The sequence below is a fragment of the Phyllopteryx taeniolatus genome, chromosome 16 (genome assembly GCF_024500385.1).
Source record: "Phyllopteryx taeniolatus isolate TA_2022b chromosome 16, UOR_Ptae_1.2, whole genome shotgun sequence".
Taxonomy (NCBI): Eukaryota; Metazoa; Chordata; class Actinopteri; order Syngnathiformes; family Syngnathidae; genus Phyllopteryx; species Phyllopteryx taeniolatus.
In genome coordinates this window covers 3,738,638-3,799,585 of record NC_084517.1, presented here as the reverse complement: position 1 = coordinate 3,799,585, position 60,948 = coordinate 3,738,638, and the positions used below count along the sequence as shown (strand labels likewise).

The 60,948-nt window shown below is 41.4% G+C and overlaps 5 protein-coding genes and 1 long non-coding RNA gene across 11 annotated transcripts in view; 2 read left to right on the top strand and 4 right to left on the bottom strand.

The window, feature by feature from the left end:
- Positions 1–591: 591 nt before the first annotated feature.
- Positions 592–9,863, bottom strand: cacng1b (calcium channel, voltage-dependent, gamma subunit 1b). Its single transcript, XM_061749133.1, has 4 exons — positions 9,075–9,863; positions 3,235–3,309; positions 2,304–2,441; positions 592–1,246 (listed from the first exon to the last, which is right to left on the bottom strand). Exons 1-4 carry the CDS (start codon positions 9,313–9,315, stop codon positions 1,014–1,016), a joined length of 687 nt encoding a protein of 228 aa, XP_061605117.1. The 5' UTR covers positions 9,316–9,863; the 3' UTR covers positions 592–1,013.
- A 4,246-nt stretch (positions 9,864–14,109) lies between these two features.
- On the bottom strand, positions 14,110–29,713 carry cacng4b (calcium channel, voltage-dependent, gamma subunit 4b). The gene is made up of 5 exons (XM_061748514.1): positions 29,496–29,713; positions 26,461–26,694; positions 18,802–18,885; positions 17,169–17,309; positions 14,110–15,820 (listed from the first exon to the last, which is right to left on the bottom strand). The coding sequence occupies exons 2-5, from the start codon at positions 26,681–26,683 to the stop codon at positions 15,294–15,296; spliced, it is 975 nt and encodes a 324-aa protein (XP_061604498.1). The 5' UTR covers positions 26,684–26,694; positions 29,496–29,713; the 3' UTR covers positions 14,110–15,293.
- Positions 28,580–39,242, top strand: zgc:161969 (uncharacterized protein LOC569044 homolog). Of its 2 annotated transcripts, none has more exons than XM_061748510.1 (2): positions 28,580–29,017; positions 33,662–39,242. In XM_061748510.1, the coding sequence occupies exons 1-2, from the start codon at positions 28,826–28,828 to the stop codon at positions 35,378–35,380; spliced, it is 1,911 nt and encodes a 636-aa protein (XP_061604494.1). In that variant the 5' UTR covers positions 28,580–28,825; the 3' UTR covers positions 35,381–39,242. The 2 variants fall into 2 exon arrangements, 1 of the variants encoding a protein (XP_061604494.1); XR_009784669.1 differs by lacking the exon at positions 33,662–39,242 and adding an exon at positions 31,117–32,508 and having other exon boundaries at positions 28,879–29,017.
- An 860-nt stretch (positions 39,243–40,102) lies between these two features.
- aimp2 (aminoacyl tRNA synthetase complex interacting multifunctional protein 2) lies at positions 40,103–48,544 on the bottom strand. Of its 3 annotated transcripts, none has more exons than XM_061748512.1 (4): positions 48,256–48,544; positions 45,210–45,428; positions 42,016–42,250; positions 40,103–40,830 (listed from the first exon to the last, which is right to left on the bottom strand). In XM_061748512.1, exons 1-4 carry the CDS (start codon positions 48,382–48,384, stop codon positions 40,439–40,441), a joined length of 975 nt encoding a protein of 324 aa, XP_061604496.1. In that variant the 5' UTR covers positions 48,385–48,544; the 3' UTR covers positions 40,103–40,438. The 3 variants fall into 3 exon arrangements, with proteins under 3 accessions (XP_061604496.1, XP_061604497.1, XP_061604495.1); XM_061748513.1 differs by having other exon boundaries at positions 48,376–48,539; XM_061748511.1 differs by lacking the exon at positions 48,256–48,544 and adding an exon at positions 47,896–48,042.
- Positions 48,545–55,752: 7,208 nt separating this feature from the next.
- On the bottom strand, positions 55,753–57,963 carry pvalb8 (parvalbumin 8). 3 transcript variants are annotated; one of them, XM_061750281.1, is made up of 5 exons: positions 57,577–57,963; positions 57,385–57,456; positions 56,815–56,947; positions 56,593–56,702; positions 55,753–55,973 (listed from the first exon to the last, which is right to left on the bottom strand). In XM_061750281.1, the coding sequence occupies exons 2-5, from the start codon at positions 57,443–57,445 to the stop codon at positions 55,948–55,950; spliced, it is 330 nt and encodes a 109-aa protein (XP_061606265.1). In that variant the 5' UTR covers positions 57,446–57,456; positions 57,577–57,963; the 3' UTR covers positions 55,753–55,947. The 3 variants fall into 3 exon arrangements, with proteins under 3 accessions (XP_061606265.1, XP_061606264.1, XP_061606263.1); XM_061750280.1 differs by having other exon boundaries at positions 57,385–57,454; positions 57,678–57,961; XM_061750279.1 differs by having other exon boundaries at positions 57,385–57,454; positions 57,574–57,954.
- Positions 57,964–58,106: 143 nt separating this feature from the next.
- Positions 58,107–60,948, top strand: part of LOC133466116 (uncharacterized) — a 2,982-nt gene continuing 140 nt past the window's right edge. Inside the window, exons 1-2 of the long non-coding RNA XR_009784848.1 lie at positions 58,107–59,305; positions 59,424–60,948. The exon at positions 59,424–60,948 is cut by the window's right edge and continues 140 nt beyond it. This is a non-coding gene — a long non-coding RNA (uncharacterized LOC133466116). The remainder of the gene's footprint in view (positions 59,306–59,423) is intronic.

Here is a 60,948-nt window from a genome sequence, read left to right as displayed (position 1 = left end):
AAAAATTAGCAGTCTTAAAATTGAAGACATTGATTTGTAGCTTTTATATAAACACAAAGCACAGATACATGTTTCTATAAACCTATATAAAAAGTCTACACACCCCTGTTCATTTGCAAGGTTGTGTGATGAGTTCGAGTCATTTCAAAACTTTTTCTACCATTAATCTGACCTGTACAACTCCACTAACAAACAAACAAAAAAAAAATAAAATAAAGAGCGAACGTCAAAATAAACAACTGCTATAACGTGGTTACACAAATGTGCACACCCTCTTATATATGGCTGTGTTCAGAATTAACCAATCACATTCATGTTTAATGGGAGTCAGTTCCGATGTTCTAGTAGGCTTTTCCCCTTTATAAAACATATATTTTTTAATTCAATTCAGTTGGTTTTGGTTCTTCTTTTTTTGTGTGTGTGTGTAGACTTTTTATAGACGCTTTCTACTGTTTTCACTGGGGGGGGTGTGGCTTTGACGAGCATGTGCGCTTCAACCCGGCGTATGAGTGAGTGATCAGGCCAAAATTATGGATCGCGCCTTTGGGATTAAAGTGAGCGGGGGGGGGGGGGGGGGGGGGGGGGGAACATTCAGGCACTTGTATCTGCAGAGTTTAAAGGGCAACGCATACATTGTGCAATTTGGGATTTTTTTGTGAAGCTGTTTATGTCCTTACCGTTTAGCACATTTGTCTTTGCGGGTATAAAAAGTGTTTAAAAATGTTTTTCAATGGGCCTCCACCATTTACTTTGCCAATAAGGAATGCCTAACATTTTAAATCATCGAGAAAATTCTGGAAACTGTCATGGAAATATATTTAAATAAGAAAAACACAGCAAAAAAAAATTGTTGGGAATTTATTTGTGGGCTGGGCTGGAATGGATTCATGGGATTTGAATTCATTTCAATGGGGAAAATGGATTTGATATGAAAGTATCTTGAGTTACGAGTTTGGTTATCGACCAAATTAAACTCGTATGTCACGGTACCACTGTTTTTAATAGGTGTGCAGCTAATCTAAGGTGTCAGGCTCGGCGTCCATGCAGGTCTCCCAGGGGTTTCTGGGCATGTGCGGCATGGAGATGAGGAGGAGGGCCACACCGCTGAGGATGAGGAGGGTGAAAGAGGCGCAGGCACACGTGAAGGACCACGAGTAGTAGTACTCAATCCAGATGGTCTCGTCGCTGGCGATCATCCTCTTGACCGACTGGCGCATGACTTCCACCGAGATGATGATGCAGAGCCCTGCGGGCAAGATCACCAATACTCCATTTCTGTATTGAATCCATTTTGTGGGGTATATGTACTTGGGCCCAACCGATATGGATTGAAAGTCATCCTTGTCCTATGTTGTATAGTGTTAACGTGTAAGAGAAAAATTGGCCGGTGTGCCTATGTGGCGGCCATGATGAATGTGGCGCATTGTTGTGGCAAATATGTGTTGATGGTTATATCTTTTGTCTATTGTGCGTAGAGCGCAGTACAGAGAGAGAGAGAGTGACATGGCTGTAGTGTTAACTTTGAGGAATACAGAACACAAGTCTCTGGAGTCTGGAACATGCTAGCTGTGGTACAGTACCAGTTTTTTTGCAAGCCGTTCGCCTTGGGCAACAGATTTTGGAACTAGGTATCACACTAATTCCTCGCAACTCATGAAAGCGACTCGCCTATGATGAGCACTGTACGTCAACAATGTCACCATGAACAAGCACACCGGTGTGGTAAGTCTGGATGAAATGTGAAACTTGCAAACATTTTTTTTGTATTATTATTTTTTATTTACAATAACTTTGCACTGTACTGGGCGTTTTAGGCCACGGAAAAAAAAAAAAATACAGATCATAATTTTCCATTTTTTCAATAATAATTTGTCTTATAACTGCCTCCTGGTGGCTGAGGCGTGCACAGCAGAAGGAGCAGCACAATGACCATTGAACTGATGCAAAATGTGACAAAACTGTTTAGTTCTTTGTAATCCAATTGAATGATGTCAACACTGTATATTTGTATGCAGCACAACACTACAAAGTGCTTTTTTTTTCTCTCATTAAAAACACATTACAAATTGTGCTTGTTAGTTTTAGGGTAGGGCGGAATGGATTCATGGGGAAAGATGATGTATGTTTTGAGTCACCTCTGTATCTGCGTTCAAATGTAAGGAGTACAAAGTCTTCATAAAAAGAAATAGCCCCACTCGAGTGAAGCACAGATATCTAAAAAGAATGTAAGTAGTTTGTACTTTGCAATTCCCACCGCTGCTAATAGTTCACCATTTAAAATGAACGAATGAAGCGATGTGTACCTGCGAAGGCGAAGAACATCCCAGCAGGCCTCAGCAGGTAATCGCGGCCCTTCCCGAAGGAGAAGATGACGCACAGGGTGCCCAAGATCATGAAGAACAGGCTGAAAATGGCGATGGCCGCCGCCGAAATGTTGTACTCTAACAAGAAAAACGGATGAAAAGTTACCTTCCCTAGGGCCCAACCGATACAGTTTTATTTAGGCCAGTGCCCATTTTGATAATTGGCAGAGTAAAATACCGATAATTGATTAATCGGTGGATGAATTAAGAAAATATATAACGAATAAAAGAACTTCTTTTTTTGGTAGCTTAACGCTGACAACAGTAAAGATATAACTTACAGGCAGACGTTTTACAATTCGTTCTCCTTTAGTATTTGCAGCAGAAAGAAAACATTTTGGGGGTAAAATTTTTGCCCATTGCTTTTGAATGTTTCTTTAAATGTTGTTATCTTTATCTCGTGTTGTAATGTATTCATGTGAAAAAAAATAAATAAAAAAAGACTGTGTGTGTGTGTGTGTGTGTGTGTGTGGGGAGAAATGTTATCGAGTAAAGCTGAAAGTCTCAATGACATACTGATCGTTTTGACAAAATCTATTTGTGGCGGCGTGCCAATTCGTAAAAGACTCGCCAAATACTTCTGTGCTTTGACTGCAGCTAAAATACAGTATACAGTAATGCGCAGGTGTACCTAATGTTGCGGCCTTCAAGGCTCGAGATAAATTAAAGAGGGAATAAAAGTCGAGGCGGAGGCGAACAGTTTATTACTACAGGGATGTACTGCGACATTATTTTGTTGTTGTTGTTGTTGTTTTTTTCTCATCGTGAGCATAAAGTGCATGCTTGTATTTGCTGGCGCGCTCTTAAAAATATATATACGGTAGGCACGTATATACAATACGCTGTACGCAGCGACGGAGGCAATACGTACCCTTCTGGGTCTTCACTTCAAAAACTTCTGCTTCTTCTCCTGATGTGAAGTGCTTGAAGTAGGAACAGTTCTTGGCTGCAAGCGGAAGACGGGAAAGACACACACACTATACTTTTTCCCGTATAAATTAACATTCATATTCTCATGAATCAACTTAAATGTCATTACGCTTGTGAAATTGTTTTTGTCATAACATTACTGCTTTTTTCCTCATACTTAATAATTTCTAACTAATCATTTTTCATATTTTTTTCACTTTGTTTTTCTCTTAGTTATTTTCTTGAAATATGAAACACTGCGAGTTGGGATTTGTTTGGGGTCAGAATACTCAAATTTAATGTAAACAAACCTTGACTTTATACTCATAACATTCTGACTTTCGTCACGTGATTTGTTTCTGGTAATATTAAAATGTAATTGGAAAATGGAAAATTTCTTTTCTCAAATATGACAACCTTTAGTCATAAATTAGACTGTATTTTCATAATATTTTTACTTTGTTCTTGCAAATATTTTGATCTTAGTATTACACCAAATTTTCTTCCAATTAAAACAAAACTAAATGAAAACATTTTTTTGGCAGTCTATTTAGAATTTATTCTTAGAATATTTCAACTTTATTCTAATAAAATCTGGAATATTTATCTTGTAATAATATGACTTTATACTCATAATTGTGCGACTTTTTGTCACGTACAATTCAATTTCATTCCAGTATTTTTCTTGTTCTTATAAAATTTCCGTTTTTTTCCCCTCCAAGTATTATAACTTTTTTCTCATGAATTAACAATTTTAATTCAACGTAAATATTAATGTTAGTCTTGTAAAATATCTTTTTGTCATAATATGCCATTTTTTTCCCTTGATAAATGTACAATTTTATTCTAAAAGTATTTTTACTTTGTTGACAAGCACACATTTCCCCCTTTTAATATTACAGCGACATTTTTGTTGTTATACTAAAAAAAAAAAAATTCAATTTAGATTTGAATTTAAAAAAAAAACAGAGTTTAAAAAAAAATAAAAAATAAAAAAATAAAAAGCAAAGAAAGGATTGTGATGTGCAAGTCACTTTCTTCACATCCCTCTCCTGTATGTGTTTGCCGTCTTCAAGGGCAGCTCGGCGGCTGCGAGGGCGAGCAATGGAGAGGATGTAAAGGCCAGGGTTCCCCACTTTGAACCAGCTCGTCTCCCTCAAATGAAACCCATAAAGCACACACGTGCTCGCTCTCTCCGCACGGATGGACAATATTAATGTGTGTGTGTGTGTGTGTGTGTGTGTATATATGCACACCAGGCAACAGAGGAGCTGTTTGTTACTCCGGATGAGAAAGAATCACTAAAGAGGTTACCTAGCAACAGGCTGCTGTTGGTCCTGGCGGGTCCAATTCGGCCACATGTTAAGGCACAGCAAAAGGAACTACGGGCATATGTGTGTGTGTGTGCTCGTGACTGAAAGTGCTGTATCAAAACGTTTGCCTTTACAAAACTAGTGCTGCTCAGTTTTTGATTGTATGTGGACGCTCGATTTTATTTGTCCAATCAGATTTCAGCATCTGTGTGTTGCCATGTCAATCTCATCTGCCCAGGGCCGTCACAATCAGTCGTGCTTGCCCGTGTAACTTCAACTTTATTCGAAATGGGACAGTTTCTTTCACCAATCAGATTTCAAATTCATCCTCGCAGGCGCAGCACGCTGGCCCTCGATGAGGCCAGTCGTTTCCTGTCCTGTGATAGGTTGATCAGAAGAAAACTCGCTACAGTCAACTTGCAAAACACATCTGTCGGGATCTGACTGCTGTTTGTAATCTGGTAACTAAGTGAAATATATGATATGTTCTTCAGATGGTAGAAGGCAGTTTTAGTAATTGATTTGATATGACTGTGTCAAGTCAGGCCGGAATCTATCAGAATACCGAGGTTTCGGACTTGGTCTTTGGTTTTTAAAGAGAGTGACTCCAGGTATTTACGAACAGCAATCCTCTTTTCTTTATTGCCAAAAACAATTCTCTCAGTTTTGTTGTTGTTTAATTGAAGAACATTTTGGCTCATCCAGATACTTTTTTTCTGTTTTAGACAGTGACACAACACCTCAATTGAACTGTAGTCATCTGGAGACACTGCTGGATATAACTGTGTGTCATCTGCATAGCTACGATACCCCAAATTCAAGTTCTGAAGAATTTGACCCAAGGGTAGCATATACAGAACACGAGGGGTCCAAGAGCTGACCCTTGAGGGACCCCATAGGTCATTGTTCCATTTAGTCCTACCCACGTTTCCAACCTGTTCAGCAGTATATTATGATATACCGTATCAAAAGCCGCACTAAGGTCCAACAAGACCTGAATGGACACCTTTCCCGAGTCAGTATTCAACCTTATATCATTTAGCACTTTGATAAGAGCAGATTCTGTACTGTGATGAGTTCGGAACCCAGATTGAATTTTGTCAAAAAGTCCATTTAAGTTCAAGAAATTGCTGAGTTGATTCAAAATAACTTTCTCAACAATCTTGGCTATGAAAGGGAGATTTGAGAGGGGTCTATAGCTTGCTAACATGGAAGCGTCCAGCGCTTAATTTAGTTTTTTAGCAGAGGCTTAATGGCAGCGACTTGAAGAGCTTTAGGAAACTCGCCCGACTGAAGTGAGCAATTGATTATTTGCTCCAAATCAGCGGTGGTGGTTTCAGCGGCTGAACCGTTTTCTCTCCAGTTTTTTTGGTCAACTGTGTCAAATTCTGACATGGTAATAGAGTTTTTCCTGAGTGGCTTTAGATGTGGAATCATTTCATCATTTTGCTGATTTGTGCTAATATTTCAACATCCTTAGAGATGACCAGGTCTAAGATGTGACCTTGAGTGTGAGTTGGACTCTTAATATGTTGACAGAGGTCAAATGTGTCGAGTATATAAAATTTAAAATTTGCTGGTGTCCCCTCATTTAAAATAAAGATAAAGATCTTTTAAGTTTGTATTTTGCTTATTTGTTATCATTTATATATTGTATTAATACTCTTTAACACAGGCTATGTTTTGTGTAGATGAGTATTTCTTGAAACTATTACAAAGTATGTTTGATGAAACTCAAAAACACAAAACCTTTACAGTATTTTATAATAATATTGAGTTTTCCCAATATCAATACAAATATTTACAAAATATGCATTATTTGTTTTTATTATGTAATATTTGTCATGGCTTTGTATCAACTAACATTTGCACACAAATATTAAATAAACATCCATTTCAACAAATTTTATAATTTCAGTAGTAATAATGGTTTGGGGTCCAAGAAGAGACCCTTGAGGGACCCCAAAGCTCATTGCCATTCAATGTGATTGAACACTTCCAATGGTTAAACGAATAACTTCTCATTGAAAAGATTCATTTATTTATCATTTTTAGTCATTGTTATTATACAGTATGTCATCATTTTTAAATAAATATTTAAATAATTTTTAAATCACTCACCATTGCGCACAAATATTTTGCTTTTTTCCAACAGCAACGTCTTTGTCTCTAAAAATAAGATTTATTTGTTATATATATATATATATATATATATATATATACAGTATATACACACATATATTTACTTAATAGAAGTATTGTAACGGAACAGATTTATTTATTGAGAATTGTTTTGTCTTCACAAAATTATACAGCATATCATCATTTTAAATAATTTTGCATCAATTCACAACGTTGCGCAGGAGTGATTAGAACTGTAAAACATCATTTTTAGATCTTCTGTTCCATGCTCTTTTCCCGCCCCTGTCAGTCAAAGGTTTTTTTTTTTTTTTTGGGGGGGGGGGGGGTTCACTTCCTGTTAGCCTTCTTTGGTGCGGAATGACCGCCTAATTCTGGGTCAATGTGAACGAGGGATGCTGCTGCTATTTAAATGGCCATTGCGCGAGGAGCTCAAATAAAGTGGGACAAAACAGAGGCTTCGGGGACTTTGGTCACATCCTGTGAGTGAAATGTGAGGCCTTTAAAAAGCACGGGCTTTTAAACTTTGGAACGTAAACGTCCGAACAACCAGCACGCCATCGCGCAACACAAAAATGGTCCACAGACTTTTCTTGTAAAACCGCATTAAGCTGAACCTTTGCGAGAAATTCCAAGTCAGTTGGACTTGTTTAGAGAAGGGCTGTTTGATGGACGTTGCCATATTAGCAGTTTCATCAGTACCGGATTCGATGTAGCAGATGTCTCCACTCGATGGGAACATTTGCCCTTTTCCCCAAACACTTTTATTAGCTTTGTCTAATATGATTCTATTAAAGAAACCATGTGGTGTACCGGTTGGGCATGTAGGCACTCTTAGAGCAAATTCTGCACCCGTTGGCTTATCAAAAAGACGATGCGGAGACCTTCAAAATGAACTTTCAAGATTTGCTAAATAAGCTCCTTTTGGACATGTGGTCATTCTTCAACTTCCTTCGTCATCCTCAGGACACAAATCCATGCCTTGGTCCACTCACGCAACCCCTCACACCCACCCTTCCCCCAACTCGGTTCTCTCTGGTGCGCTTTTAACTGGCAAGACGGAGCGCTAAGGCACACTTTATTAAGGCTCGTCCCGAAAGGGAGGAGCAGCGGCCGCCAGGCGAAACGCCAATAAAAGAAATCTCCACACTGAAGCTGCCAGGCACGCACACACGGCCAGAGGCCATGGGAAAAAAACCAACATACTCCGTCCTCACCCCATAAGGCTGGCTGTGTTCAAAAATGACTTATAGCCCCGAGGTGGCAAAAGTACTCACAGTACTTAAGTAGAAGTAAAGATACAGAAGTACTGATTCAAGTCCTGAACTTATGTCAAATAATTTTTTTTTACTGTCACTTGCACAGGGTGTCACAAAAGTCACCATACGTTGTCTTGGACTGCGACAACAGTGACCCCAGACTGTTGAACAGCTGAAGCTGTACATCAAGCAAGAATGGGAAAGAATTCCACCACCAAAGCTTCAAAAATTGGTGTCCTCAGTTCCCAAACGTTTATTGAATGTTGTTAAAAGGATAGGTGATGTAACACAGTGGAAAACATGAGCCTGTCCCAGCTTTTTGGGAACGTGTTGCGGCCATCAAATTCCAAGTTCATGATTATTTGCTAAAAACAATCAAGTTGATCAGTTTGAACATGAAATATCTTGTCTTTGTAGTGTATTCAATTAAATATAGATTGAACATGATTTGCAAATCATTGGATTCTGGTTTGATTTATGTTTAACACATCGTCCCAACTTCATTGGAATTGGGGTTGTACTTCCTGCGGCTTCTGAGAAAGTATGTTTTTGCACAATTGTCAAAAAAAAATATATATATATTGTACCGGCCTTAGCAGATAACTAGCAACTATTTATTGCTCAGTGACTGTTTTTCTCAATGTCTTGTTGTTGCTAACCACGAAGCAGAAGGCCCGCGACTACCACCATTGGCTCAAAGCCAATCAAAGTTTACATGGAGGACTCCACTTGGAACTCAGCATTGACAAATGTTTCTGGCCCAGAATTGGATTCTGGCTCCTGTGGCTCAAATATAAAGGGATGGGTAGGCATAAAAAAAAAAAAATGGAAATGACAAAAGACTACAGGAAATTGTATAAGAGGGGAGTCATCAAATCGTAATTGTTAAACAGAATGAAGTCAATAATAAAATACATATAAATATGAAATACATTTGGGATTTTATTGGACAATTTTGAGAAAATGCGTTAAAATGTTAGTTAAACACTTAAATGTGGCCTGCAGAGAAAAGGTTTTACGATGACAGTTTTATTTCCTTGGTCTACCAGCCGACCCACCGACCTACTTGCTATCTTAGTGGTAAATCCTACCTCCAGGTAAGCCAATGGGGCCGCAGCCTTTGCCCTGGGGGTCCTCCTGCACCATGAAGATGCTTTTCTTGCACAGCCTCCAGAGGCCGAAGTGGGCGGCCTGGCAGGTGGCGTTGAGCTTGTCCACGCGGGGGCTGAGGACGGCCCAGTGGTCCGTCACCACGGCGGCCAGCATGGCCGACATGCCCACCACGATCACCAGAGACGTGATCTTCACCTTGGTGGCCTGCTCCTCGAACATGCTGCGCAACGGAAGCCTCGAGTTCCTAGAAGACGCTGGCGTCCTCTCGGTCGGGTCTCCTCGCTTGTTGTACTCTGGTCCGGTCCACGACTTCTTCTTTCTCGTCTTTCTCACCCTCTGCCTTGTGCCCGCTGCTTCACAGAAGAAGAAGAAAAAGGGGGGGACCTGCTAACAGTGCCCTACTTTCTACCTCTCCACTCATGCGCTCCCTCACCACTTTCCATTTGGTGAGTGGAAGCCATTCGCTCAATGAAATGAAGACTTTTTGCACCTCATGTCGAACCAATATCAAGTCAACCTAAAGTCATTTACTGTGTTCAAGTCAGATTTTGATACAAATAGGGCCAAGGACCCAAAAACAGTTTTGTCATTTATGTGGAACATTCTCATATTATTAGTAGCGCCAAAACTCATTTGTCTCTGGTACTGCATGTCAGGGGACCCCTGGGGGGATATTTCCTTTATTAGTTGTCAGATGAACTGATCCACTTACTCAGCCAATCAGGAGTCACCGTTTCAGAAGAGGGTCCCACCTGATGGCAGGAGCTGATCCACATTTAGAGCCATGTAAAAAAAAAAAATAATAATAAAAAAAAAAATCAATGTATTCATATAACGCTGTGGAGCACAATAGAAAGAGGTAATAGATTATTTTTGTTTAAATATTGATTACGCATGTGCTTGCAGTCGTTGTTGATAGACATTAATATTCAAAAACTTTGGTGATAAATACTGCTCACAATTTCACAATTCACAATTTAGAGTCTTCGGTTCACTTACCGTGCATGTTTTGCGAACGCGGGAGGAAAACAGAGTTCCGGGGAGAAAAAAAAACAAACCACGGAGGCACGGGGGAGAACATGCAAACTCCATAAAAATATCCAATCTGAATTTTAAAATTAGAATTGTTTTTTTTGACTAAATTCTTGCAAAAACTGCGAATGTTTGTAAAAATGACAGGCGAGTACAAAGAGTGAAAACATCGCCAATTTATTTGATTTGGCATAAGCTACAAAGCCAAAGTATAACACTGTTAAATAAAGCCAATTTAAGGTGGAATTAAAAACCTCTTAACATTAGCGTCCTGTGTTGAACACATTTGTGTTAGTAACACATTCATTGAAGGCATTTGTTGTTTTACCGCACGGTTTTTATTTTTTATTTTTGCCTTGAGTATCGGTGGCTGGTATCGGCAGTTTTCAAGAGTACCCGATACCTTGAAGTAAGACCAGTGCCGGTCCGACAGCCCTCATTTAAAAAAAAAAAAAAAAAAAAAAAAAAAAAAAAAAGTGTGGCCTTTATTGTTATTATTATTATTTTTTTTTATGGAGTGGAAAATATTTTTTATGTCATTTCAATGGGGAAAACTTGAATTTTGAAATTAAACCTGTAAGTCGCGGTAATGCTGTAGTAGAATTTTGGTTGCAAATGTCGAAGAGTCCTTCTAATAGTGTTTAGGCCGGCAAAGAGGGAAGGCCTCGCTGTCCCTTTTTTGCCCCACGACCCCCCCAGCCCCGGAACTATTTCACTCCCAGCACGGCAAGACGAGCATGGTCTCTAAGCAACAGGGCCGCCATGGTGACGCATCACCACCGAGCAAGTGTGAAAGCGATCCAGATTTGTATTTATTGATTTATTATTTTTTTTATAATACGACTGAAGTGACTGAAGACGAGCATCCGGGATCGTCGACGCAACTAAACGGCGGCGCCGTGATCAGCTTCGCGCTTCAGTCCATCACTCTTTTTTTTTTTTTTTTTTTTTTTTTTGAGTGCCGTTGCATTTCCTTTTGAAAATCAATTCATTTTACTGATATGAGTATTCCAATTGTTGGCAGTTGTTATCTATCAAAAGGTCATAATTGTTTCTAAACTCATATTTTTCTACTTTCAATGCAATAATGGGTTTACCGTCAAGTGTCCAAAATGAAGTTTCATCATTTGCAACATGTTTTCTGAAGATACTAATTACAATTTTTTATTTTTTTGGATTCTTTTACAAAAAGCTGAAAATATCTCAATTCCATTTAAAAGCCTGATTTCACAGACATTTTTTTTTTAATCCATTCATTTATTGTTTGTTAAAAAAATACTTTTCTGCAATTTCAAATATATTTTACTCGGTATTTTTTTTTAGCCTGTTTGGTTGCACTTTAAAATAAGACATCACCTAAAAAGTAACTTGTTAGACAATTTTCACTTTTTTCAGGCACAATTTCACTTTGCCATTGAAATAAAACAAAAACAAAAAATTACTCCACTGGCAGTTTTTTTTCCTCCCGATTTCAAGTCAAATTTGCTCGAAACTAGTGAAAATTGTCTAAAAACGTAACTTTTTAGGTGATGAGCATTATTTGATGTGTAATCAGATTAAGTTGTGACTAGAAATAAGGAATCTTCGAGGTAAGATTTTGACGTTTTGCAGTGCACATTTTGGTCATATTTGTTTAACCCCTCAGTATAAACCCGAGGAGTTTATTAGTAAAATGATCTGTGTAAAAAAAAAAAAAAAAAAAAAAAAAAAAAAATAATCATTTCATACCGCTAAATAGATTTTTAGGAAACCACCACACCTGAGAAAAACAACCAATCAGTGACCGAAGGCATGACAAATAAGGTGTCGATTGTTTCAAAAGACAAATTCTAATATTTAAAAACAATGAATTTGACAACTATTGCCATCAATTGTTTTCTGACCAAATAAAAAAAATGCTGCCTTCTTCATATTTTTTCGTCTTTATTGGGCAGTAAAGTACGTACAAAGTCAAACCCAAAAACCAAAGTTTGTGTATCTACTAATGTTTATTTCCTCATACAGTATGTGGTTGTACATTTTCGGCAAGACAAAAAAAAAATAACAATAATAATAATTGTTTTAATATGCAAGATCTTATTTTCAGAATCTTATCAAGTCAGTTCATACTGTACTAGTTCCACTGGCGGATTTTTATTTGTATTCTTTTCACTTAAAACCAGACATTTTGTTCCTAAAATAAGTCTTTTTGTCTTGCTGAAAATTTAGGGGGGGGGTGGGGGGGGGGAAGTCTTAAAATAAGTACAGTAAGATGTTTTCACTCGAAGTTTTCCATCTTAAGGTCCATGTGCTAGTATGCACTTTTTCCTCATGAGTAAGACAATTCAGCGCACAAGCAAAACAACTAGTGCAACCCTGTCTTTCTCATACAATGTCTTTTTTTCAACTACTGTATGACATTTCTGCATACTAGTATGACTACTACATGTCACTTGTGAGGCAAAACTACTAGTGGGGATTTTGGTGGCACTAGTAGGGTCCAGGAAGCTACTAGTGTCTGACTCATGCCTACTAGTTTAATTGCATACTAGTAGACCAAAAAGGGCACAAGTAGTGAATTTCTTTTTTTCTAGTTTGACACAGCTGTTCTACTAGCGCAGTGCATGCTAGGTGTTCTGCTAGTGCGCCCTAGTTATTCTGCTAGTGCAATGAGTCGTCTTGCGCACAAAGAGCATACTAGTACACAGACCTTAACCAGGATACTTTATGAAGGAGGCAACTAGTGCAAGACACATGCCTACTAGTTGGGATTAGTAATGCCACCAGTGCAACACAGTAGTTTACTCGGAAAGTTTAATTGCATACTAGTAGACCAAAAAGGGCACAAGTAGTGAATTTCTTTTTTTCTAGTTTGACACAGCTGTTCTACTAGCGCAGTGCATGCTAGGTGTTCTGCTAGTGCGCCCTAGTTATTCTGCTAGTGCAATGAGTCGTCTTGCGCACAAAGAGCATACTAGTACACAGACCTTAACCAGGATACTTTATGAAGGAGGCAACTAGTGCGTGACACATGCCTACTAGTTGGGCTAGTATTTTTACGAATGCAGCACAGTAGTTTACTACTAAAGTTGAATTGTGCACTAGTATGCACTAGTACAAGACAAACGTAACTAGTTAGACACAGCGATTCCACTCGTGCTCCCGAGTTGTTCTACTAGAAAGATGAATTGTCTTACTAGTGCGGACAACGAGTGTACTAGTACCTGGATCTTAAGCAGGACATCAAGGATATCAAATGAATGTTCGAACGGGTTTAAGGAAAGACATTTGAGAATGTATTCAATACCTTTGATAAAAAGGCTACTAGTGTGTGACACATGCCTACTAGTTATGCCCGGTAGTCTTACGAGTGCAGTAGTTTAGTTAAATTGCATACTAATAGGCCAAAATGGGCACAAGTAGGGGAAAACTGTTACTAGCTAGACCCAGCTAAGTATTCAGTCCCTTTGCTGAGTATTTAGTAGAAGCACCCTTTTGAGCAAATACAGCCATGAGTCTTTTTGGGAATGATGCAACAAGTTTTTCACACCTGGATTTGGGGATCCTCTCCAGTTCTGTCAGGTTGGATGGTGACCGTTGGTGGACAGCCATTTTCAGGTCTCTCCAGAGATGCTCAATTGGGTTGAAGTCAGGGCTCTGGCTGGGCCATTCAAGAACAGTCACTGAGTTGTTCTCAAGCCACTCCTTCGTTATTTCAGCTGTGTGCTTAGGGTCATTGTCTTGTTGGAAGGTGGACCTACGGCCCAGTCTGAGGTCCTGAGCACTCTGGAGAAGGTTTTCGTCCAGGATATCCCTGTACTTGGCCGCATTCATCTTTTCTTCAATTGCAACCAATCGTCCAGTTGGGACTGTATTGGACAGGTGATGAGCAGTTCCTGGTTTTCCCCGCAAATAGCGCTTAGAATTAAGGCCAAAAAGTTCTGTCTTGGTCTCATCAGACCAGAGAATCTTATTTCTCACCATCTTGGAGTCCTTCAGGTGTTTTTAGCAAACTCCATGGGGGCTTTCATGTGTCTTGCACTGAGGAGAGGCTCCCGTCGGGCCACTCTGCCCTAAAGACCCGACTGGTGGAGGGCTGCAGTGATGGTTGACTTTCTAGAACTTTCTCCCATCTCCCGACTGCATTTCTGGAGCTCAGCCACAGTGATCTTTGGGTTCTTCTTTACCTCTCTCACATAGACTCCCCCGATTGTTCAGTTTGGTTGGACGCCCAGCTCTCGGAAGGGTTCTGGTCGTCCCAAACGTCTCCCATTTAAGGGTTATGGAGGCCACTGTGCTCTTAGGAACCTTAAGTGCAGCAGAAATTTTTTTTTGTAACCTTGGCCAGATCTGTGCCTTGCCACAATTCTGTCTCTGAGCTCTTCAGGCAGTTCCTTTGACCTCATGACTCCCATTTGCTCTGACATGCACTGTGAGCTGCAAGGTCTTATAAAGGATGGACACCACCCGAGTTAAATAGGAGTCTCACAGCAAAGGGTCTGAATACTTATGGCTGTGTAATATTTCAGTTTTTCTTTTTTAATAAATCATCAACAATTACTTTTTTTTCCTGTCAATACGAGGTGCTGTGTGTACATTAATTAGGGGGGGAAAAAAGATGATTTTAACAAATGGCTGCAATATAACAAAGAGTGAAACATTTAAAGGGGTCTGAATACTTTCCGTACCCACTCTATCAAGGGAGCTACTGGTGTGTGACACATGCCTACTGTTTGGGTGTAGTAGTATTACGAGTGGAGCACAGTAGTTCACTTGTAAGGTTGAATTGCAGTAGTGTGTCAAAAATGGTATTAGTTCGTTGAACCAAGTTACTGTATCAAACGGGTACTGTATATCATTGACAGTAAACATTCCACTTTTGACTTTTTTTTTTCAGTCTGTACTCTTTTGCTTACGTATAGAAATTGAATCAGTGCTTTTAGCAGTCTTTTTATTTTTTACACAAGTGTATGTACTTCTACTTACAGTAAGTACAGCGTGAGTGTTTTTTTTTTTTCCACGTGTGACCGTCCACGTCACCTCGCTGTGGACACCCGCTGGGGGCCGTACCCCAAAGAAGTCAGACTACAGCAAGCCGTCAGGCTCCAGGAGATCGCCCCCCCCACCCCCCCCCCCCCCCTGGTTTTTTCTCAATTCCTCGCCCTCCCCACCGGTCATCGTGCGACTCACACAGGCGTGGTCCTGCGATTCACCCCGTCCTTCAAATCATTGGGGAAACAGTTATGCACCTGGAGGAACTCGGCAGCTGCCTCGTGTTCGGGGCTGTACGCGTTGTCCGTCGTGCTGTCCCGCGCCAGGGCGTACATAGACAGTTCGTCCAGGGGCCCGCACCCGCCCCCGGCCCCCTTCAGACCCGCCGCGGGCGAGTTCTCCCGCGACGCCTCAGTGGAGTGCGAGCTGGCCTGAGACGTCCGCCGGCGGTAGCGGAAGCTCGGTATGCGCGAGTACGGCGACGACGACGAGAGCGAGCGTATGAAGTCGCGGCGCGCACGCCAGCGCACTTCCTTGTTCTTCTCGATGTAGATATTGATGGCCAGCACGGCCACCGTTTCGGCCACAATGAAAGACAGGGCGCCGAAGTAGAAGGACCAGCCGTACGAGTACGTGTACTTCTTGTCGTCGTCCCGTTTGTCGTTGGGGTCGCCCGCGTTGCTTGAGATGTACACGATGATGCCGATGATGTTGCTCAGACCTGTGAGAGGAAAACAGGAAGAAGAAAGAGGAGAACAGGCAGCAGTCATCCATGGTGGAAAGTCACCAAGTACAACGGTCCACCTGTATTCGCAGGGAATAGAGACTGGGCCTGAGCGCGAAGAGCGAAGATCTCCAAATAATTGACGCCTACAAAAAAAATTGTAAAAAAATGTGAAAACAAAATGCCTGAAAAAAGAATATGCATCAGGAAAAAAAAAAAGCGGTTTCTGTACTTTTAGTAGAGTGTTGACCAAGTGTGTGTTGACCAATTCAGGCAGGCAGGTCGACCTTCCGGGGGTTGGCAAGAGTGTTCACGAGGGATGGTTTTAAGAAAAAGGAATTAAAAAGAAAAAGACGCACTTCAAGTGCAGGTTGGCCGGTGCGCTGGCATTGGCAATGCTTGCCACGCGGTCAGGGAAAGCTCGCGCCGCAATTCCTTCCCAACGGAGCCTCGTCCGTAAACTGCCCCACACCCAAAAGGGTAGCGTCGTGGAGTTGGCAGGTGCCTTCTGCGGTCCACGCTTGGCAGCGCGGTAGGGAAGTTTGGCGTCTCCCGGCCTCCGCCACCTCGTGGTGAGGTTGGGGGCTCCCCGGCCTGGGCCAGGCATTCGGCAGGTGGAACGATGAGAGAGTGAGAGAGCGCGAGAGAGAAAGGAGCTTTGGCCTTTTTTATCCGTTCTTAAAATATTAGATCCCAGTCAAGTCCGGTAAAGACCGTGGTTGGTGAAGCCGCGTCTGCAGTGACGTTCCGCCACCTGTGGGTGTCGCAAGTGCCCCGACCATTGTCCAGTGGCATGTGGCGCGGCACAAAGCAGGGCGGAGACAGCTCTCCGGTCTGGCTGGTGATGGAAGTTAATTAATTGAGCGTTCTGGTTCTTGTTCCCCCCCCCCCCCCCCCCCCCCCTCCTGAGTGGTTCTACCAGCCTCCGTTTTCTCTCATGGACACGATAACTGTGTAAATAGGCCTTTCTTCCTTGACTGCCTCCCATTTCCTTTAACTCTTCCGTGTTCCTTAGTTTCAGAAAGTGACGCAACTGCAAGCTCTCTGCATGTCTCTCTCTTTGCAAAGATTTCATTAAAATGACAAAAGACAAGATTGTTTCCTGATTTAATTCCAAAACACTACGAATGGCTAAAATGTAACCTTTTGACAATAAGATTTTAAGCGTGGCTATTTCAGCATGGGAGAGATTTACTCATTTAAAACCAAGGCAGGATAAAAAAAAATAAATAAAATATTGCTAAATTAGATCCTTTACTGTTATTGATTAAATTATATGACAATGACCCTTACATACTGTACATTTTTTTTTTTCCAGACTACCTGGTGGGATCGGACACCTCACCTGCGGCCACGAAGAGAATGCCCGCGCTGAGGAGGATGTTGTTGGTCTTGCTGTAAACTCGGCCCGCTCCGACACACAAGCCGCCCAGCATGAGCAGTACCGTGCTGAGGATGGGGAACACGCTGGAGGCTCGCACGATACCTGTCGTGACAGACGAAAATGCTGACTCAGTCCGCACACTGCGCCTATACACTATCTTCCATGGCTAAAATGAAATAAAGCATAATTTGTTTGCATGTATACAGGTCATTTTCATATAATTTGGGGTACACCCTGAACCGGTCGCCAGCCAATCGCAGGGCACATAGAGACAAACAACCATCCGCACTCACATTCACACCTATGGGCAATTTAGAGTCTTCAATCAACCTCGTTTAATATACCTTTTCCAGGAAAACGCCATTCCGGAACTTGCGATGGAAAAGCGACGCAATAGCAGACAGCAAAATAAATGGACAATGGCACGTCTTTACCGTTATGTATGTATAACGACAAGGGTCAAATAGGTTTAATGAGTAGTTAGGACCATTTATGCACTTTTATCCGCAGAGTTTGAAGGGCAACACATCTAAATATAGCAACTCACATGGTTTTTAGGAGGCTCTTTATTTCTTTACTGTTATGCACTGTTGTCTTTACCGTTATGCAAGACGTTTATTTTAGTGGGCCACCGCCATTTGCTCTGTCAGTGGTTCTATCAACAAAGCTCTGGCTACATTTAAGTCGTTATCATTGTTTATGATTTTTGTTTTTTTTTCAGAAAGTTTCAGAAATCCCGTTGCTCATATTACATTTACATTTATTTATCTTTTGATTGTCTTTACTATGAATGCCTAAAAATTGAAATCATCAATACCTTCTTGAAAATAGGATTTCAGGTTTCATGCATGGGAGACATTTACAGATATAAAAAGAATATTTTATATGCATGTAGCTTAACCCTCTTTTTAAGAATGATTTTTTTTAAAAAATTTTTTATTTTGTTTACCTTCACTTAAACCAGTTTAAAAATATGAAAGCATTTTAAAATACATTATAAATAGTTCCATTTGACTTTGTAATTTATTTTACATTTTCCAAATTTATCTTAGTATAACCTTAACATGCCTTCAGCTTAATTTCAAAGATTTTATTCTAAAAAACTGTATTGATGTTTTTATCGTATGTTTATTATTTGGTAGCTATTCCACCATATACATATCCAAATCTGTACTATGATTTAAAACCAATCTTAAACGTGATTTTTTTTTTTTTTTTATATACTTGAAATAGCTATATCCTAGAGTTCTTTATATTCAACTTTTTTTGAGTAATTTGTAATTCTTTTGGAGTTTTTTTGACCCTTCAGCAACCATTCGCACTCATGTTCACACCGACATACAATTTAGAGTCTACCATGCATGTTTTTGGAATGTGGGCGGAAACCCGGAGAAAACCCACCCAATCATGGGAAGAACATGCAAACACCACATAGGTGAGGCCGGATATGAACCCAGGACCTCAGAACTCTTTTGCAAACCTAACAATTCAAATTAACTGTCAGTTTTTCCAAAATGTCGGTGTCCAAATTGTACTTCGGAATGAGTCATGATGTTGAAGATAACAGAGATGGGTAGGTGGTGGGTGCACTTACGCAACAAGTATTCTGAGCTGTCCGTGTCGTAGTCGTTGTCGTCGGGGAAATGGTTGATCCTGTAACAGCTGCCTTGATTGATGCCTGCACGGCAAAGACAAAAGACAAAACAAAAAACAAAAAAAAAAGACTTTCAGCATCCAGGAAGGAGACATGATGTAACCTAATAAAACAAAAACTGTTTCGTCTAATTAACAAAACACCGTCAAGGACATTTTACAGTCGGCACAATCAATCGACACATCTGATGAGATCCAATACCAAAGCTATCGATCACAATGTCTGTCAGACATAATTGACAGTAAAAAAAAATAAAAATGCATTTTTAATTTTGCACATAAGTACACAGTACATTTCAGAGTCTCTACTTTTTTTGCGTGCGTACTTTTACTTAAGTACCGGAGTCCAATCAATACTTCTGCCATCTCTGGAAGGTGACATTTGACTTTTATAAAAGCAATGGAGTCGATGCACTATAAAAGCCCCAATCGAAAGCTCACAGCCCCACTGGCTCTTAAGCACCATTGCGTGATCATGACTGCATTGTGACTGGATGAAGACTGAAGGAAGCCTCTTTGAACACAAAAGCTCACGTGCGGGAAAGCTTTTAACCCAATAGGTGAGTTGCAATTGCACAATGGCGTGGACATAGAGCACGAGGATGGTTAGCGAGGGTGAGTGGGAAAAAAAAAACAACATTGTCTCGAAAGAAGGGAAGCGGTTGGTAGGGTTAATGGAGGTTCTGGAATAATGTTCCAAGCGCCCCTGTAGCTGTAAATATCACTAACACTTGATTAAAGGTGTTTTAGCTTCTAATTTGCATAGAGCATTTCAATTGCTCCTTCCGCCAAGAAGGTCATGTTCGCAATTGTTCATGTGCAGTTTTAGTATCCTGTGGACTGAGAAGAGCAAGCAACTTTGGTCATAATGGCAATAAAATTAAGAGATTATTCTCAAAAAGGTAACGACTTTATTGCTGTGATTTTTCCATGAAACAATGTGTTTTTCTCCCCCTCGTAACAACTCTTTAGTTTAACAATAAAACTCATTGACTTCTGCTTTTTTTTCTCATAATGAATGTATCTTGTAAAATTACAAAAAATGATTCAACTGTACTTAAGTGTGCCCCTAATACCCCTTCATACTTACACCAACAATCTTATTGTACATGTTTTTATTTTATTTTTTTCCCAAACAGATTCCTTTAAATGTAATAAATGTTATTATTTAACTAATGATGTTTACAATACTTCTGGATGAGAGGCGGGGTACACCCTGAACTGGTGGCCAGCCAATCGCAGGGCACATATAAACAAACAACCATTCGCACTCACATTCACACCTACAGTCAATTTAGAGTTTTCAATTAACCTACCATGCATGTTTTTGGGATGTGGCAGGAAACCGGAGTACCCGGAGAAAACCCACACAGGAAAGGGGAGAACATGCAAAGACCACACAGGTGAGGCCAGATTTGAACCCGGGTCCTCAGAACTGTGAGGCAGACGTGCAAACCAGTCTCCCACCGTGCCGTACAACCTTGTCATGGTATTAAAATTCGATGTTTATAGTTTTTGTCTTGGTACGGTCTCGGCTTGTCTCAGTCTTGTCTTGGTCTTGTATCGGTCTTGGTCTTAACTCCCAAAAGTCTTTTGGTCTTGGCTAGTGTGGTCTTGAATGTAACACTACCTAGGTGTGTAGTGAGAACAGGACATACTTTGTTGAAATCTGTAACTGTGCATTAGACCAAATGGCTATGGCCTGTGGGGTTCCCCAGGGGTCAATCCTGGGACCACTGTTGTTTAATCTGTACATGCTTCAGACCAGCTATGCTTTTCTTTTATTTTTCAATTGGTTTGACTGGTGATGATAAGTCACGTTATGTTTTAATCAATTTCTCCCCTCCCCCGTCCACCCCACAAAAACATTTTTTTAACATCAGAAAATTATGGTATATTAACAGTGGTGCATTTACTTTTGTATGTTAAAAAAAACATTATTTTCAATTTATTTTTCCAGTGGAGTTTCACTTCAAATCTAATTGTTCACAATCAAAATAAATTACAATAAAAGTGAATACACCGCAAGAAGTTGTAACATCAATGTAAATTGAATCTGAATGTGATTCATACTGCACATTTAACGTCACTACAAAACCAATCATTCAAATATTGGAACCAGCTTTAATTTCTTGTGTTTATTATGAACTCATTACTTTTTGTCCCTTTGCACAAGGGATGATGAAAATCTCATTTAGAAAACATTTGTTTTGGACGTTTATAGCAAACACAAAGTGCATCAGTACATGGCGAGGTGAGATGCTTAGCAACCCTGTCACCGTTAAAATCTTTCAGGGCCCATTAAATAGGTCTGCTGCTTAATGGGGGACAACCAAATTAATTAGTGTCATTTCAGAAATGGAGCACAAGTTTCTGTGTCTAGTCGTAGATGGAAAACGGTGATGTGCTCTATTTTAAGATGTGATTTGAGAATTTGTACCTGCTGGAAGAAAGACTAAAAAACATACATGGCTCACATCTCGCAGATATTGAAACAAATATACAAGCATTGTTAGTTGCTGTGTAAACGGGTGTCCTAATACTTTTGTTTGTCAATAATACCAACATGGCGTCAGCTTCAGTAAGTAAAGCGCCAGCCACCCGAAAAGACACTTGCATGGAAAAGGGAGTACAGGACTTTCAGAGATACTCTCACATAACATTTAAAACAACAACAACAACAACAAAAACTTGGTTCAGAATAACGCTACGGATAAGAGAGCGCAAAAGTTCTTGTCCGCTTGTTTTATGGCCAAAACTGTTTCCCGTCGTGACGTCATGCAGTCACCGACCAATCCTAGCTTCACCCTAGTGTTTGGGGTCTGTTCGGAAATTCAGTCCGATGTTCCCATCGCGTCACAAGACCGGGTCACCCACAGACAGAGCGTGTTCCCCTTTCTATAACTTTACTACTGAACGTGTTGGCTACTGCTAGGGATGCGTCAGTACATCCGCCATATTGAATGTGTCAGTTATACTTATATCGAGTGGCACACACACACTAGCAACGCTCTGAGTTACCGAAGGTTCCAGGTTGGGGAGAGCGCGCCCAGAGTGAACTTCCCAACGCACCCTATGTTGATATAGTGTGCGTTTGTTGTGTCGGTGCGACTAAATGGAATGCAATTATATGTTTATGTTTTTAATCAGTCAATCAAGAAATCAATCAATTAAATTCTAGTTACATAGCATTTTTCTAGACGTTACACGATCAGGATTTTTGGGGCCGATCACCGATCAGCGAGTTTAAAAAAAAAAAACGATCACCGATCCGGAGCAATGTGTCTATTTAAATGACCTGTTTATTTACTGTAGATACTTGTGTACTTAATTGCTCCAAAAATTATATTCACAGTAAATAATGTATCTTTGTTCTTGTTTTTTTTATAACTTTATTGGCCGTCAGATATTTACAGTACAACGTCAAAAGACACGCGATAAGGCTAATAATAAACTAGCTTTTGGATTCAAATATACTGTGCACGATGGCGACGCGGAGTAAATGTCTTTTGCGGAGCCGATCAATGATGTCATTGATCAGATCGCCGTATTATGACATTAAAGCCGATCAGCCGATCAGCATAAAATGAAAATTATCGGCCGATAGCGATTACCTTTTTTTATTAGCCTTTGGAGGAGTTGCGAATTAGCCCTCTGAACTCCGCCTTGCAACAAGTGGATAGTTTTCATTGGCCTCTTGTGCAGTCATAACTAAGCCCAACAAGCGAACATTTTGTATTAGCCTCTGGGGCAGTTGTCATTGACCCCTATGAACTCTGCCTAGCAACAAGTTGACATTTTTTATTCGCCCCTGGGGCAGTTATGATAGAGCACTATGAACCACAGGTGGCACAGTTTTTATTGAACATTATAAACTGCTTCACAACAAATGGTCTCTCATTTGCCTCTGAGGTGGTTATGGTTATGCCCAATAAACTCTGCCTAGCAACATAGTGGTAATTGTTTTATTGGTCTCTGGGGCAATTATGACTGAGCCCTATAAATTCTGCTCAGCAACAAGTGAACATTTGTTTTTAACCTCTCGGCCAGTTGTGATTGAGCCCTACGTACTCTGCCTAGCAACAATTGGGCAATTGTTTTAATGGGCCTATGGGGCAGTTAGGCTTAAGCCCTATGAACTATGCCTAGCAACTAGTGGACTTCATTTTTATTGGCCTCTGGGGCAGTTATGAATGAGCCCTATGGAGAGCTTCCACACCAAAACTCACATTTATGAGTTTACTTACTTGCTGGAACAAAATGGGGACCCTCCCTGAATTGTTCCCACAAGTTGGAAGTTTAGAATTGTCCAAAATGCATTGACATGATGAATAATTAATACAAACTTATGATTGTGTTTCTGTCTATTTAGTGCAGGACACCAAATGATCTGTGTCAGGTGCAGGGGTGGTAAACTATAAACATCAGGAAAAAGGCAGACAGATTATTAAGGAATGCCGCATATTGTTAAACTGTCCAAATTAGAATGTAATATTGAGGACGTAACAAGCAGAGCATCTCCCCCTCTTTTTCTATAGCAACGCCCGTTAGTCTTTAATAAGCTAATGTACACAACAGCAGAGTGTTTCTGGCATCTTCATTTGTTTCTTACTATTCGTTTGCTGGCAAACTCAACATGACACGTGGACAACAAACCTCCGTCCACTGTAATGGACGCAAACCCACGTGCGCACGTCCAAATACGCAGCACTCGTGTCAAGGGCAGCTGTGTTGCCGATAGCAACAAGATGCTGTCGACCGAAACACGGTCATTATGCTGATCTGTGCCCTCAGCAGCATCAGTGGAGTACAAATGAACATGAAGTACCTAATATACCGCATTATCATCTATAATTATAGCGCTCATTGTTTGTCTGTCTTCCTAAATCATCACTAACTTTTCAGCATGGGAGACATTTAACCATATAAAACCAAGGTGACATAAAAAAAAAATACTAAATTAGATTTTTTTTTTTTTTTTTTTTTTACATGTCTTTACCTTGATTGATCGAATTATATGAAAATGACCCATCTACATACCTACCGTCCAACCTACCTACCAATCCATCCCATTGTGTCACCCACACTAGGAGACACAAGTGGCGGCATCCATCACGAACATGTGCCCTTAGCTCCTTGCCTTCACACTCACTCTCACGATTAGAGTGAGTGTGAAGAAAGCCTCCGTAGCTCAGCCTCCGCTGGGTGATATTGTTTTCGCCGACGCCTCGGGCGTCATCTAACACGTTTACAGCAAACGGGAGCAGAAAACAAGCTGCTGCGAGGACAGCGTGAAGACCGCCGAGGGGGGCCCACGGCCGGCTTTTATAGCCCAAGGAATGATGAGGTTTTATAAAGCCGTAAAATTTAGCGCTGTCAATGGGGCGGTGAATTAAAGGCAGACATACTGTGCATGTCACAATACTCTCATTTATTACTAAAAAGGCGGGGCTACAATAGAAATACATCAACAACAAGAGTCTACAAATCTTCATGTTGCAGGCGAGGATGGAGAAAAAGCAACTTGGCAAAGAGAGATAAGTGATCAAGATGCTTTTGTCCAATCAGATTTCAATAATCTCAGTAGTGCTGGCTCAAGTCACGTCAAGCTATTTTAGCAATGGGACTGGGAATCTTTAAAAGATCGCATTTCAGATTCATCCTCACAGGGCCAGCGAGCTGAACTCTGCCTAGCATTCGCACTCACAGTCATGCCTACGGGCAATTTAGAGTCTCCAATTCATGCATGTTTTTGGGATGTGGGAGGAAACCGGAGTGCCCGGAGAAAACCCACGCAGGCACGGGGAGAACATGCAAACTCCACACAGGCGGGGCCGGGGATTGAACCCGGGTCCTCAGAACTGTGAGGCTGACGCTCTAACCAGTCGGCCACCGTCCCGCCCCGCAGTAATATTAATTGTAATATTCAACAAATCAACAAATTCATTGCCCATATATATTGAATCCTATGTATTATTATTACTATCTTTACTTAAATACAATAAATCAAATTATGATTTATGTTATAAATATGTTAATTTAACAAGAAATATGATGTGTGACTATTATATTATTATATATTATTTAATAATATGCCTATTATTATTATTACATTCTTATTTTAATTATTTTGAACGATTCATTTTAATATTTGTATGAAACAATTGTCTTCATAATTATTTTTATTTTTTAAAGTACAATAAATATTATTTTGACTTCAATTATAATTATAGTATTATTTGAAAATAACTGTTTTATTATTATTATTATTATTTATTAAAGAAATAATAGTAATCTACTAAACTATGCAGGTTTTTATTATTAACAATATCTTTGAAAATAGGACCACACTGGGATTGTTTATTTTAAAATTATATTATAATTATTATAAAAATAACTATATTTATAACTTATATTATAAAGGTAGTATATTTATATAATAATAATAATAATAATAATTACGATGATGATGATGATGGTTGCTGTTGTTGTACAGATGAGCATCTCCCCAGCCTATGGGTTGGTCCCGTGCATCACGTGGTTATTTGCCCCCTCATTTTGCGTCGTCACGGTGTACATTTGATGACTTGTCAGCGTATCCATCTCATCGACCCTCTCAATGCGAGGCGACAAATCGAGTGACGGCCGGAAGGAAGGGAGTGAGGAATGGGGCGAGGTGGGGGGCGGGGGGGGGGGGGGGGGGGGGGGGGGGGGGGGGGGCGTTCAATGAATGAGCATCTGTCTGAGCCTAAAATGAGACGTCAACACAAGCGCATCCCCCTTTTTCCCACGACACACAACTAGAAAAAGACACACACGCATATACATAAAAAGTAGCTTTACCACATCAGGGCATATTATCATATTCATTCTTATTATTTTTTTGTGCTCGGACATGACGCGAACTCAGAGTCATCTATTTTTAAATCCGCGGGCATGTTTCCATAGCGATTCCAGGGATGTTGCCAGGCAACAGCATCACGGAAGACGTGAATGAAAGTGGCCACTTTCCTCAGAGTGAATGGACAAGCCGCTTTACTTCTTTTGTTGCTGACGTTGAACACTTCGCCCCTGCGATTGTGCGCGCCGACGTCCCCCCCCCCTCCCCCCCCACGAGGCGATGTAACCGCTTTGTAGACGAGCACGGCAGGGCGCAGTCTGTGTCTTTCTGTTTCATTTGTTACGCTGTTGCGGATTCAACTTTTTGTAACACCGCCTCTCCACAGCCTCTCCTAAACGCCTTCTTTAAGGGCACTGGGGTTAATGGTAGGCCCATGAGAACTATTCTAGTGTACCGTGAGTCTTTTTTATAAGAAACTTAGACAACTGATGAATTTCACCTGCAATCTGGCAACACTGTGTGTCTGATAAGGGAACAGTAGCCGTCCATTTCTGTCACTCAATTTGGAATTTACCACAGGACTCATTATTGGGCTCCGGTGTAACTGTAGTTGTTTTTTGTTTTTTTGTTTTTGTTTATCAAACCAACCAAGGACCTTTGGGATGGAAGACGACCACTTTAGCACTTGAGCCACAACGGAACCATGTTGTGTGCGTAAAAGGTGAACCCCAAAATTCCGCGCTGATCTATTCGACTCACCCTCAATACAGCAGATCCTCCAGAGTCCCGAGTGCGTCAGGTCCCCTTTCCTGCTCCTGGGCTGCGGCTGGGACTCGTCGGCGGTGGCGTTGGTCCCGTTGCAGATGTACGCCCGCGAGTAGAGCCAGTAGTCCGTGCCGATGGCGATGCTCATGAGGCTGAAGGCGGCGAAAGCCCCCGCGGTGGCCAACAGCGTCTGAACCCCGCGCTCACACCAAGCCATGCTTCCTCATACTACAAGCAAAGAGGGAGAGGACAGTAACAGTGCACGGTGTACGGCGCGGTCCGGGCGCACCGGAGCGCGTCAGTGCGCGCCCGCCATGCGCCTACTTGTTGGAGCGTCAGCTCACTTTTTTTTTTTTTTTTTTTTCTCTCAACAATAGTAAAACAACGCAGAAATGGTCTATACGCAGACAGGGTTAAAGCATTGAATGTGTCAAGAAGATCCTCCCATCTCTTTCCTCTCGACGACTCCAGTGTGGAGCACGTCGAGATCTTTGGGAGGAGAGAGAGAGACCCCACCCTCATCTAGATCGAACCAATGGAAGATCGGGCTGCTGGGGAGAGGGGGGCAATCAGTGACATTTAGAGGTGCTTAATTTTTTTTTAATTAATTTAAAAAAAAAAACAATAAATAAAGTACCACTCTTGACTTAAGTAGAAGCAAGGCCGTCACTAGGTTTTATGTGCGTTGGGGGGGGGGGGGGGGGGCTAGCACCCATGATTTGCAGTATTTATATATTTATCAATAGGCTATCCTACTGACATTAGATGATAGATGTACTGTTGTGCCAGTAAATAATATGTTTTGTGGTGGGGGAAAAAACAACAACAAAGAGTTTATCGGCCTATGATAGCACTTCCGCATTCGCTTCCTCGCTTTGCTGTGATTGGCCACATGTAAATGTCAAACCAAAAAAAAAAAAAAACCCCTTGGTTATGGTCAACAAGTTGAAAATGACTGATGCACTTAATTATTTAGGGGGTGGGGGGGGGGCTTGAGAATATTTTAGGGGGCTGATACTCTTTTATTAACTTGCATAGTGCTAGTAAGGGATGGGAATTGAACAGTCTTTCGTTTATTTAGAACCGGTTCCCTTTACAGTCATCCCTCGTTTATCATGGGGGTTACATTGCAGATCCCCCTCCCCCGGTGATAGACAAAATCTGCAAAGTAGCGCCCCAATATTTATTTTATTATTTATATATAATCGAAAGCTTCATGCATATAAAAGCAAAATATATGCATGCAAGGGGCAAGTATTCAAACCATTCAAACAGTCTACAGTACTGTATTATCTGTGACTCAGTGCGTGAGACTTTAAACGGTGGGGCCTGGCCTATTGAGGGATGTCGGAGTCAGCGAATGAGAGTGTAGAATTGGCTGACTGTTAACTGGCTAGGCCGTAATACAGGATGTGCTCATGTTCACGTTGCAGTTTGTTCAACAAAGAAAATTGATCGGCCACTCAAGAAAACAGTTGCTAAACTTTGCAGTTCAGTCGGGCTTACGTCGCAACTGAGTGATGACGCCGCACGCAAGAAGTGCATTTTGGTTTTGAACTTTTTTTAACGTGGACAGGCTATTATAAGATAGCTTGCTAATGCCAACAAAAAATGCCAAATCAGCATTTTGATAACTGAAAAGAAATTACTTGAAGAAGAGACTTTTTGAAAGCTGGTGGTTTTTAGGATGGAACAAGACACAACACATTTGCCATGAATCTCTCTTAAATTGTTTTTAAAAAAAGTATTAAAATAATGTACATGAGCATCAAAACTAAGAAGAATTCGTGACGCATCTCTTGAATGTACAGTGGTTACGGAAAGTATTCAGACCCCTTTAAATTTCTCCTTATGTTGTAGCCATTTGCTACAATCATTGAAGTTCATTTTTTTGGGATGAAAAACACCTGCAAATGGCAATATTTATAAATCATGATCAATTTCCCCCCCCCCCCCTTATTTTCCGAAAACTTCAAATATGACGCAGAAAATGCAATTAAAACATTAAATATGTTGAGATGAAATCATACGGAGTTGCGATGTATTTGCTTTTCCAAAAGGTGGCGCTGGCTCGCCGTCGCGTTCGGGGAGCGGTAACACTGCGCATGCGCAATGCTGCGTTTGCGCGCTCGAATCATGTGACAGTCCCATTGCGCCTGCGCGTCCACTCGCCGAGCCGTCATTGGTTGCACGTATCTCGTTGCCCACTCCTGGTTCCGTCTGACCGAAAGCCCAGCCCCCTTTTGTTCCTCCATGAGGATTTCTCCGCCGCCCGTCGTTACTTTTACGTGTAATCACCATTACTAAATCGGATTACGACACTTATATTGTCTTTTAAGTCCTTTTCGCGGCTTCCATAATGGACGCGGAGTTCCACGAAGGCTGTAGCGAGAGCAAATCGGCCATCCACTCCTGGCGTTACCGCCACCATTTCACGTACAAGGCAGATCAAGGCAAAAATATCATCGTGCAATGTAATCTGTGTCTGCCCAGGGTAAACCTGCTGTCCACGTCCAAGACGTCCACGTCGAACCTAAAGAAGCATTTAGACGTAAGTTGCGAGTCCGCCGGGAACTTTTTAGCCGTCGCTTTCGCCGGTCGCCAGGTTCATGTGTGCAAATGAACTCTTGTTTGTAATCATGCTGACATTGTTGTTGCATGCTAACTACCAGTGGAGGACGGTCAGGATCGACGAGGCCTTCTCGACTGGCCGAAACGCTGTCAAAAGCGCTCGCCTCCGTTTACGGCCTAATTTCCAGTATTATTATTTTTTTTTTGCATGAAATAGTTTGAATTTATTTCATAGTGTTTCTCTTGCCTGCACTGCTTCCACTACGTGTATGTTAATATTTTTCTGTCCCTTAGATTTCAACAATATTGCCAAAAGTATTTGCTGACGCTTTAATATGACATTGGTCTGCAATGATAACATCTTGAGCTTTTTTGGAAAGGTTTTCCACAAGGTTTAGGAGTGTGTTGATGTGAATTTTTGACCGTTTTTCCAGAAGCTTGTTTGTGAGGTTACACACTGATGTTGGAGGAGAAAGCCTGGCTCTCTTTCTCTGCTGTCATTCGTCCAAAAGTGTTCTATAGGGTTGTGGTCAGGATTGTGCAGGCCAGTCAAGTTCATCCACATCAAACTCTCATCCATGTCTTTATGAACCTTGATGTCATGTTGGACTGTCTCCAAACTGTTCCTACAAAAATTGGAAAATATATGAGTTTCTGAGCTCCAGTGAAAGGAACTCTGAATGCTTCAACATACCAATACATTTCAGACAGTCAAACAGTTCGGGATTACGCTTTGCTGTTCCAATATGTCTCTGCACCACTGCACAAAGCAAGCTCCATAAAGACGTAGATGGAGAGAATTTGGTATGGGTGAACTTGACTGGCCAGCAGAGTCCTGCCCTCAACCTGATAGAACACTTTTGGGTTCATTTCAAGTGGACCGTGAGCCAGAACCTTCTCATCCAACATCAGTGTGTGATCTCACAAATATGCCCCTGCAAGAGCATATCACTGAAATATGCGAGTCAAGGCGGGTGAGTGAATACTTTTGGCAATATTGTGTGTGTGCGCGTTGCCATGTCAAGCTATTCTGCCCGGTATCATCAGAGTCAGTAGTGCTGGCCCATGGAAATGAAACCATATTAGCAATGGGACCATTTCTTGAACCAATCTGATTGCAAAATCGTTCTCCCGGGGTCAAGTGAGCTGCCCCTCGATGACAGCAGCATTTTTCCGTCATCTGATTGGTTGGTCAGAGCAAAAACGTGTTACAGCCAACTGGTGCACTTTTGAGCCATAAAATTGCAATTAACACAATGACAGGTACTTGTGAACAAAGACCTTTCTTATTTCTGACACGCATGATGATTCGCCCATGTGTCAAACCGCTTCAGTGTAGCGTCAACTACTGGCCAGGAGGACTTGCTTGATGTCAGATTTATTGATTTATTTTTTGCCTCAACCCTCCTGTTATGTTACGGGTCAAATTGACCCGTTGTAAAGTTTGAAGATCTAGGGAAAAGAGTTAAAAGTATTGTAATCAACATATAAAATGAAAGTGGTTCATCTCACATATTTGCAACCACCCGCTGCATGTTTATATCACATAGATACTGTTCGGGTCAATTTGACCCAGCAGTCAAACTGGAGGTAAAAGGGTGTCAGAAATGTCAGACTATTTCTTTCTTTGGAACTGTGAGACTTATTTCACCCCAATCACACACACAGGTGCAGATGTTATGACTTTTGACAGGAACCATTTATGTTCTCCACCCACGTTCAGTGGACCCTCAACAGGGGAGGGGCGAAACAAATAAAATATTCTCTGCATGGGAGTCCTACCAACATTACACTGTGTCAGGCAGATCTTTCCAAAATGAGCAACAGAAGCAAAAAAGATGACAGTCCAGAAGGCTCTGGAAGTCATCTTTGATCATGACAGTGAAATAGAGGAGGATGTGTCTGAAGATGAAGACTATCTTGAGCTAAATTCTGATTCTCATGATTCAGATTTTGAACCAGCTGAGGGAATAGATATTCCTATTCCTCCAAGCAAGACATTCATGTCAAAAAGTGGTGAAATACAGTGGTCTTCATCCCAAATATGCGTCAGTCAACCTTCCATGTTTGCCTTCGCAGACACCACAGCCTTAGTGTCTTACTGCCCCAAAATCGGGAGAAAAAACAATTTGTGCTCATGAGCACTCTGCACCAAAATGCTGAAACCAGCACAGGAGAGGACCAGAAACCAAGCATGATCCTGGACTACAATGCCATGAAAGGTGGGGGTGGTGGAGGGGGGATAGGTTAGACAACTTGGACAAAGTAACAGGGTCCTACAGCACCAAGCGAATGACTGCGCTCTGGCCATCGGTCATCTTTTATAACATGATCGATGTATCGGCCTTGCGACACCGCACATCCAACTGAGGGAGATCCAGGAGAGGACTCCACCTAGTACACCAGTACGTGAGGTAAGTAAGTGTGTGTGTGTGATAAGTGTATAAGAGTGTGTTGTGTGTGTGTGTCTTGGGATCAGCAAAAAGACACCATAGTAAAGTAATCACGGTCCTCTTGTTTCTAGGTTGCTGCTGGGGGAAAGAGGAAGAGGTGCCAGGTCTGCAGGCCATCTGGTGATGTCAAGACAAGCATGACCTGTGCGAAAGGTGCAAAATTCATTTGCGCAAAGCACAGTGTGATGACGTGTCACTCGTGTGCTGTGTAGATGTACAGACAGACACACACACACGCACCTCGTTCATATTGCTGTTCCTTGCTATTTTGTTCATTTCTGGTTCACAAACAGTGCATGTATCCACACATTCATTTTCTTTAGCGCTTATCCTCACTAGGGTCGCGGGCTGCTGGAGCCTAACCCGGCTATGTTCGGGCGGGAGGCGGGGTACACCCTGAACTGGTCGCCAGCCAATCGCAGGGCACATAGAAACAAACGACCATACACACACACACACACACACACCTACGGGCAATTTAGAGTCTTCAATCAACCTAGCACGCATGTCTATGGGATGTGGGAGGAAACCGGAGTGCCCGGAGAAAACCCACCCAGGCAAGAGGAGAACATGCACACTCCACACAGGCGGGGCCGGGATTTGAACCCCGGCTCCCAGAACTGTGAGGCAGATGTGCTAACCAGTCGTCAACCGTGCATGTATGTAAAACAAAATTCAAATGCTATGTTTCAATGTTATGTAAAACTATTGTTTTATATGTTGGTCTTTCAAAGGTAATAAAGTGGTGAAACAATAAAAAAAAGTTTGAATGTATTTTTTTTTTTTAAAGAGTAAATTATCCTAATTGAACCATTACCTGTGAGAGGTAAGGAACGCCATTGCACTAAATATTTATAGTTAGTAATGGAATATTAATAATGCTTGTTAGGATATTATTTATTATTTTTTTAATTTCTGACATCTTTTGGATAATTAAACATGCACTGGGTCAAATTGACCCGGGAACATCATTGCTGTTCCTGACAAATGAACATAACAGGAGGGTTAAGTATGGGTGGCTGGCATCAGCAGCCTTCACGAGTAGTTGTTACCTTGAAATAAGGCCGGTATTGACCCGATGCCTGGTATGGGTACTTGCCCATCCCTAGCAATTTTTTTTCCTTAAAATTATATAAATGAATAGCAATTTTATCTTTACTCGGTTGTTATAACACATTTTTTTGCGTAGCGCGCACAATTAAACGAGTCGTGCCGCCCGCGGCGGCTGGACCGCCATGGAGGTGAGGGCGCAAACCTCAACCTGCTGAAACTTAATTAGCATTCCCTCAGTAGCAGCTCGCAAAGAGGGCATACTCACATGACAATACGAATGACAGAGGATTATATTGTACGTTAAGATGTTTTAATATTGCCCCACGACATATATCGTAATATCGCACAGCACTGAAGCTAACCTCGACGAGCCAAACGCATCCGAAGAAGCGATACGCACACGTTCATTTGTTCACTTATAAGTACCTACATTTTGTCAAGTTATTTGATAAATATTGATTGTGAACTAGTCCAGATGTATGCGGCACAGCTGCGTGCTGTTATACAGTGAACAACCCACACCACTTGTACATTATTGATGGTTTCTATAATTGGTATTAAGTGGTGGATTCAGTCAGGTAAATCCTTTTCTGAAGGCCCAGGTACCATAATACCGCCTAATGGTGTTGTTTAGGGCTGCAACGAATGATTTTGTTAATAATCAATTCATCGGTTGATTTATTTTTTTTGTTCCTTTCTATTAATCGATTAATCAAATAAAAAATAAAAAAATGCAATAACCATCCCTTCATTAAAAAAAAAAACAGGACATTATTCCAAATGGACAGTGCAGAAAATGCACAAACATAAATTAGGATTCAGATACTGGTTTGGTCCGTAACGTGTCAGAAAATGGGCAAAAAATGGGGATCATTGTTATCCAAAGTATAAGCAGATGTTTGAAATTGTCGTATTTTGATTAAACTCAAAGATAATCTTGGAGGATACAGAAATCACAGAATATTTACTGTTGAGAAGCTAAATTCAGAAGCTAAAAGACGAATCAATTGTCCAAATAGCTGTCGATTCATCAATTAATTGTTGCGCCTCTGGTGTTGTGATTCATCAACATAGTGTGGAAGACACACACACCAAATTTAAATCATGTTGTCTTGCAGAGAACACATTTAGGATGTGAGGCCAGGCCTGATGCAAAGCGAGGGAGGAAGAAGGAGGAGTACAATGGCGAGGAAAGTAGCCACTGCCAACTCAAAAAGATCAAAGCAGAGATCCTGTCCAAATGCATGACCCAAGAGAAGATCGACGACCTCATCTTCAACTACATCGTGGAGGACTGTCAGTCATTCCATGTGCTGGAGCAGCCCGGCTTCAAGAAGCTGATCACAGGCTTAACCGAGGGTCTCCACCCCATGGACAGGGTGACCTTATTCTCCAAGGTGGATCTCAGTTTCTCGAAGATGCGCGAGGAGCTGACGGCCAAGCTCACCGGCGTCCAGTACGTTTGCACCACGGCTGATTTGTGGACCGTCGGCAACGGCAGCTTCTTCGGCATGACGTGCCACTGGATTGACAGCAACTCGCTGGAGCGTAAGTCGGCAGCTCTGGGCTTCGCAAGGATGCCGGGTCGGCTCACGTACGACACCGTGGCCGGGAGGATACACGACATCCACGTGGCGTACGGCATCGAAAGCAAAGTTCAGACCACTGTCACCGACAACGCCAGCCCCTTTGTCAACGTGTTCAAAGAGTTCGCGCTGGATGGCACAGATTCCAGTGATGACATTGGCGTGTTTGAGAACGTCTGCGCTGTGCTGGAGGGTGAGCCGGAGCAGGACATGCTTTTATTTCTGCCCACCATCCAACGGTGCGCTTCGCACACCTTGGAGCAGATCGTCACGGAGGATTTCTGGCAGGCGGTGTCGCAAGGACCCATGTGCCAGCTTTTTTACAGCACAATGTCTAAGGTGTACTCCATTTGGACTAAATGCCACCACCTTCAGGTCGGCATGGAAGCGGCGGAGGAGATAAAGAAGATGGCCTTGTTTGTCCCGGCCGTCATACGCTGGAACGTGGAGTACTGCGCCCTGCAGAAGATCGTCTCTCTCACAGAACGGGAGCTGACGGAGCTCTCAGCCCGCTTGGATGTCCCGCGCCTGCAGCCCGAGGAGATGGACTTCCTCAAAGAATACGTCACAGTGTTCCACCCGCTGGCTTTTGCGCTGGAGCTGTTCCAAGCCGAGCAGAAATGCTACCTGGGCCTGGTCATCCCGACCGTCCTCAGTTTGAAGAACAAGCTGAATGAGCACAAGGATTCCGCTAAGTACTTCAGCGATGTCATCGTTGTCATGGTGAGCGCCATTGAAGTGCGCTTCCGAGAGTTGTTCACCAGCGACGAGGCCAAGTTCGCCACAGCGACCACGCCCCAGTTCCGCCTGTGGTGGCTGGCCGCCTCCGAGAGGGAGGAGATGTGCTCAATGCTGGCCACGGAGGCCTCCCAGGTGGACCCCTGCGATGTGATCGAGATCAACACAATCACTTCCCAAAACGTCTCCACCATCGAAACCGAAGACGACTTCTTCAGCTACGGCTCGGCCAAGCTCACAGCTCACGTCCAGGAGCGTGGCGTCACAGAGGAGATCCGCAAGTATGTGGAAGGAACCGGCAAGAGCTTGGAGTGCCTGCAGGACTTCCCGAGGGTGAAGCAGTTGTTCCTCAAGTACAACACTACCTTGCCGTCTACAGCGCCCATCCAGAGGCTCTTCAGAGAGAAAGGCAACCTGGCCACCTCTCAAAGGAACTTTCTGACCGACGACTACTTTGAACGCCTTCAGCTGCTGAGATACAACATCAATGTGTGCTCTGTGCTCAATGGCTGAATATGTTTGCCTTGATCGTGTTAAAAACTAATCCTCATCACAACATACCGTACTTCCTCATGTAGTGGCCGGTTATTTACTCAAATGCAGAAGGGAGGGAGGCCTTAATGAGTAAAATTTTAAAAAAAAATTTTTAACATTACTGGTACAGTGGTGCCTTGAGACACGAGTTATCTAACATAGAGCTATGTGATTTGGACAAACGTTTATAGTGATATTTTTCTTTAAAATGACGTGAAATTAATAGCCATTATCTGTGATCTTTTCTCAATTTATGAAATTGATCATTTATATAGACCACACAATTAAATGCATAAAAAAGATTTCTAGAAGCAAAACTCAAATATACAGTGGCCAAACACAGTAAATAAATGCAACTCAAAATATCCGGTAGTATAACTACTTTTCAAGAAATGTAGTCAAGTGCAAAGGATTAAAATAAATCCAACACAGTGCTACAAGTAACATTCAAGTATGCCTACCATTCATCCGGTAAAGGAATTACTAAGCAGAGGAAAATAAATTCCTTCAGTAGCAGCAATGGAAATCTAATGATATAAACAGTAGAGAATTACAGTCCCCTCCATAAAGTATTGGAATGGCAAGGTCAATTCCTTTGTTTTTGTTGTATACTGAAGAGATTTGGGTTTCAGGTCAAAAGATGAATATGAGACAAAAGTTCTGAATTTCATTTTATGCTATTTACATGTAGATGTGTTAGAACAACTCGGGACAGAGCACCTTTTGTTTGAAGCCAGACACTTTTCAAGTGAGCAAAAGTATATTTCTTCTCTCAGTCTTCTTCGAACAGTGGATTGTGATACCTTCACCCCTGCCCCGTGGAGGTTGGCAGTGATGTCACTGACTGTTGTCTTTGGGTGTTCCTCCAAAGCTCTCAGGTTTCTGATACCCTTGGCCGACCTGTTCTATGTCTGTTGCTCAGTAAACCAGTAGTTTCTTTTTTTCAGGACATTCCAAATTGTTGTATTGGCTATGCCCAATGTTTGTGCTGATCGATTTTCCCTCTTCTCTCGTCTTCAAAATGGTTTGCTTTTCTCCCATGGACAGCTCTCTGGTCTTAATGTTTGCTTAACAGCAAATGCAGTTTTCACAGGTGAAACCCAAAGCCAAAAACAAGCACTATATAATCTAATCAATCTCAAAGGCAACACCTGAGCAACTAGAAACACCCATCAGTCACATGTTCCAATAATTTTGCTCACTTGAAAAGTGAGTGGCTTCAAACAAAAAGTGCTCTGTCCTGAGTTGTTTCTCACATCTAGATGTAAATACCATGAAATAAAAGCTGGAATTATGAACTTTTGTCTCATATTCATCTTTTGATCTGGAACCCAAATCTCTTCAGAATACGACAAACCTTGCCGTTCCAATACTTTTGGAGGGGACTGTATATTAGGACAATTAATCAAATTTCAATCTCGATCCCGATTTTGTCTGCCACGACAAAATGAGCCTGATCGTCGTCGTCATATTTTTTTTTATTAGGATTTATTATTTTTTTTTTTTTTTACATTTAAAATGTGCACTGTGTGGCATAAGAAGCACTTTCTCAACTTAGTCAGCCAGCCTCCAGGGGGCGAATACGTCATTGAGCTCCCTAAACAGCACACACTGCAGCGGTAGCCTCTCCATCACTCTGGGTGGAAGTATTGAGAGTGAATCTTGCCTAGAGAAGCAAGTACAGCAACGATTGGAGCTAGCGCCTCGGAAAGGGATCGACAGCCGGACATGTTTTGATTTAAGGCAAGCGACTTTAAAGAAGAAGCCATATGTTAAGAGTGCAGCAGATTTGTCTGCCCTGCAACTAATCTGTTAGACCATCTGAAAAAAAATGGCAAACACTGGACAAGGAATTTGTGATCTCCTCGTGCAATTATTTCTCCAAAGTGGCTTTAAATACACTGTACGAACAATGACTGCAGTGGTCAGGCAGTCAAGTTTAGCTAGTCCGCACAACAATTGTTCATATTAAGCATTACGGTAACACACTGGCAGCGCCCCCAGATGCCAACTTCAAAATAAAAGCCTTAAACGCGAGGCTTTTATTTTGAAGCTGGCCCTCAAAAGCACATTGACTGCGTGTTACCGTAATGCATATTATTAACAATCATTGTAGCGGCTGCCTTGACTTCAACTTTTCGCCTGGCCGGACCGGGAGTGAAAAACGGTGGGAGTAAATAGAGAGGGAAATCACAACTGTTGACTTCTTTGCAGTTGGCGACCACAAATGGTCAGCAGAACAATGAAGCCATACCCGTCCGTCCTTGACAATTTACTATATTGATGGGGATTTTCAAATGAAACGTTGGTGCTTGCAGCTTAATGTTATTGCCTTTTATGCATAAACTGCATTTGCTTCCATTTACTGTAATTTCTCGTGTATAATGCGCACCCCCAAAGTTGACCTCAAAATTCTGGAAAACCCTTCTACCTATGTATAATGTATTTTTATAATGCATTATTTTGCTTCTGCCCATATGATCAAAACATGAAGTGTTTTTCAAATAATTATTCTGAAGTTAAGCACTTTATTTGAACATGTCACTTATTAATACTTATTTACTTGCTCTTATTTTGAAATTCACAGCCTTTTAATTAGTAAATGAGAAAACACACAGTTGTGCTCATATGTTTGATTGTAACAAAATTTGACAATTGACTTATGTCCGTAGTGAACTCAACTCACTTCACAACAAGGAGCAGTTTGGCTGATGCAAAATGAAACATAAAACAAAGACCCTTTTGTATTTAAAACAACTACATAACTTTGCCTATATGCTTATAACTGTTTATGGAGCAACATGACAAGATTTCCCAAAAATGACAAGTCTGTCAAAATGAAGAATTTGGTTAGAATGGTCACAACAACCAGAGTAGGACAATGCAATAAGAATTTTGAAAATCAGATGATGGGCTGCGTAGAAATTGAGTTTTGTGGGGGGGGGGGGGGGGGGGTTGTCTTTCTGGGAAATGATTTTGTCAATCGAAAAATCTGTTTTAAAAAAAGCCTTTAAATTTGAGTAAAACAGTATAATGTCATTATTTCTCAACATATCTCCTCAATCGTTTAGTTTTGTCTGCTATTCGGGAAAGCCTTTCTCCAATTGTCGGACAAAGTTTCAGTCAGATCTCGATTACTGTATTATAATTTTTTTTTTTTTTTTTTTAAATGCCAGTTTCAAAGCATCTGTACTGAAAACTAAATAAACTAGAGGGTAGTTCAACATTTATTTTTATTTTTTAAAAATTGATCAAATATGAATATAGAAAAATCTCAATGGTAGCCTACAACAAATGTAGAAAAATATAAAATTGCTCACAGCTGATCACCCAGCACTAGTTTGAAATGCTCATTTGTTTTATTTTTGTTTAGAAAATTCCACAAAGATGGCGGCCACTTGTCGCCTTGCCACTTTAAGCAATGGATATTTGAACACAAACGATATGGAAACGCATGTACACAAACAATGTAACAACACTCACAGGCATATTTTTTATTTTTTTTATCCTCTAACGACTAACATTACAGCAGCTTACTGGGTCATAGTAGTTGTGAAACTCTGTGTCTACATGACTATATGATTTGAGATACAAATGCTTTGATTTACTATTTGAGGAAATACGGTAATCCACATCAATGTAAAGTCTTGATTCTTGTTTTCTCATCTCCACCTTCCTTTCATTTATATGGAAATATTCAATTGACAATCAACCGGATGATGAAAACGCGATTTCACAAGGTATTGCAACATTTGTCCTTTTCTTTTTTCTTTTCCTACAGCTGTTGACTGAGAATATATCATGTGTATGGTTTTATATAATACAGTATAAGAGATGAAAAGAGCATTTGTGTACGTTCTTTGCTTATTGGGTCCTTGACTTGAGAACAAAGAGGTTTTCTTCAGCATGCACAGATTACATCAGCAGATATTAAGTTTTATTTTGAAAGCTTGGTATGGGAAAACAAGCAGCAGAATTCCCAAGTGCACTGCCTGCCTTTTGTGTTCAACGCCTGTCAAGAGCATTTATCTTGTCATGTTACTCGCCTAGAGACCAACAGTCGCATATATTTCACAGTGTGACATTTCAAAATGTTAAACCATAAACCCAAGAGCTCTTGTTTCGGCATACAGTATAAACTCACACATTAGGTGAATCCGGTTTACCAAAATGACAAATTTGGATGACCTACATTTTATGATACGTCATTATGTGTTACATATAAATCGCCACATTGTATTGCAGCCATAAGACTCACTCTCCTGCAAAGGGAGTTATAACCACCCTAGTTATCAGTAGCCAATTTATAACCTCTTTTTACCCCATGAAATTGTTTATATTCCCAAATCTTTTCTCTTCATTTGATAGCATTTCTCTTGGCTTCACTGCTGCCTACATCTAACGATTTTTTTTGTCCAATAAGATTTCAGCATGCACTGCCAATGTCAATATAATCTGCCCAGTGTCTTCAGAATCAGTAGAGCTGGTCCATCAACTATATTGGCAATGGTTTCTTTAACCAATTAGATTTTAAATTTGTCCTTCCATCCTCTTATTGGTTTGTCAAGAGCAAAACCTCAACTAGATGATGTACATGACACAGTTTCATGCTTCCATATTTTGTTTTTGTATAGTGTTGATGGTAAGTGTGCTGTGCCTCTGGTAGCTGATGTGATCCATAAAACAAAATACATGACCCAATTCAAAAGCTTGATCCAAACTGGACGTTTTAATGAATTGGTACAAAGTATTACTTATAATACTGTGTGACCACACAAACACACTTTTCCAAGTGGCATTTATTCAATAGGCACAAAGTGGGTGAAAGGTGTGCGCACATCCTTGTCTTCACAGTCCTCTCGTGCTTCCTCCCTTTAAGAATCTGTCAATATAAAAGCTGCGTGGCACAAAGAGACCCAACGGGTACCTCAATGTTAGTAGAATGATGTTACTGTCAAGGAGGTAAGCATGAGAAGGTGTTCCTGACATGGCTGGCCCATTTTTCTCTCACTTTGCCCTCCTCGCAAGAAGCCGGGGTCACTGTAGTAGTACCTTGGCGGGGCCGAAATGGCCCAGGTTCTCGCAGGACTCGAGCCAGCGTTGGACGTTAGCAGGGGCTGAGGACAAGGCGCCGCCGCTGAGCAGCAGGCAGCAGTAGCACGCCACGTCAGCCAGGGAGATGTCGCGACCCGCCAGCCAGGGTCCGTGGCCCAACGCCGAGTTGAGGGCGCGCAGGACGGCGGCCCGCTCCTTGGCGCCACCCTCAGCCAGCTGGAGGAAGGCAGTGTCCACCCAGTCGTCCACCAGGGTGGCCTGCGCGGCATCGGACGGGTATGGCGCCAGCAGCTTGAAGAGGAAGCGCGCCACGCTGGCCTCCCCTTCGATGGGGCACATGTTCTGGACGCTGAACTTCATCTGCAGTTTGGGAACTGTGGAGTACAGATAGACTGATATGTTGTTGTTTTTTTCAGGGCCGATATCAATTATTAGTAGTCAAGGATGCCGATAACCGATATTTGGAGCCTATGGTCATTTGAAGTAAAAGGAAAAATACTGGCGTTAAAACTTTGAATGATAAACTCCAACACTTTGTTTAAATGCCTTTAAGCGTACGTTTAATAGAATATATGTATTTATGTATCTATTTCTTTAATTTCAGTCCAGTGATTCCCAGTGTGGTACAAGTACCTCTAGTGGTACGTGGAAGAATCACTCAAGTACAGTCCAATACATTTAATCTTTAAGCACAGTTTGTTTTGAAACTTTCATTTAAGTACAATTTCTATTTAACTTTCCTGAATTTCCGTATTTTGAAAATTATGTCAAGAACATTACCGTGGGACAATTATCATAGTGTATTGCGTAATAGAATAAAAATAATTATGTATACTGTTCAATTTCACAACAATCATTACTCGAGAATCTTTAATCAATTATGGCTCCAATATTTGTCGTTTTAATGTATTTATTGCATCAACCTCGGAATACTGGACACATTTCCAGCCAAGTGTCTTCTCTTGCATGCTCTTTTTGTATTTCCTGTATCCACTATTGCTTCTGGAATGATGCACATTTCCCCATTGTGGGACAAAGAGGGATGTAAGAATATTCACAATACCACGATATCGACGAGAGTGCCTGGATATCATCGTGGTCTTGTCTCGTTATAAAATAATGAGCCGTTGTGTTCAATTCTTTTTTGGGGGCCAGCTATATGCAGCCACGCCACTTAGCCAGGCTGCTAGAGCCAGATTACATCGCTCCACTTCCTCATTAAGTGTATAGACGCACCCGATTGGACGTGTACCCCATGTGAGCATGTGGGGTACACGTCACAAAAAAAATACAGTGATTGGCTGACTGGTCCACGTCAGCACATCAAATTTGAACTTTATTCTTAGAAAATTACATTTTTCCCTGCAATATTCTAACTTTGGGAACAAAACTTCTGTTTTGTTTTTGATAAATATTTAGGCCCACAAGGCACCTGTATTTTAAAAGTTTAACAACCACTGCTTTAAACAAAACCTGTCACACAGTTTTTCCACACAATAGTTACGCTTGGCTCAAATGATGTCACATTTTGACACGTTACCGCTTGAGCGGCGCCTTACCGTCTTTCCATATTAGGGTGAAGCCTAGCTGGAAGAGATGACGGGCGTAGCTGTCCGGATGGCGCGGGCCGAGGCAGGAGAGGAGCTGTGGTGGCACGCTGCTGACCGACGAATGGACGTGGACGGTGGAGAGCACCCGATAGCGCTGACACAGCAGGTTGTGAAGAACCAAGAGGGTGAAGGGGGGCTGTGCCGGGTTGGCGTTGATGACAATGTCACGGAGAGCGCCAAGGTCCTTGGTATGCGATTGAGAGAGTGGAGGGGATTTCAATATAGAACCGCCGTTAATCGCGGGGGGTACGTTCCCAGTTGTGGGGGAAAAAGAAACGCCATACAGAAAGATCATATGTCCATCCCTTTTCTGTAGCGCTTATCCTCACAAGTTTGAACACTCCCACAAAACTTTAAACACATTTAAACTTTTACAAACAATTTATGAATGCACTGGAACACAAAAGAGTTCTAGAGTTATATATACAGTGGGTACGGAAAGCATTCAGACCCCCTTTAAATTATATCGCAGCCATTTGCTAAAATCATTTAAGTTGTTTTTTTCCCCCCCTCAATGTACACACAGCACCCCATATTGATGGGGAAAAAACTGAATTGTTGATTTTTTTTGCAGATTAATTAAAAGAAAAACTGAAATATAACACAGCCACAAGTATTCAGACCCTTTGCTGTGACACTCATATTTAACTCGGTGCTGCCCATTTCTTCTGATCAACCTTGAGATGGTTCTACACCTTCATTGGAGTCCAGCTGTGTCTGATTATACTGATTGGACTTGATTAGGAAAGCCACCTCCGCCTTTAGCCGTCACCTGATCGTGATGGAGGGGTTTGTGTGTCCCAATGATCCTAGGAGCTAAATTCTCTGGGGGTTTATGCCCCTGGAAGGGTCACCCATGACAAACAGGTCCTAGGTGAGGGACCAGACAAAGCACGGCTCAAAGACCCCTTATAATGACGACAAACGATGGGCTCAGTTTTCCCTTGCCCGGAGGCGGGTTACCGGGGCCCCCCCTTCTGGAGCGAGGCCTGGAAGTGGGGCCAAACTGAGCAATCGGGGGAGAAGAGCCTTGGTGAGAGAGGTAAAGAAGTACCCAAAGATCACTGTGGCTGAGCTCCAGAGATCCAGTCGGGAGATGGGAGAAAGTTCTAGAAAGTCAACCATCACTAGTCGGGGGCTTTATGGCAGAGTGGCCCGACGGAAGCCTCTCCTCAGTGCTAGACACATGAAAGCCCCCATGGAGGACTCCAAGATGGTGAGAAAATAAGATTCTCTGGTCTGATGAGACCAAGATTGAACTTTTTGGCCTTAACTCTAAGCGGTATGTGTGGAGAAAACCAGGCACTGCTCATCACTTGTCCCAATACAGTCCCAACAATGAAGCATAGTGGTGGCAGCATCATGCTGGGGGGGTATTTTTCAGCTGCAGGGACAACTGGTTGCATTCGAAGGAAAGATGAAGAAAGACTCATGGCTGTATTAGCCCAAAAGGGTGCTTCTACTAAATACTCAGCAAAGGGTCTGAATACTTATGGCTGTGTGATATTTCAGTTGTTCTTTTTTTTTTTTCTGCAAAAATGTCAACAATTCATTTTTTTCTGTCAATATGAGGTGCTGTGTGTACATTAATGAGGGGAAAAAAATAAACTTAAATGATTATAGCTGCACTATAACAAAGAGTGAACATTTTAAGGGGGTCTGAATACTTTCCGTACCCACTGTATTTATAGCCTGCCTAGTCATCTACATCTGCTTGTAACCAATACCTCAGTCAAATCCAAAAACCTTTTAAGCTTTATTTGGAACGTGTTGCAGCCATGAAATTCAAAGTTAATGATTATTTGCTAAAAACAATCAAGTTTATCAGTTTGAACATGAAATATCTTGTCTTTGTAGTCAATTCAATTAAGTACTGATAAGTGCTGTGACTACACTTAGATGGCAGTAATGCCGAAGATATGGACTTCCATACAAATTCAATACAATAGCCACATTACGGCTTTTTATTTTTGTGTCTGTCATCAGTTCTTACGTTGGTTTGAAGACTAAAATGAACGCTTAAAAACCATCAGTGCAGCCCAATGTTTAACTTATTTGCTGCCTCAATGTTGGCATATTTTATTGTTTCACACTAACCCAACTGACTTCACTAAAGTTCCGCGTGGTGTAGGCTGAGGCTCGGAGCGGGAGGAAGGACATCAGACATCTACACATCATGAAAGCTTCCTTGGCACGATAGAATCTTTTACCAAGCGTTGCACTGAGGCGACTAGTCATTTATTTTAACAAAGTTAAAAAGCAAGCTTTTGTTCGCCAACGGCGTTGGCCACAAACACGTCTCTGTGCGCGTTCCTCTTTGTTGGTTTTCACCATTTTCTTCTTTGGGGTTGGCGGACTGTAGGCATCGAAACTAGGAACCGAGATTTTTTAATTTAAACGATTCGGGGGGATCGGTATGTTAGTCCCGGTTCCAATAGATTCTCAATGCCCAACACTACCTATAAACTGTATAACTCAATTGAAAAAGTAAAATGAGAGGGAAACTAAAAATAAACTGAGCTATTTTGGTTGCCTACGAGAAAAGCTGAACTTTATTTGGAGTTAATCAGAGGTTAATTGTTAACTCTGAACACAGCCACATCCCCAGGAGGGTGTGCAGATTTCTGAAACTACATTCATTTTTTTTTTCCACTTGCCCTCTGAGAAAGATTTATTTATTTTGTTTCCCAATTGAGTTGTACAGGTTACAGATCACATTAACGGTGGAAAAGGTTTTGAAATTATTTATCTCGGTCTAATTTTTTTTATATATTAAAACAACCCTGGCATTTAAACAGGGGTATGTAGACATTTTATATCCACTACAGTGATTTTTTTTTTTTATATTTATATATATATATATATATATATATATATATATATATATATATATATATATATACACACACACACACACACATGTAATTTTGTTTATAGTTTAAAGCAAACGAGAGCCAAAAATTCATCAGCTAAAGAAATTGAATTACTTCAAATGTTTTTTAATACAGAAATAAGGGGAAAATTGGCCTTTTAAAGTTCTACTTTTTTAACTGAACTACTGAAATTAATACATTTTTCTAATTCTAATTTATGGAGCTGCAAGAGCCAGAAAGACGCTGACATTCATTCCGGTGTAGTCCTACCTTGCCCAGTAGCGTGTCCAGGTCGGCAGCGCATTTGAAGGCGGCGAAGCTGGCGCTCTGGGACGAGAGGCTGCTGCTGACTGTCAGGTCCATGTCAGCGTCGGGCGTGGTCACAGTCTTTGCCAGGCCCTCCACGGCCGCCTTCAGCTCGTACAGTTTGCGCATGATCTCGTCCTGACGGGCCTCCAGCGCTTTGACGGTCGGGTCAACCACGCCATTCTGCATACAGGAAATAAATAGGTCCGGCAACCTGAGTGACAACTGAACTATCCAGCCTTATATACATTTTTTTAGAGCGCCAATGGGTCAAACAGTCTGGGAAGTGTATATAAGTTACAAGTACCATAGTTTTTTTACCAAGTTTTTTTTCTGTCAATATGGGGTGCTGTGTGTACATTGTGGGGAAAAAATGAACTTAAATGATTAGCAAATGGCTGCAATATAAAAAAAGTGACAAATTTAAGCGGGTCTGAATACTTTCCGTACCCACTGTATGTACACACCCACACACACAGCCGTGAAAAAGTATTGGGCCCCTTCTCAAATTTTTATATTTTTGCTAAGTTACTACTTTACTACTACTACTACTACTCTTACTTTAATGTTTAATTCATCAAACAAATATACATCAGACAAAATATAACCCAAGTGAACTTAAAATGCTGTTTTTAAATGGTGATTTCATTTATTAAGGAAAAAAAAACTATTCAGTTACCTGGCCCTGTTTAAGACCTTACAGCTCATATCAAAGCAAATGAGAATCATGAGCTCGAAGGAACTGCCTGAAGAGCTCAGAGACAGAATGGTGGCAAGGCACATCTCAGTTTTTCTTTATTAATAAGTCTGCAAAAATTTCAACAATTCCATTTCTTTGTGTCAACATGGGGTGCTGTGTGTACATTGAGGTAAAAAATGAACTTAAATGATTTTAGCAAGTGGCTACAATATAACAAAGAGTGAAAAATTCAAGGGGGTCTGAATACTTTCCGTACCCATTGTATATACACCAGCTGAAATAAGTATTTAACATGTCACCATCTTTCTCACTCAATATATTTCTAAAGGAGCTATTGACATGAAAATTTCACCAGATGTTGGGAGCAACCCAAGTAATCCATACATACAAAGAAAGTAGAACAAATAACCTCAGAAATTAAGTTTTGTGGAATAATCTATTGAAATTTTATATATACATCTATAACACATTTGGAAATATATGTAGTACACCGCAAAAGGGTCCCACACCGACGACGGTTTTTTTCACTGACAAGATTGAAAAAAATTTAGTGGCCGTCAGATAGTTACAGTACTGCGCCACAAGACACGTGACGAGGCTAAAAATAAACTAGCTTTTGGATTCATACGCGACGGCAACGCAGAGTTAAATGTCTTGTGCGGAGCCGATCGATGACGTCATTGATCGGATCGGCGAATTATGACATGAAAGCCGATCGGCGTAAAATGCTAATTATCGGCCGATACTGATCAAATCGGCGTAAAGTCTACAACGCAGGCGTCAAACTGGTGGCCAGGGGGCCAGATCCGGCCCTCCACATCATCTTATGTGGCCCGCGAAAGCAAATCAAAATTGCTCATTGTGTTCTGGTGTAATACCATGGAGATATTTGAAAGCATTTTTTTGTTACCAATCCCACTTTGAAAAGAAATGTTCTACTCTAAACACATGTTTTTATAGGCTTCTGATTTCAAAACTGGTTATTCATCAATGTGTTGTGTATATTGTATGTAATTACAGTATATGAGGTAATCTTTCATTTATATGGGTTCACAATATTAGCGGCCCTCCGAGGGAAGTCATAACTACGATGTGGCCCGTGACAAAATTGAGTTTGACACCCCTGGTCTACAAGAAAGCAGACATGACACCAAAGGGAAATCAAACTGGAGTAAAATTATCGAAACAAAAGGACAAGGCAAGGGAATAAAAGGGAGGTCTAAGGAAAGGCTTTGCAGTGGAAATGAGTTTTTGTGCTTTTTTTTTTTAAACAGTCCATGGATTCAGCAGATCTACCTGATTGTGAAAGTTGGTTCCACAGAGTTGGGGCTAAAAAAACCAAATGCCCGGTCACTCTTTTTTAATTTACGGTTTGTGCGGGGGTTGGCTAAGAGGCCACGATTAGTGGAGCAGAGAGGACGTGTGGTGCAATGGAATGAGGGGAGAGGATCTCAGAAATGATCTCACACTGTCTTACATGTAATCAAAAAGATCTTATATTCTGAATTTTACTACAAGCCAATGGAGGGATCCAAGGACAGCGGTAATGTGGGACCTCGGACTGGTTCTTTGTCAAAGTCCAGCTGCTGAATTTTGGCTGAGCTGTAATCGTTTTAGAAAAGACTGGCAGAGGCAAGTGAAGCTAGTGTGAAGACAGAATCAATATGACATGATTCTCGCCCCGGGTCTTGAGTTTGACCTCTGTGCTTAAGACCGACTGTGATGACATGTCTAGTTTTTTCATACATATTTTTTTCAAAAGCCCTCTAAAACTTAGAAGACACAGGGCAAACGCAAAATAAATGTTGGTTTCTGACTCAATCCCACAAAAGGTGCATTTATCATCCAAGTCAGTGAAACCAGAAATGGTGCTATTGCAAAGGTAAATGTTGTTCGGTATTGTAATTTAATTTAAGACACAGTGCTACACAACAATTGAAGTTCTCTTACTGTATTCGAAACGCAGAATTGCAAGGGGCACAACCATGTTTTACGCCAGCAAATATCATCGAAATGTGAGTTCCAGAAGAATTTTTCCGCTTGTGAAAATCTTGTTATAGCTATGACGTGTATTCCTAACATGTTTATCTATAATCTATTTTTAAGGCTGAGGCAAACGTCAACGTGACGTTGCATCAGCAGCCCGTCGAGATGACTAACTAGAAGAGCTAGTTTAGCTAAACTGGGCTAGGCAGCTGATAGTAGCTAGACGCTTTCTACGTAGTCCTGTCGACGCAAGTATAACGTATAAGGACAACAAATTCAAAGTGGAAAATAACCTAGTTGGTCAATGAATGACTTGTGGTTTACCTGCAGCGGCGCGTGCTCGTGTGTGCAGCTGTTCCCCGGCGGCCGCTCGTGGATATTCGCTAGCTTGTACATGCAGGAGGGCAAATCAACCTTGACGTCACCCCCGCACATCGGTTTTACCTGGTACATGCTGGATGGAGGGCTCGACTTGTGTTTTGGATGGCTAAAAAAAATAAAATAAATAAAAAAGAAGAAGAAGAAGAAGAAGAAAGCTGAGAAGCAGGTCGGGAAAGGGAGCAGCTTGATGTTGACAGCCAGCAACAGCCCACACACCGGAAGAGATCAAACCACCACGTGACGTCATATCCGGCGAACGATAAACGCCTATAAATATAATAGAATATAATAAAATAGAATATATACAATATAATATATTATATAATAACAGATAACAATAGAATATATGGTGTGTAAATATAATACGTATATATATTTTAACATCGATTTATTTTAACTCACTTTGATAGTATTAAATTTAAAAAAAATACATGACCATACTGTATTTTAAACCGACAAGTGTCTTTTTTTCAGTTTGGCTTGTCCCGGATCGGGGTCACCATAGCGCATCATCCCTTTCCATGTAAGCCTATCTCCTGCATCCTCCTTTTTGACACCAACTGCCCTCATGTCTTTCCTCACGACATCCATCAACCTTCTCTTTGGTCTTCCTCTCGCTCTCTTGCCTGGCAGCTCCATCCTCACCATCCTTCTACCAATATACTCACTCTCTCTCCTTTGGACGTGGCCAAACCATCGAAGTCTGCCTTTAAAACATCTAACCTTGGCTGTCCCTCTGATGAGCTCATTACTCATTTTATCCAACCTGGTCACTCCGAGAGCGAACCTCAATATCTTCATTTCCGCCACCTCCAGGTCTGCTTCCTGTTGTCTCTTCAGTGCCACTGTCTCTAATGCGTACATCATGGCTGGCCTCACCACTGTCTTATAAACTTTGCCCTTCATCCTGGCAGAGAGTCTGTCACGCAACACACCTGACACCTTCCTCCATCTGTTCCAACCTGCTTGGACCCGTTTCTTCACCTCTTTACCACACTAACCATCCATCTGGACTGTTGACCCGAAATGTTTAAAGCAGAGCCATCTATATGCGAGGTTCTGGTTTAAAGCCTTACACCCTCGCTATCTCTTCTCCCTGTCGCCTCACTCTTTCTTCTCCACCTCTCTCATTTATGCACATATATTTGTCTTACTTTGGACAATTTTCATTCCTCTCCTTTCTAAATGTTCGTCCACCTTCTCCCTGTAGATCATAATGTCATCTGCAAACATAATGGTCCAGGGTCTAACAGCATCTGTCAGCCTATCCATCACCCCTGCAAACAGGAAGGGGCTCAAGGTTGATCCCTGATGCAGTCCCACCTCCCACCTCTTCTGTCACACCGACAGCACACCTCACTACTGTTCTGCTGCCCTCGTACATGTCCTGTACTATTCTAACATACTTCTCTGCCACTGCAGACTTCCGCATGCAGTGCCACAGTTCCTCTCTGGGTACTCTGTTACAGGATTTCTCTAGATCGAAAAAAACACAATGTAGCTCATTCTGACCTTCTCTGTACTTTTCCATCAACACCCTCAAGGCAAATAATGTATCTGTGGTATTCCTCCTAGGCAGGAAACCATACGGTTGCTCAAACCGACTCTGATAATGTGTTCTAAATACACCAGAGGGCGCTAAAGCATAAGGTCTGTCATTCATAAACTCAGCTGTTTGAGGTCAAAAGTCAAAACATTGAGGTCTGACAGATACAATTCCAGAGGTGGCAAAAGCACTTGCACTTTGTACTTCAGTAGAAGGATAGATAGATAGATAGATAGATAGATAGATAGATAGATAGATAGATAGATAGATAGATAGATAGATAGATAGATAGATAGATAGAGACACCCCATGGAACCTACTCAAAGCTTATTGGGTGGGGCTTCAGGATGTTTAACACTTCATAACGATGCACAAAAATGGAGTTGTTGCTATGGAGATTTTTCCAACCGGGTCAGGTCCTAAGGCAGAACCACTTTTCTGAAGGCATCTAGCCACCTGCCGCACTTCATGTCTTTAAATCGACTCTTATGCCATCTTAATGAACATTGTACAGCATCATACTATGTGATAAATGTTGCACACCGAGTTGTTCAAGTACAAAAGGGTTCTGTGGGCTAAGAACAGATTTGTGGAAACTCTGTGGTGCATTTTTGAGGAAATAACTAGATTGGTCATGTACAGGATAAAGAAAAGCGGTTCCTATATGGACCTCTGTGGAACCCCATCCTTAATAGTTCTATTTAATGACTTGTGGTCATTTCACCTATACATATTGTTCCCTACCTACTGATTTTGAAGGACCTGGGCAGATTACACTGACTTGGCAACACGTAGAGGGTGAAATCTGATTGGATGAAAAAAATCCATCATCAATCTACGAATGCTGGAAGCAGTGGCGCCCATGAATACGCTATGAAATCAAGATAATATAGACTGTTGGAAATAAAATCCTACAATTTCATGTGACAATTTGTAGGATTAGGTTGTAAATGTAGCACAGCAGCACAGAAGGCATTGTTTGTCCTGACCACTGAGTGATGTCTTGTAGCGTAACAAAGCAGTTGCGGAATTGGAAAGCAAGTCATTGTGAAGCTAATGTTTCAATTACGAGTGGTCTTTTGACCTGATCAGACATGGCAACACAATCCTGCACCAGGAAGCAATTCAAGAGGCCTCGACTCGGTCTAGTCGTTTACATTGACGTGTCCCCTTGTGGTCACCTCCTGTCAGTGCTTTACACCTGAGCTACATCCACTCTCAGGCAAATAATGCTTAGACGTGAAACTGGAGGACAGCTGAAACCTGACAGTGACGAGCAGGACCTTTAAATGATGCAAGAACAGGGATATGGACTTTTGAAGGCCGCTGGCCAGGTCACACAGGTGGACGACTGAGGCGACGCGGGCCTTGTAAAAGCTCATGCACTTAAGTCGGCGATGTCGTATGTCATGTTGGTTCTGGCTAATGAGCCTGTTGGTATTTCTGTCTCAAAGACAAGTGTGGACAATTAATGAATAATAAAACAAGTTACACTGGTACCCATGCTGCCGGTGGATAGTTTGCATGATTAGTCTATTTAACAAGCCTGAAGCTCATCAAACATTTCTAACAATTGTCAATATTCCTCATTCAATATTTAGTGTAGTTGGACAAGGAGAAGCATTTGTGAAAACAGTAACCCTCGTTCATTCATTACAAAAACAGCAATTAGTGTCATGGTGACTCATTAGTATTTGTAATCATCAGGGTTTTTTTTGTTGTTGTTGTTTGTTTCTGTCCATAGAAATGTGTCTTCACGTGAAACTAGTTTGTGGCGCAAAGGCAGTTGGGGACCGTTGTACCGTGCTCAAAAAAGATCAATGACGTGATCGAGTAATCGACTTCAACTCGACTCTAATCACATTATAAGCCGTTATTCGCAAATGGAGAAAACATGGAACAGTGGTGAACCTTCCCAAGAATGGCTGGCCTACAAAGATGGCGACTCATACAGTAGGTCACAAAGGAACCCAGGACAACATCTAAAGAACTGCAGTTCTCCCAAGTCTCAGTTAAGGTCAGTGTTCATGACTCCACAATAAGGGAGAAACCATGCAAAAACGGCATCCACGGCAGAGTTCCAAGGCGAAAACCACTGAGGACCAAAGTGAACATAATGGCTGGTCTTATTTTTGCAAAGAAGACTTTTGTGCGAATAGTTTTTGGACTGACGAGACCAAATTTGAACTTTTGGGAAGATGTGTGTCTCGTTACATCTGACGTAAATGTAACACAGCATTTCAGAGAAGGAACATCATACCAACGGTCAAACATGGTGGTGGTTGTGTGGTGGTCTGCGGCTGTTTGCAACTTCGGGACTTGGGCAACTTGCGGTGATTGATGGAACCTTGAATTCTGCTCTTTGCCAGAAAATCCCGAAGAAATGTCAGTTCATGACGTCGCGCTGAGTGCACTTGTTGTTCTGCAGCAGAACAACGATCCCCAACGCGCCAGCGTGTCAACGTCTGAATGGCTTTTACGAAACGGTTCAGGATTGGCCTAGCACAGGGGACAGGGGAAGAGTGACCCAATTCAACAAATCAATCATGAAATAATTGCATGTTTCAAAACTGTCGCTAAATGAATATTGAAAGAATTCAAATAAATATTGACATAATAAAAGACATCTTGAAATAATTAAATAAATACTTGCATAATTGCATAATTCATGACACATTTATTTACTTCGTTGTGTATTTATTTATTTAATTATGGCATCTTTTGGTCCACCATAGATGTGCTGACCAATTAAATTAGGCAATATAAAATGATAACTCCAAAACGCAATTTGTGCATGCGAAGGATGATGAGCTGATGAAAAACATCTGAAGACAGACTTTTTCAAAAGTTTTATGGAGAGAGTGACTCTTGACGGACCAGATGGATGGGCATAGAGCTTCTCTTTGATTCAGACGCCAGCAAAGTCAAGGTGGGACTGGTATGGGCTGGTATTATTAAAGATGAGCTGTTTTGACCTTTCTGGGTTGAAGATCTGCTCAAAATGAACTCCCAAACCAGTTTTTAGAAGACACTTTCTTCAGCCATTGGTGCAGAAAGACGTCTGCATCTTTCAAAAAGACAATGATTTGTATGCATGACCTCCATCGCTTGCATCCAAGTACTCCTCTGCGTGGCTGGCCAGTAAAGGCTCGAATGATGAAAAACTCTTGACAAGGCCCCCTTCCTCAAATGACTTGAACCCTGTGGAGAACTTGTGGGCAGTTCTTAAAGTTTCTATCAGTTGCTATCGGAAAGGTTGGAGCTGTTTGCTTATAATTATCACTTAAACAAATGCATCAGGTAATAATACCCTTTTTAAATTGTTATGCTTTAATGACTTTGTACTTGTGTGTTAATGTCCTAAATATATATGTTAACCTTGGCTGTCCCTCTGATGAGGTCATTTCTAATTTTATCCAACCTTGTCACTCCTAGAGAGAAGCCTATCCATCGCCCCTGCAAACAGGAAGGGGCTCAGGGTTGATCCCTGATGCAGTCCCACCTCCCGCTTCTTCTGTCACACCTATGGCACACCTCACTACTGTTCTGCTGCTCTCGTGCATGTCCTGTACTATGCTAACATACTTCTCTGCAACTGCAGACTTCCGCATGCAACACCACAGTTCCTCTCTGGGAACTTTGTTATATGTTGTCATAGTGACTTGTCTGCTGTGTTACTTATGTTTTAACATACTTAATTGGCCAATAAAGAAGGTTCCGATTCTTATTAGGTACGTTGTTAGTACAGGTGCATCTCATTGAATTTGAATATTGTCGAAGTTCATTTATTTAGTTCAATTCAAAAAGGGCTCATATATTATATACAAATGTGGAGATTCATTCAAAAATAAAAAACTGGAAAATTTGAACATTAACACTTTGCGGAAACAGGAAATATTCTTGCCTAGATATTTAAAAACAAACAGTTCTTAAAGATTAAATGCTAATATATTGTACTTCAAAGTTAAATACAATTGAACTGTACTTGGGCAGTGATTCTTTTGCATACCACTAGGGGGAGCATGCTCACCACTAGTTGTGCTGCCCTACAATAGAGCAGCCAACATAAATCAATCCAATTCAGTGTTTCAAGTTGAAATTAATTGTCAATTGGACTGTTGGGTGAAATTCCTGGGAAAGCCTGAAACGCACTACAGGGTAATTTAAAGGGGATTATTTTTATTTCTTTCTTTCTTTTTTTCAATTTTGATCCATGAAAATACTCAACGATGTTGCGAATTGTGAAGACCTGCGGTGAATTGTTGCTGTTCGGCTGCTCGTTAGAGAACAACAAATTGCGCCGCGATCCCTTTCCTCTTTGTTGGATATGAGTTGAAGATGGGCCGCACATTAAAGTTTTAAACCGGCTTAATGAGTAAGATGAGCCTTACGCACCTTTCTTGATATTACTTTTTTTTTTTTTTTTTTCTTTTCTTTTGGGAGACAATGCAGTGAGAGGATCAATTATTGACGGCCTAAGCAGATACTCAGGCCATCCCACACAGCCTATTCAGACCTACTCAAAGACGTGCCTCACACAAAGAATATTTGAGGTGAGGTGTCAAGATAAAAACGGCATGAAAGCAAATAACACCATTGAAGCATAAAAATTGAATGAGCGATTGTTGGCCAATCATCGTACGATTTTTTTAAAAAAATCTTTTTTTTTCCCCCACGCAATTACTTGGGATGAAATAAATTTACACGGATGCAAGTAAGGTAATTTGTAAAGCGAAACTAAGAAGCAATTATAATTGAATCATTGAAATGAAATACAATCACCGATTTGGCCAGTGAGCAGTACAAAACCCATTTCGAAAAAGGCTTTCCTTCAGTCGGTGGACCTTAACATCGATTTAATTACAATGAATTTCATTCATATTTTATTTTGAGCTTGTAGGATCAGCGAACGATCTTGTGTCGATCTTGTGATGAAACGTGAACCAGGGAGCAATAACGAACAATATATTCCCCATCCAGAAGATTGTTTGATGTTAGGTTGTTAGGTTTTCGTCCCCACCTGTTCTCGTCAGCCCTGTTCCTTGTGTCAACCAATCAGGTTCCCCCAGCCACTCGTGCGTTGTCCACCTGTGCCTCGTTGCCTCGTCAACTTGTTTGTATTTAGGTCCCTGCTTTCTTTCACTCTGTTATCAATTTTTTTTTTTTTTTTGTACATGCAGTATGAAGTAAATTTTTTTTTAAAAATGGGGGAGAATTTTGATTGCATTCATGACAGTTTGTGTTTTGTTAAGGAAAGGAGTTGAATCAGTACTTCTTTCCCCATGACTGCCAATTTACTATGAGTGGATTGTCTTTTTCGTTTTTTTGCCATTTAAGTCGCCATCGAACTGTTTCCCAGAATTAAAATGGTCTCGTTGTCTAACATCATCACTATCTTTAAGTGCAGTGCAAATGTTCAATACCAATAGTCATGCTTCCGCTATTAGCACCCCTAGCCATTCATACAGATACAGTGACTTTTTGCTTTGAGCTTTGCTTATGTGTGCATTAGTGTTCGTTTTTTTTTTGTTTGTTTGTTGTTGCCTTAGAAGCGCGCAGCAGGTTGACTCGGGTTTATTTTACAAAGCTGAGGTGTGGCGACATTTGATCTAGCCCAAGTGAGGACTCCGGTGGTCATCAAGGTCACCTCCTCTGCTCACATTCGAATATACACTTCCCTATACAGTATAAGCTCCTAAATTGTGCATTTGCAGCTTGAGTGCTGGCAACCAGCCCGTGTCTTTCCCATTATTGATGAAAAGAAATGAAAATGATTCTTTTAACTCATAAATCGTGCATTTGCAGCGTTAGGACCATGTCATTCCATGCAATCACATCGCTGCCTTTATAATAACAAAATGCACCCTGGAACAAAATTGGAACGAGCCAAGATACATGGGGCTTTATTATTTTTATTTATCTGTGTATATTTGATGACAATTACTTGGGTTGTAGGTCAATCATTAGGACAAAAAAAAACAAAAAAAAAAAACAACCTGTGATGATAATGTGGACCACATGCCGAAATTAAAGGAGTTCTTGAAGCCGGGGTAAAATGAAGGACAGCTGATAAAAGGGCGTCCACATGTTTAGGACTGGACCATAGCTTGGAACTCTGAAGAGGAGAAAGAAATAGAAAGTAATGTTTATTAGCTTGAGACAGACAATTAGTGCATGAGTGGTCAACCAGGATTGTCGGAATGAAATGCGATCCATTTGCAGTCTTATTGAAAATATAAACCCATCGAGAAATCCCATCACGTAAAGCTCTTGAAATAAATAAGACTGCTCCAAAATGATCGGTTTCTCTAATTTTGCTATTTTATAGTAGGTACTGGACATTCATTCATTCATCTTCCGTTCCGCTGATCCTCACAAGGGTCGCAGGCGTGCCGGAGACGATCCCAGCTAACGGGGTACGCCCTGAACCGGTCGCCAGCCCAATCGCAGCGCACAAAGGGACAAACAACCATTCGCGCTCACATTGGCACCTACGGGGCAATTTAGAGTCTTCAATCAAGCTACCACGCATGTTCTTGGGATGTGGGAGATAACCGGCGTGCCCGCAGAAAACCCACGCAGGCACGGGGAGAACATGTAAACTCCACACAGGCGGGGCCGGGATTTGAACCCCGGGTCCTCAGAACTGTGAGGCGGATGTGCTAACCAGTCGCCCACCGTGCCGCGCTACTGTACATATTTGTGTCCAATTATTCCTGAACTCTACATCGTACCGTCGACTCCAATGCGGCCGTCGCTGTCGTCGTCGGCGGTGTTCAGGAAGGCCTTGGTCTCCGTGTCTGTTAGGACCCGGGCGGTGGGAGAAAACCTCTGGAGGAAAAACCTGGAAACACAACACATCCACAGGGGAGATGTTAGAAATAAACATAAAAATACAATCTTGAATGTTTATATCTGTAGGATCGACTTGGCGTCTGATTGGGTCTGGCGCTCACTTGAGCTCCTCCTCCTCGATGTAGCCGCTTTCGTCGTTGTCCAGGATGCTGAAAACCTTCTTTATATCTTGGGCGGTCTTCTTGGTGAGGCCGCACACCTGGAAGAACCTCTTGGGGCAAAAGGAGTCTGGTGCTATAGGCGTGAGGTGGACCAACAGCAAAGCAGTGTCAGCAACATTGCCTATTGGAATCCTGGTAATTCTGTCAAATTATTTTATTTTTATTTACAGTGACTATTTGGTATAATGCCTATTCAGAAAAAAAACGAAAAAAAAACCCCAGTGCATTTGGCAACAATGAGAGGGATCTTGGTGGCAAGGAACTATGTTGAATGGGTTGAGGAGCTTTGTTTAGACAAAACCAGTCCATTGCTGCCATCTCATGGCATCTATAGGCAATTACATATAATTTTTTTTTCATTTTCACAAATGCACCTATTCACTGACTTTTGTTTTGAACCCCCCCCCCGCCCCTCTTTCCCCAATATATAATTTTTTTTCAGATTTTTTTTTTCACGGCAAATATAAGGTTTCGTAGATTTTCCGCAAAAGATGAGGTGCAAGATGATACCTTGGCAGTCCTTGATCGCACTGGCGACGGCATCAGCAGAAAGGATAGATGACAGCGGCATGTTCTTCAGCTGCAGGTGCATGCAAACGTTGAGCAATTATTGAATCATTATCATATTTTTGCTGCACGGGCGAGAAGTGCTAACAATCAGACTTCTTCTCATCCGGAGACGCAGTTCGGAATGTTTACCTTTTTTTTGCCTGATAATCCAATAACGAACTGGGACTCGATACGCCGTTTCCTTTGAAGGACGAGTCGACTTCAACGTGCAACGCACAAAATCTCCAACTTACCAGGTGAGGAGGCTCGTGGGCCAGTTGGTGATGCAGCAGAGAGCGAGGAGGTAAGGCTCAATGGTGACTGCCGTCCGTCCAGGTGGCTTATATAGGCCCCGGCTGCACTGACAACGCGCTTCACTTGAGTTACCCGTCTGCGGATCAAATTCTAACTGCCCCCCCCCCCCCCCCCGATCCAGTTTCCCAGGTACCTAATTAACCTTTACTATTTATAAACGCCCACGGCCGAAGAGAAGGGACCCGTGGACATCTGTAACGCCCTTGCGAAAAAGCAAATTCACTTCAAAAGTATCCTCCGCTCCCCACCCGTGCGACACTCCCGATTTCTTTCGCCTTTTCCTGAACACCTCACCCCCCCCCCCCCCCCCCCCCCCCCCCCCACCCCCCCACAACCCCCACCTACCTTCCCATTCATGGGTATATCCTTTTACAGGCAGCCGGACCCAACAGCAGAACACGTCGCCACATGCCTCTTTGAGGACATTTTAAACACAGGATGTCAAATCGCAAAATTGCACATTCTGGTCAAAGTCAAGTGATTGAATGTCCAATATTCATATCTCTCAAAGCAGTATAAAGAAATATGCCAAGAGGATAACAATTCTCAATTTGGACTGACACTGGCACAGAGGTATTCATTTATTTATTTATTAAATATAGATGCTAGAAGGGAAATACATTTATGTCAGTTTATCATATTTTAATCATGTGCAACCAATGTACATGATCGAATTCAATGCTTGTTTCACGGCGTAAAAAAAGGAACAGAAATGTGTTATTCTCTCTGCTCCTTTTCCATTCAAATGCTGTCGTTTCATGTAAACATGTCTTTTTCTTTTATATAATGAAATGAATTGGCCAAATGAAAAATGAATTGTAAAACAACAAAAAAAAGTATACAGTTGGGCATAATTGATGGTAGAGATAGAGATGTCAATGTAGTCTCGCCACGCTGCACTAGTTGCATATCTGTTGTTGACCAATACTGGCCGCTCACGCCACACGGTCGCATGTGCACCACTTGCACACTGACTGAGGAGTATCTGCAACATTTGCACCATCGCCATTGTCCCAGACTATCGCGCTGCTCGTCACTTGAAACTGCATACGCTCCTTGAGGTCTCGGCGCCCTTTGCGCAATGGTCATTGCGACGGACTGTTGCTACATTAGTCATTAGTCTTTTTGCAGAATTGTCCAAAAAAAAATTCTCAATGTCTTTATGGCTCAAAAGTGTTCTCAGTCGACTGTCTGTTGTCATACTAGACTGACTCCAACTACCGGAGACAAATCCCTTGCGTGATTTTTGGACATACTTGGCAAATAAAGATGATTCCGATTCTGATAAAGATGATTCTGATTCAATCAACCTACCGTGCATGATTTTGGGATGTGGGAGGAAACTCATATATAACTCATTTCAGCCGCTTGCACCCGCGATCTTGTTCTTTCTCGTTCTTGTTCTTGGTGAAAAAGCTCCTCGGTGACCTCAACCTCATTCCTTTAATATGTTTTCATACAATACTAGTGCTATTTTTCTTTCTTAAAGATTTGAAGAAAATGGTGGTTCTATTTTGGGAACTGTAACTGAAACGTCAACTGGAACACATAAGAGGGAGCATAACACGTAAGCGTGAAATAAGCGTGTAGCCTTCATCTTTGCCAACCTTCCTTTCCGCAAATCGCACACGGCAACTTGTTTTCCGTTTGACATCCTTTTTTTTTTTTCTTTCTCATTTGTGTAGAAGCCAAAGGGAGAAACTCAATCGTCTCCCCTAGAAACGAGACGGCGGACACCGGATCGAGAGCTGGACTCCACCCAGCGCATCCAGTGGCTGCATGCTGTCATGTGCCGAGCGCGATAGATACCTTTGCACACTATTCTGTTACCAGCGATCATTTATTCATTTACATTTGTTAATGTCAGCCCCCCCCCCCTCCCCCCCCCCCCAACATATATACGTATATTGTACGGGTGTATCGCAACACATTGGAATTGTGGAAAACTTCATTTATTTGAATATATTTTCAGTTCAGTTCCATAAGTGAAGCACGTGTACAGAGAGACCACTGCAAAATTATTAGATTGTCTGATATTGCTATTTCATTAGCCTAATAGTTAATAATAATCGCCTACGTCATTTTTGACTGACTGTCGCAGTGACAAGATAAAATAGCAAAGGTCTCGCTAAAAAAAAGTTGTTGTTTTTTTTCTTTGCATCTGTGCAGAGTGTCAGTTCTCCAGGTCATGGTAATTCGAAAAGGTCAAACCGAGGAAAGTGGTGTCTTTTTGACTTTTGGATTGTATTCAAACATGTACATCGGTCGCACAGGATTAAAATGTGGTAAACTAACGTATATTATTTTTTGATTTGAGAAGAGAAGAAGGGAAAATGACATCAGTTTACTACATTTTAATCATGTGCCACCGACGTACATGATCAAATGAAGTACTTTTTTTTTCAGTGTTGGAGGAAAAAGAACATTTTTGTTTTATTCTGATTGACTGATTTTATTTTTTCATCTTTTTTTTTTTTTTTTTTTTTTCCCAAGACAAGACAAAACCAATTATTATATTATTCAAGCATAAACCGAAAAGGTTTAGGCTTTTTAACTTTTTACCTGCCCCTTTCACTATATTTAAAAAAAATATATATATATATTTTTGTATTGTATTGACACCAATGTGTTTAATGAATCTATATAATATATGAGTTTCACTTTTCTAATTGAACTATGAAATAAACTTTTCGCACCATCGTCGTATTTGTATAGATTACGCTACTGTTCTGCAGTAAAACTAGTAAAACGAGTGGTACACGGACTCCCTCTAATGGTACATGAAAGAATCACAGCCTAAGTACAATTCATTAAATGTTTAATAACTGTGACAATTTAGGTACCATTTTAATGTAACTTTTATGTGTAATATTTTTGTATTGAACCATTATCTAAGGACATTTTTTTAAATTATTTTCCTATATTTAAGCGCAGTGTTGATTTTCAAACCGTCCATAAAGTTACAGTGGCCCTAGAAATTAAATACACAGGAGACATAGTGAGGAGGCTTCATTTGCATTTTACCAAACCAACTTGGTGCCTCAGTAAACGTGAAATATGAATTGAAATCATCGAGGCATTCCTGAGTTCTAGAGGTTTTTCTGCCGAGAGGCCTGGAATCAGGTCATTTGAATTTCTCCGCCTACCTCTCCGTTCTGAGCCAGCGCTGTCACAAGAGGGTCTTCTACATGGAGGCAACCAATCAGAGGA

Excerpts from the sequence above, each read along its gene's own strand:
- cacng1b (XM_061749133.1), bottom strand. The coding sequence starts at position 9,315 with ATGTTCGAGGAGCAGGCCACCAAGGTGAAGATCACGTCTCTGGTGATC. Across the intron at positions 3,310-9,074 it reads CCCCATTGGCTTACCTGGAG|CCAAGAACTGTTCCTACTTC; the intron begins GTAGGATTTACC and ends TTCCGCTTGCAG. Across the intron at positions 2,442-3,234 it reads TGAAGTGAAGACCCAGAAGG|AGTACAACATTTCGGCGGCG; the intron begins GTACGTATTGCC and ends TTTTCTTGTTAG.
- cacng4b (XM_061748514.1), bottom strand. The coding sequence starts at position 26,683 with ATGGCTTGGTGTGAGCGCGGGGTTCAGACGCTGTTGGCCACCGCGGGG. Across the intron at positions 18,886-26,460 it reads GAGGATCTGCTGTATTGAGG|GCATCAATCAAGGCAGCTGT; the intron begins GTGAGTCGAATA and ends TTTGCCGTGCAG. Across the intron at positions 15,821-17,168 it reads CATTCTCTTCGTGGCCGCAG|GTCTGAGCAACATCATCGGC; the intron begins GTGAGGTGTCCG and ends TTCCTCTCACAG.
- zgc:161969 (XM_061748510.1), top strand. The coding sequence starts at position 28,826 with ATGGACGCGGAGTTCCACGAAGGCTGTAGCGAGAGCAAATCGGCCATC. Across the intron at positions 29,018-33,661 it reads ACCTAAAGAAGCATTTAGAC|AGAACACATTTAGGATGTGA; the intron begins GTAAGTTGCGAG and ends GTTGTCTTGCAG.
- aimp2 (XM_061748511.1), bottom strand. The coding sequence starts at position 48,027 with ATGTTAGGAATACACGTCATAGCTATAACAAGATTTTCACAAGCGGAA. Across the intron at positions 45,429-47,895 it reads AATTCTGCGTTTCGAATACA|AATGGCGTGGTTGACCCGAC; the intron begins GTAAGAGAACTT and ends TCCTGTATGCAG. Across the intron at positions 42,251-45,209 it reads TGGACACGCTACTGGGCAAG|GACCTTGGCGCTCTCCGTGA; the intron begins GTAGGACTACAC and ends TCGCATACCAAG.
- pvalb8 (XM_061750281.1), bottom strand. The coding sequence starts at position 57,445 with ATGCCGCTGTCATCTATCCTTTCTGCTGATGCCGTCGCCAGTGCGATC. Across the intron at positions 56,703-56,814 it reads ATCGAGGAGGAGGAGCTCAA|GTTTTTCCTCCAGAGGTTTT; the intron begins GTGAGCGCCAGA and ends TTGTGTTTCCAG. Across the intron at positions 55,974-56,592 it reads CGGCCGCATTGGAGTCGACG|AGTTCCAAGCTATGGTCCAG; the intron begins GTACGATGTAGA and ends TCTCCTCTTCAG.